The sequence below is a fragment of the Schistocerca piceifrons genome, chromosome 3 (genome assembly GCF_021461385.2).
Source record: "Schistocerca piceifrons isolate TAMUIC-IGC-003096 chromosome 3, iqSchPice1.1, whole genome shotgun sequence".
Lineage (NCBI taxonomy): Eukaryota > Metazoa > Arthropoda > Insecta > Orthoptera > Acrididae > Schistocerca > Schistocerca piceifrons.
The window spans coordinates 257,946,898-258,018,986 of record NC_060140.1 but is presented as its reverse complement, the minus strand read 5'-3'; the positions used below and the strand labels follow the sequence as shown (position 1 = coordinate 258,018,986).

The window sequence follows — 72,089 nt, the reverse complement described above, 5'->3', positions numbered from 1 at the left end:
TACATGGTATGGTTTGAGAGTAAATCGGAGAAAGACGAAGGTAATTAGAAGTAGTAGATATGAGAACAGCGAGAAACTTAACATCAGGATTGATGGTCACCAAGTCAATGAAGTTAAGGAATTCTGCTACCTAGGCAGTAAAATAACCAATGACGGACGGAGCAAGGAGGACATCAAAAGCAGACTCGCCATGGCAAAAAAGGCATTTCTGGCCAAGAGAAGTCTACTAATATCAAATACCGGCCTTAATTTGAGGAAGAAATTTCTAAGGATGTACGTCTGGAGTACAGCATTGTATGGTAGTGAAACATGGACTGTGGGAAAACCGGAACAGAAGAGAATCGAAGCATTTGAGATGTGGTGCTATAGACGAATGCTGAAAATTAGGTGGAGTGATAAGGTAAGGAATGAGGAGGTTCTACGCAGAATCGGAGAGGAAAGGAATATGTGGAAAACACTGATAAGAAGAAGGGACAGGATGATAGGATATCTGCTAAGACATGAGGGAATGACTTCCATGGTACTAGAGGGAGCTGCAGAGGGCAAAAACTGTAGAGGAAGACAGAGATTGGAATACGTCAAGCAGATAATTGAGGACGTAGGTTGCAAATGCTACCCTGAGATGAGGAGGTTAGCACAGGAAAGGAATTCGTGGCGGGCCGCATCAAACCAGTCAGTAGACTGATGAAAAAAAAAAAAAAAAAAAAAAAAAAAAAAAAAAAAAAAAAAAAGAGTTCTTCTGGTATTGATAGTTTGGTGGAATCACAGCTTGATAGCAACATCCTACAGTCAATAATTTCTACATATAGTTTTTCATCAACTACATCTGGACCGTACATTTTTCTAAACCTTCGGATTTGGTCTTAAGGTCCCTCTCGTCAGCATCTTAACATGGCTCTTTCGTTCTGAGAAGAAATCTAAACTTTTCGTATGGTATGTTTAATTCAACGAAAAGAACCTTTCTTTCACTAAGTATTTCTTCTATTTCTTCTTTCTCTTCCTGTTCTTCCTCCGTTCTCACTATTCGCCTTTTCAACTGCTCTTCCTCAGTTTCTTCATTCGTTACAAAACGGTTCCTCTACGGAATTGGAAACCAGGGCATGAATCCCAGTTGCCATTAGGATCGACATCTACGACAGAAGTAGTGGTCTGAGACCAACAAGGCAGGCACGTCGCACATCCCGGCAATCTCAGGAATCCTGTAGCCACAGTAACCACACGTAACTGCCGTACTTTCAGCCCCATTACTATAATACTCTCCGCTTGCCTTGTACTTCAGTTGTAGGCAGCTTTCTGTCCTATGCGATTATTCATTTCACGCCGTAATTTTGTTTGTTTTCATTTTTACGTTTGGTGAAATTTTTATATTTTTTTTATTTGTTATCGTTGTTTGTTGTGTGGCACTGAACAATATCACAAGCGAGTTCATCGATAATTTTAGCTGGAAAAGTTCGACACCTTTCTCTTGGCCAGCTTATTACGTTTACGGCATACTTGATTAGTCGAGAGAAATGGTTTTGCATGTTAAGTGCTTACTTCGTGACTGAAATTGCTGAATGGCGGGCTTTAACAAGGTAATCGATAGTACAGCTGCAGCTCTGCATACAAACGAAGATATTGTTATAAATATCTGCAAGGAAAGTTCGAGAAAGGAAGGTGACAAAAAATCGAAACTTGAAATTCCGGGCCGGCCGGTGTGGCCGTGCGGTTCTAAGCGCGTCAGTTTGGAACCGCGTTACCGCTACGGTCGCAGGTTCGAATCCCGCCTGGGGCATGGATGTGTGTGATGTCCTTAGGTTAGTTAGGTTTAAGTAGTTCTACGTTCTAGGGGACTGATGACCTCAGTAGTTAAGTCCCATAGTGCTCAGAGCCATTTGAACCATTTGAAACCCCAGTGAAAAAACATTAGAAAAAACGACATTTTGTCTATGGAGTGCTTGATTGATTATTTTGTAAAATTTTTTGTTTACTTATGGACGCAACCACATGTTTATGACACAGTCATAACCGGTTTCGGCCATACAATGACCATCTACAGATTCTAAAGGCGGCATAGACTGAACACAGGTTCATGTGTTGTCAAACGCATGAAAATGGTTCAAATGGCTCTGAGCACTATGGGACTTAACATCTGAGGTCATCAGTCCCCTAGAACTTAGAACTATTTAAACCTAACTAACCTAAGGACATCACACAACACCCAGTCATCACGAGGCAGAGAAAATCCCTGACCCCGCCGGGAATCGAACCCGGGAATATTCAGAGTCAATTTACACTTTTTGCACCCTACATATTTATTATCTAAATCAGTTTGCAATTCGTTTTGGTCAGCTGATGTCATTAGAAGACGGTAAATGACAGCATCATCTACAAACAATCTAAGAGGACTACTCAGATTGTCTCCTATGTCGGTAACATAGATCAGGAACAATAGAGGGCCTATAACACTTCCTTGGGGAACACCGGATATTACTTCTGTTTTACTCGATGGCTTGCCGTCTATTACTGCGAACTGTGACCACTCTGATAGAAAATCAAGAATCCAGTCGCACAACTGGGGCGATATGCCATAGGCACGCAATTTGGTTAGAAGACGCTTCTGAGGAACGGTGGCGAAAGCATTATGGAAATCTACAAATATGGAATCAATTTGACATCCCCTGTCGATATCACTCATTACTTCACGAGTATAAAGAGCTAGTTGTGTTTCACAAGAACGATATTTTCTGAATCCGTTCTGACTATGTGTCAATAACTCGTTTTCTGAGAGGTATTTAATAATGTTTGAACACAGCATATGTTCCAAAACACTATTGCAAATCGACTTTAGTGATATAGGCCTATAATTCAGTGCCTGTTTCCCTTTTTGGGTATTGATGTGACGAGCGATTTTCCAGTCTTTAGGTACATTTTTGTGACTGTAAGCCGTTGATGGAGAGTGCTGATTCTTAAGGCAGATTCGTGGCGTGAGTTTCGACGAAGTAGTTTGGCTGAGGGAGCGTGAGTCAGTTCTGGTCACGTCGTCTAGTGGTGCACGACAGACGCCTTCTGGTAAGGTGGGCAGACTTATTCTTCTGTTTGCAGGTATATCGCAAGGTTTTTCCCAAACAGTCTCCTGCTATTTCAGTCAAAGAAGACAGAAGATTGTCACTACAAAATGAATCATTTTACGTTTACCAAGTAATTCATACACTCACTAATTCCAAATCTGAGTAAACCGGCAGCAACTGTTCTTACCATTCAGTTGCTGGTGATGAGATACCTGCCATGGCAAAGTGAAATGAGGAGGCGATTGACCTCAGGGTAGTAACGTCGATGTTAATTGATAATCTTCGAAAGGTAGAGCTTATGGAACTAATATCGCTCCACAAACCACAGTTTCCCACGAATGAAATGGACGAGCTGGCAAACACCACGGATATAAGTCACTGGGCTACTACCCTATCACTTCCAATTCGAACAAATAGAGTTGACATGGGCCCAAATTAAAGGTTATATTTCCAGAAATATTGATAAGTACTCCCTGTCTGACAAAAGAAACTCTTAGAAACATGTTTCAGAGGACTGGAAGAAATCAGTCAATTGTACATACACCACCATGGAAAGAGTAAAATGAAACTCTTTGGAAAGGTTACTGGAAGAGGTGTTTATGTCATTAAATAACAACAGTGAGAGTGACAGTGGTACTGTCTCTTTGAAATGTGCCTTCAAGTTAACGCAAATTATGTCAAAGCAAAATCCTCCAGTTATGCGACATTTAAAGATGCGAGCAATGCGAAAGTTTTGATACACATTTTGCCACGTCATGAAAACACAATCCTACAGGGATGAAATTGTCATTAACTGCTCAGCTGCCGATAAAAAAAATTAATTATTCGGATCTGAAATATTCATGTTCCTTTCTTCCCATCGCTCAATGTTCAGGCCAAAGTGTTGTGGATGGCTTCCGTCATTGTTCATCGACTCTTTCGACCCTGAAATTTCAACACGATTCTCACACTGCGAAAGAGTGAAAAAGAAAGAAAATTAAGCTATTGGACTTTCTCTCTACGAAGATAGGTTCTTCCTTCGAGGAAAAATGTTGAACAAAGAGACAACATTAATCTCAAATCGTTTCATCCCTGAACGATGGCGATCACAACCCTGTTGAAATCGGCCTCCTATGAAATAATAACTTACAATTTTTATTAGTTGAGAATATATAAAAAAATGTGTTTCAAATACGCCTACAAATAAAATACCTCTACACAATTAGTTGGTTGGTTGGTTTGGGGAAGACCAGACAGCTTGGTCATCGGTCTCATCGGATTTGGGAAGGATGGGGAAGGAAGTCGGCCGTGCCCTTTCAGAGGAACCATCCCGGCATTTGCCTGGAGTGATTTAGGGAAATCACGGAAAACCTAAATTAGGATGGCCGGACGCGGGATTGAACCGTCGTCCTTCCGAATGCGAGTCCAGTGTCTAACCACTGCGCCACCTCGCTCGGTCTCTACACAATTAATTAAATAATTATTCAAAAATTACTTTTACTTACAATATATTACTTACAATATATTACCAACGAATATGGACACACAGAATCAAGTAATTCAAATCTTGAAAATTTCTCGAGTGTTCATCCAGGTAGCGTCGTCCAAAAGGCGCGATATTTCGGCAAGAAGAAGGCTTGCAGAAATATCGCGCCTTTTGGACGACGCTACCTGGCTGAATACCCGAGAAATTTTCAAGATTTCTGTACGCCGGGAAAATCTCAAATCACACAATACAAATCTTGTCGTGACGGAAGTACAGAGCTTTTTTTTTGTTTTGAAAATAAAATATAGAAACATGCAAGCAGCATTTTAGAAATCGGAAACTAATCTCTGTGTTACAATTTTTAATGATTCTTTAAACAAAGGAAAAGGTACTATTATAATTTCGAGCACCTGTGACAGCGACAGCAGTCACGTCAGTGGAGTTTCTCCATAATCGCCAGAGAAATGATGAATAGACATATTCAGCGGAATATTTGGAGTGCGCGATTTCACATTGGCAAGTAGCTACGTAACAAAATTATACTGTCATAAATTTTGACATATTAATAAGACTCCAAATGAAGTTCCTCTCAGGAATTCAGTGTATATTACTTGCAATATAGTTGTTGTAACACTGAGGTACAGTTTTTTTGTATCGATGTGTTCTTTCAGTACCGATTTGTCTATTGCCAATAAATTTTTGCACCGTGATAAGCACTTATAAATCTTATTTTTTGTTGTGTTAGAAAAACTAAGTGGATCAATAAGCATAATGAAAGGCTAGTAATAAATCCAGCGATCTGTGTCTCTTAAGGAAACGATTCGGGTGAGCGTCGCATTTACCGGAAATTATCTCGTGTTAGAGAACTGTGGCGTACTTGTGGTCTGGCAAAGATGAAAATGTGATGTATTCTTAACATTTCCTTCGCTTAATGCGTTCACGAAACTTAAAGGACAAAGAAGTTTCCTGCATGTCGAAAACTCGGTTAACGTCGTCAGGAAATGCATTTTCGTAAACTGTGTATATTCTTATTAATTTGTTGCTGCTTGCAAAACTAAAATGAAATGACACTGCAGTTCTTGCAAAACATAACGAAACCAGTGTCATGTCTGTTTGCAAATTGGAGAGAGTTGAATGAAATGTAAGATTACTCATGTGTTCCGTGGGTGGGTATGCCCACTCCTCTACATGTCAGTCCTAAAGTAATACTGAACAGACTACAGTTCCGCCACCACCCAGAGGCCTAACCTTTCTTCCCCTTTCAGTGGGTGTAGCATGACTCCCGCCATGTCCTGTAGTGCTAATTGAGACGGTAATTCTCGAATTTAATCCGGCCACTGTTCAGTATTACATCCCCTGCCTGCCTGGTTTGTCTCCAGAGGAAAAATCCCAAAATTCACGTTCAGTAATTTTATAGAAAACTTAAATCTGGCTGATTACACGGAGATTTATACGCCACTCCTCTTGAATGGCCGTCCAATGTTATAACTATTACATCAAGAGAATATGATAAGATCTGAGTTGGGCGCCATTCTGTTTCTCGAAGTAACCGTGAAAATGTACCCATCAAAATTGTACACATAATTTCTACAAAACGTACCTCAAGATTTATTTTAGGCTCAAATGTGTAATTTAGGATTAATCAGGACTAAATTAAACCTACATGTAGCTCACAACAAGATGGGAACGACTGGAGTTGAAAAGACTCGGCAGATTTTCAGCTTCGTGCAGGATTGATGCTCTCAGACCATACAAACAGAAAACTGCTAAGAAATAAGTATTGCGTTAGAATGAAATTTTACTCTACAGCGGAGTGTGTGGTAATATGAAACTTCCTGGAAGATTAAAACTGTGTGCCGGACCGAGACTCGAACTTGGGATCTTTGCCTTTCGCGGGCAGGTGCTCTACCAACTGAGCTACCAAAGCACGACTCACGTGCCGTCCTCACAGCTTTAATTCCGCCCGTACCTCGTTTCCTACCTTCCAAACTTCACAGAATCTCTCCTGCGAATCGGGCATGGATGTGTGTGATGTCCTTAGGTTAGTTAGGTTTAAGTAGTTCTAAGTTCTAGGGAACTGATGACCTCAGATGTTAAGTCCCATAGTGCTCAGAGCCATTTGCCAATCTCCTACGAACCCTGAAGAACTAGCACTCCTGGGAGAAAGGATATCGCGGAGACATAGCTTAGATACACCCTGGGGGATGTTTCTAGAATGAAATTTTCACTCTACAGCGGAGTGTGTGCTGATATGAAACTTCCCGGCAGATTAAAACTGTGTGCCGGACCGAGACTCGAACTCAAGGACCTTTCCCTTTCACGGGCAAGTGCTCTACCAACTGAGCTACCCAAGCACGACTCACGCCCCGTCCTCACAGCTTTAATTCCGCCAGTACCTCGTCTCCTACCTTCCAAACTTCACAGAATCTCTCCTGCGAACCTTGCAGAACTAGCACTCCTGGAAGAAAGGATATTGCGGAGACATGGCTTAGCCGCAGCCTGGGTGATGTTTCTAGAATGAAATTTTCACTCTACAGCGGAGTGTGCGCTGATATGAAACTTCCTGGCAGATTATAACTGTGTGCCGGACCGAGACTCCAACTCAGGACCTTTGCCTTTCGCAGGTTCTTTATTCACACTAAACAATGAGTGCTATCGACAGGAGATCTCAAATTGATTACACGGAGCTAGGTGTCGCAATAGACTTGCATTCTGGAGGACGACGGTTCAATCACGCGTCCGACCATCTTGATATAGGTTTCCCGTAATTTCCCTAAATCGCTTCAGGCAAATGACGGGATGGTTACTTCGAAAGGTCACGACGGACTTCCTTTCCCATCCCTCCCTGGACCGATCACCTCGCTGTTTGGCCCCCTTCCCCAAACCAACCCGCCGGCCGCGGTGGTCTAGCGGTTCTAGGCGCGCAGTCCGGAACCGCGCGACAGCTACGGTCGCAGGTTCGAATCCTGCCTCGGGCATGGATGTGTGTGATGCCCTTAGGTTAGTTAGGTTTAAGTAGTTCTAAGTTCTAGGGGGCTGATGACCACAGATGTTAAGTCCCATAGTGCTCAGAGCCATTTGAACCCAAACCAACCATCCAAATTGATTCCATATTTCTAAACCTCCACGAGACTTTTGACACTGTTCCTAGCAAGCGGCTTATAATCATATTGTGTGCCTATGGAACATCGTCTCACTTATGCGACAGGATTCATGACCTATCAGGAAGGCCACAGATCTTAATAAAAGAAAGGAAGTGGCCTAGTGAAACAGAAGTGATATCAGGGACTCCCCAAGGGAATTTTATAGGCCCTTCAGTTGGTCATACTGTATGTAAATGATTTAGGAGACAATCTGAGCTGCCTTCTCAGCTTGTTTGCAGGTGACGGTGTAGTTTGCCGTCTAATAAAGTCATCAGAAGATCAAAACGAACTGCATAATGACTTATGCAAGATATCTGTATGGTGTGAAAAGCGACAGTTCACCCTAAACATTACAAAGTGTGAGGTCCTCCTCACGCATATTAAGAAAATCCGTTAAATTTCGGTTACAAAAAAGAAATCACACGAATTTAAAGGTTATCGATTCAACGAAATACCTGTGGTTACAACTACAAATAACTTAAGTTGGAATCATCGCATAGAAAATGTAGTGGGGCAAGCGGACCAAAAACTGCGTAGCAATGGCAAAACAGAAGACGCAACAAATGTTTTAAAAAGACTGCCTAGACTAGCTTCGTCCCTCTTCTTTTGGATTACTACTGTGCAGTGTGTGACCCATACCAGGCAGAAGTGACAGAGGACACGGAAAATAGCCGACCGTTGTGGCCGATCGGTTCTAGGCGCTTCAGTCTGGAACCGCGCAGTTGCTACGATCGCAGGTTCGAATCCTGCCTCGGGCATGGATGTGTGTGATGTCCCTAGGTTAGTTAGGTTTAAGTAGTTCTGTAGTGTCGTGGAATAGTAAAGAGTTGGAAACGCGGAATATTGTCAAAGTTTCGTTGCCTATGTCGAGAGGCGGAGGTAGGAGGATTGCACATATATCGGAATGTGCCGTCACGCAGGGCCAATCGGCTGGTTACACACAACTGGCGAGAGAGAATTGCTTAGCACGCAGGTTTGTGTTAGACGGAGACTTTCGTAGAGTGAAAGACAGAGGAATAGCGTCAGCTGTACTGCATTTCACAACTTCGCGTAAGTCTGCCGCAACAGCACGTAACTCTGTCGCAAGAACACCTAAGGGGCGAGTACGACAGATGAATCAGCAGTATAAGTGGAACGAATGCGGTCATTACAAACGAGCATGACGTCAGGACGTCGCTCGTGCTTCCATTAAATACGACAGCTTTGAGAGCAACAAGTCACTCACACTCGCACTTGCAGTTAGATATGTACCGGGTCACTGCGTAGCGCTCAGTTCGGTGATCGACATGTTAATCTTTATTAAGGAGATGTTGCAGTAAGGGCGGCCCATCCAGCAGCAGACGTGAAGGGACAGTACCAGCTCTGGTCCTCTCTGCTGCCGCTGTTAATCATCAACCCAGAATTAGCAGACATCGCAGCAGACTCGCTCGCCGCCAATGCTGACCACATCAGTGAGCCGTCGTCGAGATCGTGCGGGGCCTAGGCCCTGTGCATCTGCCGTCACAACCGGGTGAGCCGACGACGCTGGGGGACTGCAGCCCGTTCCGCCCGTCCACCGCGGACGAGCCACCTGGAGGAGCAGGGAAGATGACGGGGTGGGATAGAGTACACTCCGCACTACGAGAACGCCTCTCGTGCCGACAGCGCCGGGGACTCCAACCCGGAGCCCCTACGCGCAGCAGCCTGCTGTCCGCCGCGAGCCGGCAGGGCAGCCGGGCGCCGCCAGCCACGCGCGGCCGAAGTAGGGGCATTCCTCCGCTACGTCACAGCACGCGGCGCTGCGCTAGCAAGACTGGTGCGGCCCGGATCTGGTGTCATCGCTACGAGTCAGTGAGGACTCGGGGAAGGTCGTTGATATCATCAAGCCACATTGTACTCGGCAGGAATAAAGTTGTTATGAATGAATAATGTTTCTTTGTCGTTTCTGACGCTTCTACAGCCATTTCCTAGCATCCTGACAACTGGAGAGGTCACCGCTCGGCCATCCAGTCCACCGTAGGCGACCCGGACCACCGGGGCGCCTACAGTTCTAAGTTCTAGGGGACTGATGACCTCAGATGCTAAGTCCCATAGTGCTCAGAGCCATTTTTTGTAAGTATCTGGTCACCGGGTATCACATCGAGAAACACGTCCGCATATTTTATAAAAAAATAAACATTATCTGGTAAACGCTATATACTCGTAATTTCACTTCCTTATAGTAAGAAAACTATTTATAATCCAGAAGGACATAGAAACTCTGCCTGTTCCACAGTAAAAATAACTGCAGATGAATTAGAGTGAGAATGAAGCGCCAAACGGACTAATGCCTATCTACCACAAGAAGTTACAGGACGCCCATGATATGTGGCACAGCACTCAAAGCATATGAAAAGAGGCCGTGCAGTGGTACTCATCTCAGGCAGACTGGATGCTGGGTGCAGCGATGTCGATAATCCATAATCCTTACACACCTTTTGTCTCCAGAGGCTTTTGCAGGAAGTGATGTACCCACATACACTTGCGCACACGTAAAGAGCGGTCACGAACTAAATTACTGCTTTCTCGGTGAACGCTAAGAATGTGACTGCACAGTCAATAATTATCGTCGCGTGCTAATCTCTTGAGCTTGTGCGAGACGTGTGTAAAATGTAAAATTCAGCATTCGACGACACTACAGCGACATTTCTTCACTGCCTGTTGTGGATGTTTGTGTAAAATATGAATTTCGACAACGGCCTGGTTTAGGTTAAGATAGCACTGCAGGGCACAGCGTGCAGAGTTACCAACTTAAGATTAGTGAGAAATACACGTCCCCGACTACTTGGGATAGTACGAGCATTTGAATATGCGAATTCAGCATATGTTATGAAATATATGTGCCAATCAGACTTTCTTCTAAGGTAGTTTCGCATTTCAAACCATTATGTTACATTGACATTGCTTGTTCAAATGTTTCATGTACTCGCGAGATGGACCGTAAGGAGAATGTTGGTCATTCTGGTTTGCCAGCTAGGGTTTTTTTTTTCCTAACCGTCACGTGTACAGCCCGACAACAGCGTCCGCTAACCCTAGGAGTTTGTCCACCTGCGCCATCTGACAGCGCCGGAACTCCGTTCATGCCCACGTCACGACATAACATCAAAGCTCCCGATTTAGATTTCTCATCATTTTAAGAACAAATACCAATCAAAACGTTGTAAAGTAATTCGTAGTCTTGCGGTAGCGTTCTCGCTTCCCGCGCACGGCGTCCCAGGTTCGATTCCCGGGATTTTTCCTGCTTCTAGATGACTGGGTGTTGTTGTGTCGTCTTCATCATCATCATTCATCTCCATTGCGGTCGGAGGAAGGCAATGGCAAACCACCTAAAGACATAACTTTATTATGGCTAAATAACTTATCCATGAATATAGACAATTTCTTTTTCACACAATGTGTAATGTGTGTGATCTCTGTGAAACGTGTAGTGCCTTCGCCAGACCTTTCAGTCGTTGTTAAAAAAACAATATTACATATTTCGATTTGTTACAAACTTTTATCATATATATTTCAGATACCAAACAGACATTAAATGAAAATCTGTTCCTCTTACTGCGTTTTTTAATTTTCTTTATCAGTTCGCTTTTTCCCCTCAGCTATACCCGAATGGAGAGGGGAAGAACATTAAAATGTCATTCTGAATGGAGAGTCTTGTACCGCAAGGAAGCAAGGGAGAGGATGTTGTTGCGGGTGGCCGGATCCTCTTTCTACAAAACAAATGCACACGTGAACTTTATTTACTTGTACTGGAAGTATAGAGTGCACATAAAGTCCGGGAATACTTTCAATTATTTGTTGCACAAGAACTGAAGATTGTACAGATGTCACACATACTGCATTTTGAAGAGGAACTCTGAAAGTTTTTTTTACAAACAGTCGATATGTGAACCATGAGTGACTCGGCAGACGTCAATACGGTAATCTAATTCTTGCCATACCCGTCCCAGTGTGGCATCCTCGACTGTGGCAATCGCTTCCCGTATTCTCTATCGGAGCTCTGATACATCAGGTGCTAGAGGCGGTAAATGGCCTTCTTTGTTTGACTTCTTACCGTTCTTGGTTATAAACATCAGTTGAACAGCTGTAGCACACTTGTTTTTGTCGAACTTCAACACACAGACAGCTCGCTCCACACCTAAACTCGCCATGTTTGCGACTACCGCTGACTATCGGCAAATTACCAAACTTCGCTGTGGCTGTATACGCAAAAAAAAAACAACCTCGAATGGAGTCCATGTGTTGTGGTACAAGCTCGTCACTAATAGTCCTCTTGCAGACAATACCGGTAATCCTACTATAGTCACTAATCTGATCACTATGTTACTTTTGAATACATTGTGGGAGTGAACAGTGATCGAAGTGTTACAACTATTTACTATCAAAAACAGTCTTGATCACAATTTATTTATTATGGTGACCGGTTTCGACCACTACTGTGGTCGAAACCGGTGATTCTCCAGCAGAAGGAGGTCCTTACTCATTGGTCTGAAGATGACCACAGTAGTGGTCGAAACCGGTCACCATAATAAATAAGTTGTGATCAAGACTGTTTTTGTTAGTAAATATTTGATCACTATGTGCTGTCATAGCCTATGATGTGAACTGAGCCCGCTCTGCGAACGTAGTGATAGAAGCCAAAATCGATGAGTGAGGCACTCAGACCCTCTGCGCGGGCCCATTTCTTCTGAACTGGACAGTGGGTAGCTCAAGTCTATCTGGAAAGTAGTGTTTAGCCAGGAGGGCATTTCCTACCACTACGGTGGAATTGTAGGTGGTGGTGAGCATCTTGGTTGACAGTGTGAATCTGGGAGAAGAATCAGTGGTGGTGAAAGATTCGATGTTGACCTGTAACTATTCGATCAGGGCAATGCGCCGCCTGTAGTGGTCGTGGATGTCATTCGGTCGTCCCAGCTGCTGGACGAGGGGTTGGCAGAAGTGCGGGTGGTGTCATAAAACTGGTGCGCAGCTTGCTGTAATCGTTCCTTGACGAGGGGTTCTTCTGCAGCTTCGTGGAGGAGACGATGAGGAAAGTCATTTTGAATGTGGTAGACTTGTTGCAGCATTTTGTTTTGCAGTTGTTGGAGCTTCTGTACATGGGAGGTGGCACCATTGCCCCAGACTTCACATGCGTAATCCATAACTGGGCGGATACAAGTGTGGAAGAGGCCCAGACCACTGTCAACAGCGAGGGAGGAGGTAGTGTTGAGCATAGGCTATAACGCCCTGGCCTTCTGCGACCTCTTCTTGCGAACTGCGGCGATGTGGGGTTTCCAGGTCAGCTGGTGGTCGAGGAGGACTCCAAGGTAGGTGACTGTAGTTGTCCAGGTATGGCCATGACTCACCGGTTGAAGGTGAGGCTTTGAACATTTTATTTGGAGGAGAGGCGATGTAGCACCACTCCGCGGACCGCCATTTCGGAAACAGTGGACGTAGGGATGTTTAGGAGTGTGGAAATATCGCGTACAGACGTGTGACACAAGTGACACCCAATCACCTGACCACGTTCGAAGTCCGTGAGTTCCGCAGAGCGCCCCATTCTGCTCTCTCACGATGTCTAATGACTACTGAGTTCGCTGATATGGAGTACCTGGCAATGCACCTAATGTGAAAAACGTATGTTTTTTGGGTCTCCAGATACTTTTAATCACATAGTGTATATATGAGCGACATAACAATATTTAATATAGTTTTTAAAAACCCTTCATTTCATGTATTAATGATAAACACAAATTTCAAAATTGTGAAACTTAAGTAGGCTTGAACTTCTTTTTATTGCACAGAAATTTAAGTTTTAAGTTGTATGGGGCCCCTTACTTGAAACGTGCGAAAGAATAATTAAATCCATACATATTATAAAAATGGATGTGTGTGTGTGTGTGTGTGTGTGTGTGTGTGTGTGTGTGTGTGTGTGTGTATGTGTGTAAGTACGTTCCATATCTCCTCCTTAACCACTGGACTGATTTCAACGAAACTTCGTATACATATACACTAGTGTCAGGTAACAATCGCTGGGGCGGGAGGGTAAGAACTTATCGAAGGGGAGGGAGTGGGGGTAAACAAGAAGAGTAGCCTGCGACACACGAGAATGAGAGCTCTTAGCGACTTGCAACAAACGTGCCACATTATTTCAAATCTTTATGAAATTTATTCTCAGTGACAACCCCTACAAAACGATGAATGGAAAGAAGTGTATGACTTATTACTTCTCCACTGTGAAGAATGACGTTATAATTTTTTACTTTTTACTATGGACTGCATTCGCGACCCATTTTGCAGACAGTAGGCGCACAAACTACTGAATATAACTGCAAAATTAGATCATTGTACAACACATTTAAGGAGATATGAAGTCATAAACAAAGAGATGCGTGAAAAACTGCAGCATCAATCACTTTGTCTAAATTTATAACTTATTTGCTACTAACTACATTCACAATGCATTTTGTAGACAGTATCCACATATGCCACATAATGTATCATCGTATCATCGTATGACACACAGTGACGTCATAAATAGTGGGTTGCGTTTTTTTTCCTTTATTGTATTTCAATTCCCCATAGGGGGGGCTGGCAGCAGCACATGCACTGTTCTTCTGCCGAAAGACATAGAACAAACAATAGAAGACATTTAAAAATATACAAAGGAGAAAACATGGTGAACATAGATATAAAAAAGGGGGAACATCATGGAAGACAATAGACAGAAAAAAGGGCGACTGTAAAATGGAGATAAAAACCGTAAAAAAGTAGCACATTCAAAAAACCACACACTGGGACAGTTAAAAGAATGCAAGGCACAGTATGACCGGAGCATAAAAGCATGGACGAATGGCGTAGCACATAACAAACACTGACAGTGACACTAAGTACAAGGCCAGCACACAATTAAATCACACCTCTCAACGCACAGGAGAAACAGCATTAAACATAACACTGACGTGGCACACTGATGATGATCAAAACAGAGGATCTGCCAGGCGCAAGGAGATGAGGGAGACTGGAAGAAGAGAGGGAGGGAGGGGAAGAGAGGGGGGGGAGATGGACAGGGGGTGCTCTGAAGAGGGCCAGGTAGGGAGGGATGTGGGAAGGAAAGAGGCAAGGATGGGGTGCAGGGTCTCAGGGGGCAAAGGAGGAAAATCCGCTCTGGGAGAAGGAGGGGAGAGGAAAAAGGGGGGCCTAGGGAGGGAGGGGGGGGAACAAGGCCAGGTTATAGTTGGAAGGAAGGGTAGATGTCACGGCGAAGTTCATCATCCGGGAGGGTGAGACGCTGGAAATTGCCCTGATGAAGGAGATGGTGTGGAGGTGGAGAGAGGGAGGGATACAGCGATAGAGGCATGGCAACGGCCGTGGGGTGGAGAGGAAGGAGGAAACCAGAGGATGGGGAGGGGAGGGAGGATCAAGCCTGCAGACAATGTAAAGGATGCGGAGATGTTGGAGGAACAGGAGGAGTTGGGGGAAGAGAATGAGTTCATACAGGAGCTGTGTGGGGGTTGGAAGGCGGATACGGAAGGCAAGGCGGAGCGCATGGCGTTCGAGGATTTGGAGGGCCTTGTAAGAGCGGGTGGGTGCGGAGATCCAGGCAACCCTGGCATAACAGAGGATAGGATGGATGAGGGATTTGTAGGTGTGGAGGATGGTGGAAGGGTGCAATCCCCATGTCCGGCCAGACAGGAGTTTCAAAAGGCGGAAGCGGGAGGTTTGTGTTAAAAACTGCCGCATAGTACATGACATTTAAATTTGTAACTTCGTTGCTACTGACTCCATTCGCAACACCTTTTTCTGACAGTATCCACATATGCCACTGGATGTTCCTACAAAATGGTTACATTGTACGACATATAGTTCAGGAGGTATGACGTCATAAACATTAAGCACATGGCCAGCCGCTGCATGGTACGGGCTCGGACGCACAGCTATAAATGAAAACCTGGGCCACACCAGGTTTCTCTGCTAGTAATAAATATTTACGGTCGCGCTTTACTCAGGCTGCAGTGGGCTCCCGTCAACTTGGAAAGAGGTCTAGCAGCATTGTGTTGCGCAATATGCCGCAGCGTAGCCAGTGGATTTCGCCGCTGTTTCTGTGTAGTATTTATTTTTATTGTTTTGTGCAGCTCTCCTTTGAAACTACAATACAGATGTTTACTAATAATGTTTTTAAATCAAATTCTGGACAATATGGCCTAATTTTTTATTCCATTTAACTTTTTTACGGAAAAAATATGAAACATTACGAAAATTACATCAAATTTAAGTTCTTAAAATACCGTGTAAGTACCACTTCAAATTATCGGTACGCATGTGATGGCATGAACTACCCAATGTGTTCCAAAACGCCGTGCATAAAAACGGGATTCTTCCAGAGCTTATACCTCGGGTTCTATTGAAGGTAGAAGTGTTTTGGATAGCCCTTGGGCTAGAGAACATTTTTAAACCGAACAGAAGAATCGTCTTAGTGTCACTATCCTACAGTACAGGGTTAAAATATGAGTAATACATATGCTTAAGCAATTGTAGAAAATTGTTTGGTTCTTTTTGCATTTGATGTTGTCTACGGTGGGCCTGAAGAGGCTTACAGAGGCGTCATCTGCTCGTGTGTCGTTTTTCAGGAAACCCCGTAAAAGGTTCTCTTTTTTTTTTTTTTTTTTTTTTTTTTTACAATTTTAAAATCATGTCACGGATTCCAAGACGGCTATGCACAGCAAACGGCTGAAATTTTTACGATATATATCTATGATCTCGATCTCAAACAACCTTGCAAATTTTCTTGATGTCTTATCTGCTTGCAAGATTCAGAGGTTCTAAGCTACTCAACTTCTACACGTAAAATACGCTATGAGGCGAAATCTAAATAATAAATAGCCTCAGCAAATTGCTCAAATTTTAACGGTTTAGTCTGTAAGCGTATATCCAGAAGTGACGGCGATTCCTTGGAAAACAAGGGTTCTTACCTTATTTTCGAACCAAAAGGAAGTAGCAGAATCCAAGACGGCTATGCACAGTAAATGGCTGAAATATTTACGATATATTCCTAAGATCTCGTTTTCGAATAATGTCGAAAATTTTCTTGATATCTTGATATCTTATCCATTTCCCAGATACAGAGGTTCAAAGTCACCCTACTTGTAAAATACGCACTAAAATCCATGTGAGGCGAAAACGTAGTTTGTAAAGTGACGCAGCTCGGAGAAATATGCTGTAAAGTGTCTTCCTTATCACCTGGAAACCTCCTGTCGTACCGAAGCACCTACAAAATTTCTTTGCGCATAAAATTCGGTCTGAGGTGTACAATTAGTTTTGCGTTATTTCAGTTTCACATAAGTAAACTATCAAAATTTTACTGACCCATTAAGTTCCTTTCATATGCGTGGTATGTCCTGCTATGGAAGAGAAAAGAAGGGAATCAGCAGAAAAATGCCACTATCGGAACACAGAAAAGGCGAATATGCTCCTTTTTTTTTTTTTACTCTGACTGAAAAATGGGGTACCGGCTGCCTCATTCTACCTTCCTCAGCACCTTTAAAAATGTTTCTAAAAGTTTAGGCATGTTCGCGTCTTTTTTATGCTGTGAGCGAAAGGAGACAGTGGCAGTGGGAAGGAAACGGAAATAAATAAATACTGAATGGTAATAGGAAGTGGTTGTGACGTAGAAGGCATCAATGGCAGTGTGAGCGAAAGCGAGAGATACGTCAGTGGAAGGTAGTTGACAGTGACAGATCAGTGCTAGGAAAAGGGTCAAGAAGATAGTAACGGCAGAAGGGGAACTAAGGAGAAAGTGAATAGGGTGAGAGCCGATGATAATGAGAGACAGTTTATGTCAGTGACATTGAAAAGAGGAAACAGTAGTGGGAATGAGTGAGATAGTAGCAGTAAGAGAGAGGAAGAGAGTGACATTGGGAGGAGATAGTAGTAGTAGGACAGAATGAAGGAGACTGTGGCTGTCAGGCAGGAGACACTGACAATTAGAGAGACAAAAAGAGATAATGAGTTGTGCTGAATGAGTGAGTGAGAATGGACGAGTTACAGATAGGTGAACTTGGGGGAGTGAGAGGTAGGTTGTACGTTAAAAAGAGTATGGGGTTATTTTTAAAGGTGCTTAGGAAGGCAGAATGAGACAGCTGGTACCTCACTTTTCACTCGGAATCTTTTAATCAGGAACATATTCGCCTTTTTAGTGTTACAGTAGGACGATTTTTCCTCTGTGCAATATTACCTGCATTTTGAATTTTATGTGGAAATTTTGGTTTCAGTAGTTAGAATCACATGGATTTATTAAATTACGGTAACTGCGAATCTTAAACAAATCCGGAAGCACTCGTTTATCACAAAATAAATTTACTTAACGTCTACTTTATATGACAGAATATTGAACCCCCACAAAAAATTCAAGGTTTCCTGCTGCCAGAATTTGAACGGAACAAACACGACACACTCAGATCGCGGGCCGTCGGTGTGATGACAGACGTTGCTTCCTTGCTGATCGCTCGACGGGGAAGAGCACGCTCGGAAAGCCGCGCCGCTCTCGGCGGTTGCGGCGAGTGTGTGTACTTCGCCGGCGCTGCACTCAGGACGCGCCCGAGCCGTTCGGCAAATGTTCAAAACAGCTCGATGATTTGACAGAATAGAACTGTCACAGATACAACTCAATGGAGCTGAAGGAATTGCTGTAGAAAAATTCCGATACGTATCGATGTCGTTGTTAATTGAGAGCATTTAGCGTTTATAAACTGCATATTGTGCGACAGTCCACATCAAATGCTTGCTTTCTCAGCGTAGTTGCTTTGGAGAGAAGGAAAGAAAGCACTTCACAAAACATGGCACGCGTCAGACCGAGGATTAGCGCTTATTAGCGTTTATTTTTTCTTTTTGGACCAAATTTAAGAAACATTGGGTGAAGTATTGACGACATCCATGCCAAGTATATAGTTCTACGGATTAATAAATAAATAAACAAATAAAAACATTTTGGATTAAAATATACAAACGTAAAACAAAAAGTAGCAACAAACAATAAGCACCTTCTCCATAATGAAATATCCAGTATTTACCTTCTCTTGGTGAGGTTGACTTCTTGTTGTTGTGGTCTTCAGTCCAGAGACTGGTTTGATGCAGCACTCCATGCAACTCTGTCCTGTGCAAGCTTCTTCATCTCCAAGTACCTACTGCAACCGACATCCTTCTGAATCTGCTTAGTGTATTCATCTCTTGGTCTCCCTCTACGATTTTTACCCTCCACGCTGCTCTACAACAGCTAAATTGGTGATCCGTTGATGTCTCAGAACATATCCTACCAACCGAGCCCTTCTTCTAGTCAAGTTGTGCCACAAATTCCTCTTCTCCCCAATTCTATTCAGTACCTCCTCATTACTTACGTAATCTACCCATCTAATCTTCAGCATTCTTCTGTAGCACCTCATTTCAAAAGCTTCTACTCTCTTCTTGTCTAAACATTTATCGTCCATCTTTCACTTCCATACATGGCTACACTCCATACAAATGCTTTCAGAAAAGACTTCCTTACACTGAAATCTATACTCGACGTTAACAAACTTATCTTCTTCAGAAACGCTTTCCTTGCCATTGCCAGTCTACATTTTATATCCTCTCTACATCGACCATCATCAGTAATTTGCTCCCAAAATAGCAAAACTCATGTACTACATTAAGTGGCTCATTTCATAATCAAATTCCCTCAGCATCAGCTGATTTAATTCGACCACATTCCATTATCCTCATTTTGCTTTTGTTGATGTTCATCTTATATCTTCCTTTCAAGACACTGTCCATTCCGTTCAACTGCTCTTCCAGGTCCTTTGTTGTCTCTGACAGAATTACAATGTCATCGGCAAACCTCAAAGTTTTTATTTCTTCTCCATGGATTTCAATACCTACTACAAAATTTTCTTTTGTTTCCTTTACTGCTTGCTCAATATATAGATTGAATAACATCGGGGATAGGCTATACAACCATGTCTCACTCCCTTCCCAACCACTACTTCCCTTTCATGGCCCCCGACTCTTTATAAGTGCCATCAGGTTTCTGTACAAATTGTAAATAGCCTTTCGCTCGCGGTATTTTACGCCTGCCACCTACAGAATTTGAAAGAGAGTATTCCAATCAACATTGTCAAAAGCTTTCTCTAAGTCTACAAATGCCAGAAACGTAGGTTTGCCTTTCCTTAATCTATATTCTAAGATGTCGTAGGGTCAGTATTGCCTCACTTGTTCCAGCATTTTTACGGAATCCACACTGATCTTCCCCAAGGTCAGCTTCTATCAGTTTTTCCATTCGTCTGTAGAGAATTCGTGTTAGTATTTTGCATCCGTGAATTATTAAACTGATAGTTATGTAATTTTCACAATCCACTCCTGCTTTCTTCGGGATTGGAATAATTACATTCTTCTTGAAATCTGAGGGTATTTTGCTTGTCCCATACATCTTGCTAACCAGATGACAGAGTTTTGTTATAGTAAGCCCTCCCAAGGCTATCAATAGTTCTAACGCAATGTTGTCTACTCCCTGGGCCGTTTTTCGACTTAGGTCTTTCAGTGCTCTGTCAAACGCTTCACTCAGTATCATATCTCCCATTTTAGCTTCATCTACGTTCTCATCGATCTCCACAATATTGCTCTCAAGTACATCGCCCTTGTATAGACCCTCTATATACTCCTTCCGCCTTTCTGCTTTCCCTTCTTTGCTTAGAACTGGTTTTCTATCTTAGCTCTTGATGTTCATGCAAGTGGTTCTCTTTTCTCCAAAGGTCTCTTTAATTTTCCAGTAGGTAGTATCTATCTTACCACTAGTGATATATGCCTCCATATCCTCACATTTATCCTCTAGCTATTCCTGCTTAGCCATTTTGCACTTCCTATCGATCTCATTTTTGAGACGTTTGTATTCCTTTTTGCCTGCTTCATTTACTGCATTTTTATATTTTCTCGTTTCATCAATTAAATTCAATATCTCTTATGTTGCCCAAGGATTTCTACTAGGCTCTCATATTATTAAATTCCTGCTTTTTTGCAGTTTCTTCAGTTTTAAACTACAGTTCATAACCAATAGATTGTGGTCAGAGTCCACATCCGCCCTGGAAATGTCTTACAGTTTAAAATCTGGTTCCTAAATCTCTGTCTTACCATTATATAATCAATCTGAAACCTTCCATTGTCTCCAGGCCTCTTCCACGTATACAACCTTCTTTCATGATTCTTAAACCAAGTGTTCGCTATGATTTCGTTGTGATCTGTGCAAAATTCTACCAGGCGGGTTCCTCTTTCATTTCTTATTCCCATTCCATATTCACCTACTACTTTTCCTTCTCCTCCTTTTCCTACTACCGAATTCCAGCCTCCCATGCCTATTAAATTTTCGTCTCCCTTCACTATCTCAGTGTGGTGTGCGTATTGTAAGACCTTCCCACTATATCCAGCCTTAACCTATGCATTTCCCTTTTAAATCTTCTAACAGACCACCCAATTAAGGGATCTGGCATTCCACTCACCAATCCATAGAACGCCAGTTTTCTTTCTCCTGATAACGACGTGCTCCTGAGTAGTCCCCGCCTGGAGATCCGAATGTGGGATTATTTTACCTCCGGAATATTTTACACAAGAGAATGCCATGATCATTTAACAATACAGTTGAACTGCATGCCCTCGGGAAGAATTACAGCTGTAGTTTCCCCTTTCTTTGAGCCGTTCGCAGTACCAGCACAGCATGGCCGTTTTGGTTGTGTTACAAGGCCGCATCAGTCAATTATCCAGACTGTTGCCCCTGCAACTATTGAAAAGGCTGCTGCCCCTCTTAAGGAACCACACATTTGTCTGGCCTCTCAGCAGAAACCCCTCCGTTGTGGTTGCACCTACGGCACGGCTATCTGTATGACTGAGGCACGCAAGCCTCCCCATCAACGGCAAGGGGGGGGGGGGGGGAGTGACACGAGGTTGCCTATCAGCTGCGTAATAGATACTGGACTGGACGTTAGTTGCTATGTAAGGAGCATTGAGCACAAACAGTGACACTGATAACGTCATCGATGAATCATTGGTTTACCGCACCCCACTCCCACCCCCACCTTCACAATCAACTCCACCATCACCAATACCACTCCCACCTTCAAGACCACCATCGCCTGACAAAAGCCAGTTTTCCTATGTATAAAACTGTGGGATTTCAAACTTTCGGTGACAAATTAAAAAAATAGTCCAACTGCGCTAGTGTGTTCCCTATGGAAGGAAGGTAATTATACTAACTATTAATTGGTGGAAAAATCAAAATGGACCATTGTCATGCTAGCTGAGTTGTAATAATGGCCCTGGCTCTATGACGTCACAATGTTAGACGTGGAATACCAGCACCAGCCTTAGTATGACATCAGTATCCAAGAAGAGTGACCGGTGCATACTGACACAGAGCAGGAATGCTGGACCAGGAATGCTGGACCTCACAATCCTGACCTATTTTGCTGTTTATACGAATGTGACATTCCAGCATACCGGCCCAGCCTCGAGATACCAGGATAGGTTCTGTGCCGTTAGAATCCAAGTTTCGGAATACTGGCACTACAGTGTCTGTGACAAACAATGTATGTGCAGGTCCAGACTTGTGACACGTGTGCCTCACCTACTATTCACTTCTAAGTTCGAGTCTCTCCCTAAGCGTCTTTATTTAAACAAAAAACGGGAGTGCTGGGCCTTTCGGGACTAAACAAATGACTTACCAAGGAGAGCTCCCTATTTCGCGCTCGCAAAGTTATTGATCGCCAGGTGAGTGGAGAAGTGTGCCACAGTGCATCACTGCCGCCGAGGTCGCCGTCTCACGTTAAGACATACATCCCGACACGCCCTAGAATCGTGTTACCCTCCGTTGGTGACAGCTCTGGGCAGGGCAGAGAGGTATACCAGACGTTTACTACTGATTCGATAACCCAACGCGACTGACGTGAAATGGAGCATAGAAGCCCCTATTCCCAACGCTACTTGAGACACTTGTGCGGTAGCTCTGAAGCGCAGACAAACATGTTAAGATGTTATGCTTGTAAGATTCTCCACAAAAATACATTGTGGAATGGACGTTGGCTGTTTTCCGTCGCTAATATAATCGCCTGTTGGCTTCTGTCTCGGGTGTGTCGGCCGACGTTTGTTTGATGATATTTCTGACGTTTCGCCTGATCTAGTGACGGTCATTGCCAAAGCTTCACCTTCCGTTACTAGTGGAGGACCACCACTAGCAGTGGATAGTGAAGCTTTTATAGCGCCAGCCACTCGTCCTGGCGAAACGTCAGCAAAATAATCAAACAAACGTCGGCCGAAGAACCCCAGACAGAGACTAACAAGCAGTTTGTCAACAAGTGGCCACGAAAGCTTTAATAATTTTGTGGTAACATAACCAACATCATAGACGCGACAAACATGCGGACTCCCATGTACCAGGAATGTCGAAACGGCATTTGAGAATGAAACGCACATATATGTATTTACAAGTTGCAGCCATAAAAAACGCAGCGAATACGTATGACGCGCAAATGTAATACTTTCTTTGTACTTGTAGACTACATTTCGAGACGAAAAACTGAACTCTTGTCGCTGTCAAAGTTCTGCGCCATCTGGTGGGTGTACTACGCGGTCAACAGCTTCAGTACACTCTCTCAGTACGAGGAGAAAGTGTTGCGCTCCCATAATTAAGGTACAGTTGTGTGAGTCACTCACGGTTCGGCGACCAGGCGGGCTACGGCTGGTGTTCAGTGGCCGCCATCACTCCTGGACTCAGGTCCATCACATACCGGTAGCCTCCCACAGCCGATAGAATTTTACAAGTCGTTATACGCAACAGCGTCGATTCTGTGCTACTCTAGGAGATTATTCCTGACGATAAAGATACAGGTCGAATTTGTCACACAAAATATAGAAGAATCTATCCTTTAACGCCGATGGGGACTTTGCTAAAGTATCGTACCTCGATCTAAATGAGTGCAAACTTAACTCTTCAGATGCGATCTTATGCTTGCTACAACGAATATTGTACCGACCTCACTACGTCCGTTGGGAAGACATTCGTGAAATAATAAAGATTTGCACCTATGACGTGTAGACTTCCCCTCTCCAGATGCTCTGGCGGGGATGACGAAGTGATTACACAGCTCCGAACACAGTGCTCGTCAACTTTAAGGGGATGAAACTAGTACTTTGTACATCAAATACAACATTGATTCAGTCTGACACAAACCATTTTCTAGACTTCCCGATGAGTACATCATTCCTGTTGTGTTGGCAGAAGAGCCAACACCGTGTTACTACTGGAGGCCGAAATGCACGCGTTTTAGCTCACGCAGGCTGGCGTGAGGAGGGAAGGACTATACTGACGTGAGGTCTGGAACATGACAAGGAATTAGAATTCAGAAAGCGGACGTAATTAGTTTGATACTTTAATCCGTTAATGATGAACGTCGCTCTTGACTGTACATGATTCACAATATTATCTATTCAGAATACAGTCGTAGTAACTGAATATGGCGCCTTGCTAGGTCGTAGCAAATGACGTAGCTGAAGGCTATGCTAAACTGTCGTCTCTGCAAATGAGAGCGTATGTAGGCAGTGAACCATCGCTAGCAAAGTCGGCTGTACGACTGGGTCGAGTGCTAGGGAGTCTCTCTAGACTAGACCTGCCGTGCGGCGGCGCTCGGTCTGCAATCACTGATAGTGGGGACACGCGGGTCCGACGTATACTAACGGACGGCGGCCGATTTAAAGGCTACCACCTAGCAAGTGTGGTGTCTGGCGGTGGCACCACAATTCCTGTATCGCATGTATAACGTTTGTGATGTCGTTACACCCACAGGCCAATGTGATCTAAGTTAAAATGACGGAAAACGTGAAACCTATAATCCACACTTGTGTTCTGCTTGGAAACTGAAAAATCAAGAGATGCATATTCGTCCTCCTGTGCGGTGGTGGATAATTGTGGAATGGCTTAAAGACCAAAAAACAGACTGATGTACTATGCTCGTAAAATTCACCCCAGATTGATGTGGAATGGATACTGGCTATTTCATCAGCTATTATGAAATTCTGCTCGTAAGCGACTGATATATAGTGGTAACACTATTAGCAGTGTGGTATATAAACGCAATATTGATCATACCGACACCTTCTATGCCATTCCCTTTTTTTTTTTTTTTTTGTCATCAGTCTACTGACTGGTTTGATGAGGCCCGCCACGAATTCCTTCCTCTTCATCTCAGAGAAGCACTTGCAACCTACGTCCTCAATTATTTGCTTGACATATTCCAATCTCTGTCTTCCTCTACAGTTTTTGCCCTCTACAGCTCCCTCTAGTACCATGGAAGTCCTCGCTTCCCACGCCCGTGTTCCCGGGTTCGATTCCCGGCGGGGTCAGGGATTTTCTCTGCCTCGTGATGACTGGGTGTTGTGTGATGTCCCTAGGTTAGTTAGGTTTAAGTAGTTCTAAGTCCTAGGGGACTGATGACCATAGATGTTAAGTCCCATAGTGCTCAGAGCCATTTGAACCATTTGAGCCATGGAAGTCATTCTCTCATGTCTTAGCAGATGTCCTATCATCCTGTCCCTTCTCCTTCTCAGTTTTTTCCACATATTCCTTTCCGCTCCGATTCTGCGTAGAACTTCCTCATTCCTTACCTTATCAGTCCACCTAATTTTCAACATTCGTCTATAGCACCACATCTCAAATGCTTCGATTCTCTTCTGTTCCGGTTTTCCCACAGTCCATGTTTCACTACCATACAATGCTGTACTCCAGACGTACATCCTCAGAAAGTTCTTCCTCAAGTTAAGGCCGGTATTTGATATTAGTAGACTTCTCTTGGCCAGAAATGCCTTTTTTGCCATAGCGAGTCTGCTTTTGATGTCCTCCTTGCTCCGTCCGTCATTGGTTATTTTACTGCCTAGGTAGCAGAATTCCTTAACTTCATTGACTTCGTGACTATCAATCCTGATGTTAAGTTTCTCGCTGTTCTCATTTCTACTACTTCTCATTACCTTCGTCTTTCTCCGATTTACTCTCAAACCATACTGTGTACTCATTAGACTGTTCATTCCGTTCAGCAGATCATTTAATTCTTCTTCACTTTCACTCAGGACAGCAATGTCATCAGCGAATCGTATCATTGATATCATTTCACCTTGTATTTTAATTCCACTCCTGAACCTTTCTTTTATTTCCATCATTGCTTCCTCGATGTACAGATTGAAGAGTAGGGACGAAAGGCTACAGCCTTGTCTTACACCCTTCTTAATACGAGCACTTCGTTCTTGATCGTCCACTCTTATTATTCCCTCTTGGTTGTTGTACATATTATATATGACCCGTCTCTCCCTATAGCTTACCCCTACTTTTTTCAAAATCTCGAACAGCTTGCACCATTTTATGCTGTCGAACGCTTTTTCCAGGTCGACAAATCCTTATTCCTTATTGCTGTATCTATAGCGTTAGAGAACTTCAAACGTATCTCGTCATTCCTTAGTACTTCTGTACCCCACTTCTTTGCGTATTGATTCTTCCTGACTAATGTCTTGAACTTCAGCCTACTCTTCATCACTACTATATTGTGATCTGAGTCTGTATCTGCTCCTGGGTACGCCTTACAATCCAGTATCTGATTTCGGAATCTCTGTCTGACCACGATGTAATCTAATTGAAATCTTCCGTATCTCCCGGCCTATTCCAAGTATACCTCCTCCTCTTGTGATTCTTGATCAGGGTATTCGCTATTACTAGCTGAAACTTGTTACAGAACTCAATTAGTCTTTCTCCTCATTCATTCCTTGTCCCAAGCCCATATTCTCCTGTAACCTTTTCTTCTACTCCTTCCCCTACAACTGCATTCCAGTCGCCCATAACTATTAGATTTTCGTCCCCCTTTACATACTGCATTACCCTTTCAATATCCTCATACACTTTCTCTATCTGTTCATCTTCAGCTTGCAACGTCGGCATGTATACCTGAACTATCGTTGTCGGTGTTGGTCTGCTGTCGATTCTGATTAGAACAACCCGGTCACTGAACTGTTCACAGTAACACACCCTCTGCCCTACCTTCCTATTCATAACGAATCCTACACCTGTTGTACCATTTTCTGCTGCTGTTGATATTACCCGATACCCATCTGACCAGAAATCCTTGTCTTCCTTCCACTTCACTTCACTGACCCCTACTATATCTAGATTGAGCCTTTGCATTTCCCTTTTCAGATTTTCTAGTTTCCCTATCACTTTCAAGCTTCTGACATTCCACCCTCGGACTCGTAGAACGCTATCCTTTCGTTGATTATTCAATCTTTTTCTCATGGTAACCTCCCCCTTGGCAGTCCCCTCCCGGAGATCCGAATGGGGGACTATTCCGGAATCTTTTGCCAATGGAGAGATCATCATGACACTTCTTCAATTACAGGCCACATGTCCTGTGGATACACGTTACGTGTCTTTAATGCAGTGGTTTCAATTGCCTTCTGCATCCTCATGTCGTTGATCATTGCTGATTCTTCCGCCTTTAGGGGCAATTTCCCACCCCTAGGACAAGAGAGTGCCCTGAACCTCTATCCGCTCCTCCGCCCTCTTTGACAAGGCCGTTGGCAGAGTGAGGCTGACTTCTTATGCCGGAAGTCCTCAGCCGCCAATTTAGGCAGTGGCGGGGATCGAACCTGGGACCGAAGACGTTTTGATTATGAATCAAAGACGCTACCCCTAGACCACGGGTACTTTACAGTACAGTAAAAAGTTGCGATTCAGAGTTGCATGGATTGGACAAGCTCTTGACAGATTGAATGGTATGGAATACATGTTGTTGTTGTTCTGTCTCAAGAGTGTACATTGAACATTTTCCAAAACTGAGCTGCCGACTAACGACAGAGACCTTTGGTTGTGTGCATCAGCTCGCTGATACTTCGCTCGCTGCGTTTTATGTTTCTACTATTGCTTCGAACTCGCTGAAAAAATGTAGTTATGGCGTATAGTAGTATTATCCATTGAATTATCACGTAAGGTATTTGCATTTTCATCACAGACCTGAAACTACTACAACTCGGAAGATGAACATTCCAAACACATTCTGAGAAGCGGACCTATTTTTGAACCACTAGACAATTTTTTAGTATTTCTGAACAACAGCCCCACATCGAGATACTGTGCGACATTTGGTTAACAAGGCGGGAGTGCAGAACGCACAAAATGCGAACGTGCTAATGGTGATTTAACACTGCCCAACAGACGTTAAACATACGGGGTGTTCAAAAGTTCAAAAAGTCCCTCCGCAGTGCCGTATGATTGTTCGCCTGCCTGGGTTACTTCCCTTTAAGTGGACTCTCCCAACCTTCCACTGTTTCTTTTATCTCTGCCAGCGTCAGTAGTATCGTTGGCGTGTGTCGTTACGTGTTGAAGTGAACGTTTAAGTTTAGTTCCTTTGTTCCTTTGATTCGTTTTTGTCACTGTTAAAATGCTAACCATTGAAGAACGTGTGTTTTTAGTCGAACAAGTGTTCAAAGCTGGCGTCAAATACACAGTTTCAGTTCGTCAAACATTTAATTTAGTTTTCCCGGAGACAACACTCCCACATCGCGATACTGTGCGACAAATTTCGAAGTACGGGTTCAGTGACAGATGCACCGAGAAGTTGTCGTCTTAGCGTTTTGTCTGAGGATAAACTACTCGGTATTTCCGATAAAATGTCCATGAGTCCGAACAAGTCAGTAAGAAAACTCGCCCATGAAATCGATGTTAGTGTCGGAACGGCCCACACAGATTAAGGAAATAATCAGAACTTTTTCCATACAAAGTCACAGTCGCGCAAGAAAAAAATACTGATCATGACAAGAGACTGCATTGTTGTCAATGGTTCAAAAATTTCGTTCAACAAAATGGAAGAGATATTCTTAATGAAACCTTTTTCACTAATGAGGCGTGGTTTTATTTATCCGGGTACATAAACTGGCAAAATTTTCGTATGTGGAGTACTACAAATCCATTGTGTATTCATGAGGAACCACTTCATTCCGTGAAAATAGGAGTTTGGATTGCAATTGATCGACGTTGGATTGTGAGTCCCATATTTTTCAAAGAAACAATAAACGCATAACGATACTGCAGTGATATTCTGTACCCATTCATTGGAGAACTTGTGTTACGTGAAATAATGAACGGTTATTCTCAACAAGATGGTGCAAACACGCATACAGCTCGCGTTTCAATGTCACTGCTTGTTGGTGTTTTTGGTGATTGCATAATTTCACAGGGACTTCAGCCTCCACGATCGCCTGACTTAACACAACCTGACTTTTTCTTCTGGGGTGCAGCGAAAGCAACTGTCTATAAAAACCGTCCAAAATCCATCGATGAATTGAAAACTGCAATATCCACTTTCACTGCTTCTGTCACAGAAGAAATGTTACAGTTTGTGTCTGGAAACACGATTAAACGAATTGAGTTGTGTATTCAACAACAGCAAGGTGGGGGAGAACTTTCAACATTTAATGTGAAAATTTGCAAGTAAAACTGAATATTCAATAAATTAATAACTTATATTTCACTGGGTTTCATTTCGGTCTTTCACTGCGGCATACGGCATGCGCGGCTAGCAATCATACGGCGCTGCGGAGAGACCTTTTAAACACCCCGTATATCAAGTTAGAAAGTTCCTCACACTGTGGTCACAAACTTTAAGAGGGTGAAGTTACTACCTTCGATGCCAAATAAAACATTGATTCTGTCTGACAGAAACCAATTGTAAGTTCCCGAATGTGTATAACAGTAGCTGCTCAAGAAATTACTATGCGATTGCAGTTCTGAAATCATGGTATGTTCACATCATCCCCTATAAAATGATAGTAAGTGGTGGTAAACGTTGTGACGAAACAACAATGTCTTATGAGAGTAATAGCCTGTTTCCTTTCTTATCCTTGACATGAGACCACAATGCCCCCTTTTTTTAATACTGAACAGAAGTGAGGAACTTGATGTTCCAGCACATACCTGGCAACATAATTGAAGAGAAGCTAACATGTGTCCACCATAGACTGAGTCTCTCTCCATAGTGATCTATATTGCAGAATAAAAGGAGAAAAGATTCACCACACTAGAACACTTAGTTCCATGGCAGGGACACATATTCGTTTTCCCATAGCTCCATAGGCAGGTGGGATAGCAAAAGAGATCAACTAGCAGTGGTATTAGACACTGTCCAGAATGGGTTGTATGCAGCGTTGCAGGGTGTATATAGGTTTATTTCTAGGGTTGGAGGTTTAGCAGAAGTGACATCAATGTAACACCTCACACGACACACACATCTAATTTCTGGTAAGTTGTAAGGGTGTTTGTACAGAAAACTATGCTATGATAATTCATATAGACGTGTGGGTAGCTTTGGTTGAGTTGGTATAGTACCATGCTAGCATTTTTAGTAGCAGATTCAATAGATCCAAACAGTAGGCCCCATGTTGAATGCAGATTGCAATAGCTTCCCAGCTAACTGTAGGATTCTCAACCAACTGTACCAAATGACTCACATACTCTTTGGATGGCATAACTTTTTAACTAACACCGATTTTCGCTGTAGACACATCTTTGCGATATGGAAATTTGATATCGATGTGGACAGAAAGTTAAACTACACCATGCATACAAGAGCTCTCTGATAGATCCGAACAACCTGAATGAAAATCAAGCATACCTGAGCAGTAGCAAAAGCAAAAATGAAGTCAGCACGCAGACAAGCTCCATGATGAGATCTCAGCATGCTGGAGTGGAAATCTAATCAGCATGGAGACCTGTTTCCAGACTTTGAGTTTCCACTATATCCATCACTGGCACCACTCACTCAGTCTATTTTCTGGTAAAGCTTCTCACTGTTTCTTCAAGCATATGACCATTACCAAGTATCTTCCTATCACATTCCTACAGCAGTGAAAGCTTTCAAATAAAATTGTTTTGATGTCTTCCTAACGAACCGAGCAAATGCCGGGATGGTTCCTTTGAAAGGGCACTATCAATTTCCTTCCCCATCCTTCCCTAATCCGACCTTGTGCTTCGTCTCTAATGACCTCGTTGTCGACGGGACGCTAAACACTAATCTCCTCCTCTTCCTCTTCCTAACGGGTGTAGTGAGATGAGGCCTGTCAGTACAGTATTCGTTGTATCAGGAGTAAGACCACATCTGAAGAGTGAATTTATGCTTATTTAGATCGAGTAACGATACTTTAGCGAGGTCCCCACACGCGTTACAGGATAGATTCTGCATTTGGTGTGGCAGATTCGAAATGTGTCTGGGCCATCAGGAACACTCTCTTTTTGTGTAACACGGTATCGACGCTGTTATGTATAGCAATTTGCAAAATTCCATCGGCTGTGGGCGACTACCGGTATGCGATGGACTTGAATCCAGAAGAGACGGCGGCCTGTGACCGCCAGCGGCCGGCCGCCAAGCCGTGAGTCATTCATAGAACTGCACCTTAGTTATGGAAGCGCGAAGCTCTCCCCTCGTACTGGGAGAGTGTGCTGGAGGCTGTTGACTGCACGGTACACCCACTAGATGGCACAGGACTCTGATGATGATGGCAGTTCAGTGTTCGTGTTGAAATGTCGTCTACAAGTACAATATTTTCTTGTAGAAAATATTATATTTTCTTATCACATTTATTTGTCGCCTTTTTTATGGCTGTGATTCGACTTGTAAATACATATAAATGAGTTACATTCTCAAATCCCTTTTCTACAAGTCTGGTACATACTAGTTCGAGTGTTTGGCGGCTCTGTGATGTATGTTATGTTCCTGACGGCAAACAGCTACTGTCCATTCCACCGACAATTTATTTTTGTGAAGAATTTTACATGCATCGAATCTTAACACATTTTTGTTTGTTTAAATAAAGACGCTTGTAGAGAGACTCGAACTTGAGAGTTAGGAGAAGCAGTGACCATACACAAGTATGGACCTGTGCAAACATTCTTAGTCGTAGACAGTAGTACCTGTATTCAGGAACTTGCATTCTAATGTCATAGAACCTATCCCAGTATCTCGAGTCTGGGCCAGTATGCTGGAATGCCACACTATCGTAAGTAGCATAACAGGTCTGAGCAGGATTCTGATGTCACAGAACCAGGACCAGTATTCATGCTCTGTGCCAGTATACCCCGGCTGCCATTTTTTATGCCAGGTCAGCCATCTTGGATTCTGATGCCGTACTATGGCTGGTGCTTGCATTCCACATTTCGTATTGTGGCATCACAGAGCCAGGGCCAGCATTTCAAGTATGTGATAACGCACCATTTTGAAATTCTCATCGGTTTATATTAAGGACAATCATCCTCCATCTATAGGAAACACACTAGCACATTTGGGCTACTTTACAATTTCCCATTGAAATTCTGTATAATTTTAAATCCCACCATTTTATACTTATGCAGTTGCCCTTTGTCAGGGGCGTTGAAAACCCCTGACTCGTCGATGGCGTCGTCAGTGACGCACTGTGCTCCAGTGCCCCTTAGATACCTACTAATAATGAATGGATAAAACACAGTTAACAACTTAATTCAACTGACACTGCAGCATACATTGTTAATTTTTAGAACTTGTAAATATTAATAAATAATTACGTAATAATTTGATATTGCTTAATTTGAGACAACGAATTTCAAAACTTGCCTGTCCTGTTGAATTCCAGGAGTATGTCTTGATTATTTGTAATGTGGAGAACGACCTCTTCACTGTGGCTATAGTCACAGGAAGTGTAGCCGATATCTTCAGAAGGCTGTTGATGTTTAGATACATGTCGAGGGCTAGTAGAAATCCTTGGGTAACAGAAGAAATATTGAATTTAATTGATGAAAGGATCAAATATAAAAATGCAGTAAATGAAGTAGGCAAAAAGGAATACAAACGTCTCGACAGGAAGTGCAATATGGCTAAGTAGGGATAGCTAGAGGATAAATGTAAGGATATGGAGACTTATCTCACTAGGGGTAAGATAGATACTGCCTACAGGAAAATTAAAGAGACCTTTGGAAAAAAGAGAACCACTTGTATGAATATCAAGAGCTCATATGGAAACCCAATTCTAAGCAAAGAAGGGAAAGCAGAAAGGTGGAAGGAGTATATAGAGGGTGTATACAAGGGCGATGTACTTGAGGACAATATTATGGAAATGGAAGACAATGTAGACGAAGATGAAATAGGAGATATGATACTGCGTGAAGAGTTTGACAAAGCACTGAAAGACCTGAGTCGAAACAAGGCCTCGGGAGTAGACAACATTCCATTAGAACTACTGACGGCCTTGGGAGAGCCAGTCCTGACAAAACTCTACCATCTGGTGAGCAAGATGTATGAGACAGGTGAAATAACCTCAGACTTCAAGAAGAATATAATAATTCCAATCCTAAAGAAAACAGCTGTTGACAGATGTGAAAATTACCGAAACATCAGATTAATAAGCCACGGCTGCAAAATACTAATACGAATTCATAACAGATGAACGGAAAAACTGGTAGAAGCTGACCTCGGGAGAGATCAGTTTGGATTACATAGAAATGTTGGAACACGTGAGGCAATACTGACCCTATGACTTATCTTAGAAAATAGATCAAGGAAAAGCAAACCTACGTTTCTAGCATTTGTAGACTTAGAGAAATCTTTTTACAATGTTGACTGGAATACCCTCTTCCAAATTCTGAAGGTGGCAGGGTTAAATACAGGGAGCAAAAGGCTATTTATAATTTGTACAGAAACCAGATGGCAGTTATAAGAGTCGAGGGACATGAAAGGGAAGCAGTGGTTGGGAAGGGAGCTATTCAATCTGTATATGAGCAAGCAGTAAAGGAAACAAAAGAAAAATTCGTAGTAGGTATTAAAATACATGGAGAAGAAATAAAAACTTTGAGGTTCGCCGATGACATTGTAATTCTGTCAGAGACAGCAAAGGACCTGGAAGAGCAGCTAAACGGAATGGACAGTGTCTAGAAAGGAGGATATAAGATGAACATCAACAAAAGCAAAACGAGTATAATGGAATGTAGTCGAATTAAATCGGGCGATGCTGAGGGTATTAAATGGTTCAAATGGCTCTGAGCACCATGGGACTTAACATCTTAGGTCATCAGTCCCCTAGAACTTAGAACTACTTAAACCTAACTAACCTAAGGACATCACACACATCCATGCCCGAGGCAGGATTCGAACCTGCGACCGTAGCAGTCCCGCGGTTCCAGACTGCAGCGCCTAGAACCGCAAGACGACCGCTGCCGGCCGCTGAGGGTATTAGATTAGGAAATGAGACACTTAATGTAGTAAAGGAGTTTTGCTATTTGGGGATCAAAATAACTGATGATGGTCGAAGTAGAGAGGATATAAAATGTAGACTGGCAATGCCAAGGAAAGCGTTTCTGAAGAAGAGAAATTTGTTAACATCGAGTATAGATTTAAGTGTCAGGAAGTCGCTTCTGAAAGTATTTGTATGGAGTGTAGCCCTGTATGGAAGTGAAACGTGGACGATAAACAGTTTAGACAAGAAGAGAATAGAAGTTTTCGAAATGTGGTGCTACAGAAGAATGCTGAAGATTAGATGGGTAGATCACATAACTAATGAGGAGGTATTGAATAGAATTGGGGAGAAGAGGGGTTTGTGGCACTGCTTGACTAGGAGAAGGGATCGGTTGGTAGGACATGTTCTGAGACATCAAGGGATCACTAATTTAGTATTGGAGGACAGCGTGGAGGGTAAAAAACGTAGAGGTAGACCAAGGGATAAATACACTAAGCAGATTCAGAAGGATGTATGTTGCAGTAGGTACTGGGAGATGAAGAAGCTTGCACAGGATAGAGTAGCATGGAGAGCTGCATCAAACCAGTCTCAGGACTGAAGACCACACAACAACACAACAACATTATTGCATAATTTCAGTGTTTTCATTGCAGATGAAGGTCTGGAACTTCTTTAACAGATTACCTTCTCCATAAATGTAATTCGGCAAGAATGTCTTCAGCTTTACATTCCATACCTTAAATGCAGAACTCAGTTAATACCTTGAACTGTTCTTGTTATCACTATTGAAGAGTATTTCGCTGGCTGAAATCGAAACCAGTGAAGAACATCCAGAAACCTGTATGTTATGTTCTGAAAACTTTAACTCCGTTATAAAATAATCTAAAAATGTAATAAAGACTACCCCTTGGTAATACTTTTCGGGATCACGCATCAAGTAGTTTGGCCTGGTCTTTTGGCTCTTAACTTTCCGGGGGACCAAGACTGAGATGTCCAGCTGTTGACAAATTTCAGTTGCTCTCTCAAAAGCAGTTTCAAAAGTTCTTGTCGCATGTACCTCAGAACTGCCGGTTCTGCTTTAGTATCTTCAGCCACTTATATGGCTTCTGTCAATCTCAGTGTTGGGTTTCTGAAGTCACATTTCCACTCTTCAAGTGCTTATTCCCAACAGATCTGTCTTCTAGAGCATTACCCCTATTTTTTATGCATTTAAAAGGTCACTAGGAACTAACTATTTATGGGATATTTAAGTGGCAATCCCCTCATCTTCATATTGAATGGATGATACAAAAGTTATATTTAACGTCATTTAAGGTTAACATGATTAAATTAACACAATTGTTTAATAACAATTCACTCTTCCAGAATACAGATAAAAGAAGCTCATCCTGAAATATCATTTCAATGTAACTGGACAAACTATCTCAATCGTGCTCAGTTCTCCAATTCCCTCCTTGCTATCAGTGTGACGAAATGTTTTGATACTTCCACAGACTCTTATTTGCCCCTTAACCCTCATGTACACAAACAGGCATTCAGTGATTTCTTAGTAATCCTAGGACACAGCCTCCAGGTGTTGTTATGCCATTAGAAATAGGACCAACTTGCTTGTTAGGCCACATCATTGTTACAACACTACGAATGATATTTTGAGACACTCTAAAATCTAAAGCATTAAACGTTTTTGGTAACCACTATATTGTTTAAGCCATAGTTGTTTTATTTCAAGTTTTAGTGATCACAGACTTAACAGTTCAAGTGTACAGTCACAGGGAGAAGTCGCTAAGTGTTGTCTTTGCTAAGTTACTCTTCGACCTGAATGGAGTGTGAGATATGGAGAATGCAGGAAGGAGAACTTTGTCGCCACGTTGAGGAAGGATCAACAGGGGGAATGCTATCTGTATGCTATAAATGGTGCAACTTAAAATATATGTACACGTTGATAATCTGCAGCTATAGTACAAATTACACACACAAGTAACCAGGTTACGTGAAAGTATATCATCAAGTTGCAAACACATTCATTACGCTATTTATTTTTCAGTTGACACACACACAACATGATTTCGCCGCTCTGCTATAGTGCTAAAGCTCTTGATCACCTAAGATGGCAGCAGTTGTTATAAACGTGAGAAATCAACAGGAAGTACACCGACATGTATTGATAACAAGCAGGGAGTCAAGCTCGACTTAGCATCGTCAGTTTACAGGAATTTTGCCACTGCTGCCAGGCTTCGCAATCTAATAGGAAGTAAGTGTTCAACACTCAAAATTTAGTTTCATATTCAATACGACTAACAATTACCATATTTCAACGTGAGAGACTTTAAAGCCACTTTAAAAAAAGTACTTCGTGGCTCTGGGCAGCCTGGGGAGAGGGGAGGTGTTGATCCCCTCGTCCCCCCCCCCCCCCCCTGCTCCGCAGTATCTATACCCGCTAAGAGCACTATCCGTGAATTTGCTAAAAGTGGTGTAATTTTGTAGCTCATCCGAACGGCAAACTCACTTGGTTTTAATTCCCCTTCTTCCTCCTCTTGAGACACTTTCCTTATAAATTTTCAAGCCTCTCGTAGCCGCTCTCTGTCATTGCTGTTAGGTGGCACCGCTGTCAAAACTGACCCTCCTCTACTTCACAGTTGCTGCTTCTCCAGTATTGTTGTGACCACAGTGAGCGCTTACATTTCCCTCACTCCCCACAACACCATAACTGCACCGTAAGATGGTATTTTTCGTGATTAGGGTGTTATCCACTTTTTGCGCTTAAGAACACGATTAATGCAGAAGTGTTACCGCGCACAGCAGAGGAATAGTTCGGAGATGATGATTGTATCAGCGTGACTCTTCACGCTGTCATAAAGCAGCATCTGTGAGTCAACGGTTTGTAGATAATGACATTCCTGAAATGGACTGGTCTGCTCTGAGACTCGAGCTGAGCCAGTGGACATCTTTGGGATGAGTCAGAACGTCGACTTCGCTCCAGACCCCAGTGTTCAACATGACTACTTTCTCTCAACATGACTACCTTCTCTGGTTTCGGCTCTTGGGGAAGAATGAGCTGCCATTCCTTCACAGACTTTCAGACACGTCATTGAAAGTGTCCCCAACAGATTTCAAGCTGTCATAAAGGCGAAGGGTGGTCACACCCCGTTCACTGATAGCTGTCCGGATGCTTTTGATCAGATAGTGTACGGCATCTTGCACTGGAACCATAGCGTTCTTATTCACGCTGGTTCAGAAGACGGTGTTTTCAAGTTGGTGCACACCGGTAACATCTCTGACTTTCTTGACGAACTAAGTCCCGCCTCCTTCCTCCTTTCCCTCCCACCAGCCACGCGTGGACATACCACCACCTTTTTGCAAAGTGCCGCAGAAACCTGAGAGCTTGATATCTGACAATGAAACAGCAACTTCTATGGTATGTGAAATAAGTGATTTACATACATGGACAAAATATCCGTATGATGGTAAGTTTCGAAACTCTCCATATTTTTAAAAGATGAGCAGCTTGGTAAGTGTCATGTTTTAAACACGAGAAGGTGGCCGAGCCGACTTCCTCTACACTGTTCAATCCTTCCGACACACTATGCGCATCCAGTGCTGCCTACAACCACTTTTACATATTGCATGCTCTTACGAAAGTTCAGGATCTCTAACATTTATGCACACTACCACGTTTGCTGAGCCGTGGTGTTCCCGTTTTACTATTGTTATGTGTATCGTATTCCTCTGTTTGTTACATGTCGAATGAAATTTTTGGAAGAACACCTAAATCATTCTTTTATTTTCAATGTTGGCTCATTTTGCATATTTCTTGTACCATACGAAAAGTGCCACAGAATCGATGGCGAACACATCTCTTTCTCTTATGATAATCTATAGGTACTCATCAATCATATCATCTCTCCGAAAAAGGAAAATGTTCTTTACATTACAGTGAATCGCGCAGATTAGAAAGGCTTTGTTGCGGTAACTTGGCACACAACTGAGTCCGGTGTTTTCATTGCGTTACGTTTTTGTTCTGCTCTGCTTGCACTTCAAATGTTCGCCGCTAGGTGACAGAAGACCCGTAGTAGCGAGTTTGGCAACCATGAAGATGGCTGATGGATCCACTATTTTAAGGAGAAATAGGCCTGGGACAAAAGCGAAGGTGCGAAAAGTTTTGTGTGTCGTTTCATTGTTATTATTCACACATTGGTGAACGAAAGCGATCTTAAAGTGTATGGTTACTGTCAGTTTTTCTTCGTAATTCGTGTACCTGGGAATGAGCGACTACGTTCCTGTCAATATGAACTTTCCATGCGAAATGTTCATATTTAAGCAGTTACTGTGCTCATTTACAGTACTGTGAAGTCAAAGCTTGCAGTATATTGCAAATAAAATTATCCAAAGTGGCAAGTTAAAGTCAGACGCCAGGAAACTAAAGTACATTTCAATATATGCAGCTGCGTTGATCTGAACATTAGCATATGCCTTTTTATAAATTGTAACAGCTGACATACTATATCATATACTCTGTCTGTAGGATTTCAGTCGTTGGCCAGATGAACCATTCGAAGAAATGGATAGCACACTTGCTGTACAGCAATACATTCAGCAACAGATACGAAGAGACCCAGCAAATATTGATCTTATTCTCACCCGGCCAGAATCGCAGGATGAAGGCGTTTGGAAATACGAACACTTAAGGTATTATTTGTCACAACTTTTTCTTCTCATTGCGCATGTTCGTGTCGTAATAGTAGTGTTGTCAGTACAGTAATTAGTTGACAAACGAAAGAATCTTGCATTAAAAACTAAATACATCTTAGTTAGTTGGAAAGAGTAATTTGCATAGGTATGTTGCACCTAAGTTGTTCATGCTTCCAATTGTGTTATATGGGTGCTGTATCATTTTATGCATAGAGACTATATTAATGTTTATGTTTTTAATTACAGTACAACTAGCTGAATTGCTGAGAGTCCTGTTTGATTTCTTAGTGTGTCTTGTTTTATCTTTCAAAGTGAGTTAATAGTATGAATTAACTTGTTAACATTGTCAACATATGTGGCCGGTTCATGCATAATATGTCACAAACAATCATGAACTTTTGTATGTCAGTTTAGTTAAGTATGCAGTTTTGTCAGTTGGATTGAGATGTCACCTCCAGTAAATAAATGACATTCGTAACCGCACAATACAGGATCTAGCAGTACAAGTTGTTAGATTGTAGATGAAGATAAGGTAGATATAGTGCACTGCTCTTAGAATTATAAAACAAATTATTTGGATATTTTTTTTGCTACATGAAGTATCACATTTCTTATTGTTACAGTCAAAATACTTACATGCCTAAGTAACACAATTAACCTAAAAATATAGACATGTCGAGGAACTGGATAATGATATTATTATATGCCAGTAGTCAGTGCATGCTTCACACACATGTGCATCTTCACACTTTTCCATTACAACTATTAACTAAAGTAAATTTTGGAATGTTTTTGGTCTGATTGACTCCTCTCTCTCTCTCTCTCTCTCTCTCTCTCTCTCTCTCTCTCTCTCTCTCGTGTGTGTGTGTGTAAAAACTTACTCTTATGTAATGTGTAATGTTACAGGCAGTTCTGTATGGAGCTAAATGGTTTGGCAGTTCGTCTTCAGACTGAATGCCATCCAGAAACATGTACGCAGATGACAGCTACGGAACAGTGGATTTTTCTGTGTGCTGCACACAAAACTCCAAAGGAATGCCCAGCCATTGATTACACGAGGCATACGCTAGATGGAGCAGCTTGTTTGCTAAACAGTAACAAATATTTTCCTAGCAGGTGCAGTATGTTGTCTGTTATTATTTGGTTTGTTTTATTTTTTTTCTTTCTAAGTGGTTCCAAAATTAACACATTTATGAAATATGTTAATTTGTACAGCAACTTCAGTATTATTGTTGCTGTCCTGCAGGGGGAGGGGGGGGGGGGGGGAAGGCTGTAAAATAAAAAATATTTTGGGTGAAACCAGATAAGAAGGCTGAAAAGGCTTTTATCTTGTAGTAGATAAAAACAAATTTTGGTGCAGAATAAGTTTTTGTAACTGTGTACCTGGCTTGCATCCCTTCAGTTGTTTTTAAGAAAATGTTAGAATGTATTACATTTCTGATTGTTCTGTGATGTGTAATCAAGACAGAATTTTTCCTTCTTCTTTTGTGGCGTATGGAGATCTGTTGTACTTAGGTAGAAATAACGTAGAAAATTTAGTAACAAAGGTAGTGGAACAGTGCATTTTGGTGAAGACAGTAAATGAGCCACTCATCACACTGTATCAGCTGTTCCACAAAACTGTGTGTATGGTAGGTAAGGTATTCACTTGTCAGAATGAAGATTCAGTTGCTAGTTGACTTGTCTAATGTATAGGACAGATGTTGATGCCAAATGAGATGTGAAAGTTTCAGGCATTCTTGCTTGATTATGGCCTTCCAGTTTTACTGGAGGGAAGTTCTGCTTCCTTGAAGTAAGCGTCTGACCTATTCATCAACAATTTCTGATATGCTTTGGCATTTCTCTTGCCACTGCAGAGTTTGATCAGTGCACTCAAATGTTAAACTGATTTTTCTACTTCGCAACTGTTACAGTGTTGATAATACTGCCATTACTATCCGCATACTTTTTCTTTACCGCTTCCAGAGGGGGGTGCGGGGAGCGGAGAGAGGAACCGGCAGCCAGCCTTGTGAATATCGAGGGGAGCGGTGCTGTGCGAAGGGGGTAAGCTCCTCCTCGCTAATGTAGTTTTGTTGAAAAGATAAATGGGGCACACATTATCTTTTTGTGGAGCACATGTAAAATTTAAAACAGACTAACGGAACAGATAAACGCTTATTTTTTTGTTTTTATTTTACTGAAGCTGCAAGCATCTTTTAAATTTATATACTCTCATCAAGGTGTAATCTGCCATAGACTAAACACAGTTCACACAAAAATATGAATATAGAAAGAGAGTCATGAGTTCTGAGTGCTGTTGTGGTTGCTACTGTGCTTATGTAACCAGTTTTTTGTTAACAGCATTGATATTATGCTCAGTCACTGGAATCAGACTAATACCCGTCAGGAGCTAGAAAGCAGAGAGGTAAAGAAAAATTATGTGGATAGTACACCTACAGCCATTCTGGCAACTGATACTTAGTTTTTAGGGTTTTTGTGATGTGTTTTAGGTACTGAAACCTGTATTTCTAAAGTATATGGGTCAGCTGACTAGTTTTACATGCATATTCACTTGCAGTATACTAGTTACGGGAGTGGAATGATTGTCAACAAAAAAAAATTTAATTACAAGTCTCCAAGTTCTAGAATTTTTGAATCATTCTCTTTTTTTCCACTGTAAGTCACATAATATGGATATTAAATGAAAAAAGTGTGTTGTGTTAGGTGAACATATTTCTTTGCTTCATTCAAATGGCAAATGCTGCAAGATGTTTTCGCAGCATTCTTGTTCCAAGCTTGGTCTAAGTTATGATTCATTGTGAGCTGACCAAATTTACCTGCTCATGCGATCTCAGCATGATTATAGGTGCATGGTGCATCAGTCTGCACAACTCTTATTTAAAAATATAGGATGTGGTGCACCCTGAAGGAATTCGGTTGGCCGCAGAGCCTTTAGAACCCACCCCATATCAAACCTTTGGGCTGAGGCTAGTGAGCCACCACTTCATGTCAGGTGACAACTCCTCATGATGTGACAGGCCTGTAAAACAAGACACTATCCATACCATAGACACCTACACACCATAGCATTGCTCAACCTCTGGTGGAAAGGCAATTTCATACTTGACACAGAGTGACATGGCCCTGTGGGACTCGTGCGAAGCATTGTCCTTAGAGGTTGGTGTGGCTGGTTTTAATGTTTCATACCAAGGCTGGAGCTGATCTCCATCTTGGCTCCTAAATAGGTCCAGAATTATTGCAGGCTTGATGAATTTTAAGAACAATTGCATTACGTATTTTATATTTTGATCATTATTTTTCAATATTTTAGATAGCATCATAGTTTTAGAGTTGTTTACACTGCTGGCTCAAAGTGAGGGGATTCCACTAGCTTTTCAGGCATATTCCCCAACTTTGTCATTAGGATTCACTCTCTCTGTGGCTACAATGTATTTTCTACAGAGTTCCAAGTGATTTTGAAGGCACTGGAATCAAACCTCTCCCTGCGGCTTGACCAATCTCCTCTCAGCCCTCTTGCCGTGAGGAGATCGTTTTAGCCAAGTTGCATATTGGACACTGTCATTTTAGCCATCGCCATTTATTAAGTGGCAGTCCCCCACCATCAACAGTTCACTGTTTCCTGCCCAAACGCCCTTTTTTTTAACCACTTACGTTCTAATGTATGTTTGCCATATGAACTATTGATCATTTCAGTGAATGATGCACAGGTTATTGACTGTGTCTTACTTTTTATCCATTATAACAACATGACAAAGGACATTTAATCTTAAGTTCAGGACATCTGTTGTCTCTACAGCGTATTTTGTTGACTTCTCTCAGAGAGAAAGTCCTTGTTCTCAACTCTTTTTCCCTTCATCAATTGGGCTTAATGTGCAGTCGCTTTTAACTCCTTTTTTGTATTAGTGTTGTAAGGTTATGACATGGGCATGTATGATCTCAGTTGTTTTGTGCCCTGAAATAAAACAAACGGAATTCATTGGAGCAGATGAGGCATCTTCAGGACAAAAACTTTCTCCATCTGCTTCAATATCCTGAGTACCATAACAATTGTCACAGCATGTGTACACAACAGAGAAATATGTTCAGTAAATGAGTGCCCCACTGTACGTCCTATAGTGGTGGGAAAGCAACGGGGAAATAAACAAGCCATCAAGGACACTTGCAGAGAGAACTGCATGACACAGTGTGCCATTCTCCTCCAAGCTGTCACTTCTCTGGAGAGTTGGAGTTCAATGCAGTTGTGGGAGGAGGACTGACTGGCATTGACAGACTAGAAGCTGCAGTTCATGAAGCCCACTATCTGGCTATGGCATTCCTCATGCCAGTCAATCAGGGGGGATGAGGTGACCCTGACCTGCCTCCAGATTGGTCGCTGTCCCCCTAACACCTGGAATTTTATGTGGTGTGAGGGCACCCCCAGTCTGTAATACCTGTGATGTGCAAATCAGTATATGCTGCATATTAACAGAGTGCATTTGTTATTGTATTGTGGGAGGACAGAATTGAATTTGGGTGGGAGTCTGCCTTCTCTTTTAGCTGATGACGAGACCAATGTGTTGTAGGTTTTAAAGTTTCATTAAGTGTCTGGGCCCCAGCTGGAACCTTTAGGTTGGAGATTTTAGTGTATTACAAAGTGGCTGGCTCATCCTTTTTAGTCCAGTGATCAGCCAGCCACAGCTGTCCGGTATGCTATTCTGGCAAGTAATTATCACTATCTGTCTTAATACTTTTGCTGTGAAGAGGTATGATAGTAGCATATTTCAGCTTCTCAGGGAATGTACCCTCTGCTGGTGCTGAGAGGTTGTCTGGCCGCAACCTTCAGTAACAGTCTGTTGGCATTAAATGTCAAAGTCATAGCCATTAAAATTGGTAATTGTAATCAAAATCATCTAACAGTAAAGGGTGCTGCTGTATTTTAACACAGAGGGAAATTACTCATTTATGAACTGCAATACATGTAACATGGACATGGAGAAAACAACTACCGTATTTACTCGAATCTAAGCCGCACCTGAAATTTGAGACTTGGAAATTCAAGGGGTGAGAAAAGTTTTAGGCCGCATCTCCAAATCGAAACAAAGTTGGTCCATTGTAATATGAGACACAATTTAAGTCGAATGAATGACGATACAGCTACAGTAGTTTCATTCGGGTCATAAGCTTAGCAGTTAAGCTTTACCAGGTAGCCATTGCTATGCGTCAGGCTCTCCGTTCGTATTTATACGGGTACCCTTCCTTTTTCACGTGCTTTGTCTGGTTTGAATTGATTGCTTATTTTTCTTTGATCTGTTAAGTGCCGTTCTCTTTGTTATAGGTGTTTACGTCACTCTAAGCTGAAAATGCATTACTGTACTGTGTCATGCATTTTTTGTCGCATTTTGATAATGAGTGTTTACGACCTGTCGCCGCTTGCGGCATGGCTTGCTTTTGTGCACGCTAATGCCGCTTACATTTAAAAAAGAGAGAGAGAGAGAGAGGAATCGTCTCATTAGCGAAGCAATGGCAAGAGACTGCTATTTGTTGTTACTTGGACTGCTGCTTTCTTTGATAATGATCAACAAGAACCAAATAATAGACTGCGTATGATAGATGATGTTCTGAACGAGAATTTAGCTAAAATTTTTGGCCTTTTGAAAATCTTTGCAGGTGCCTCTTTTGCACATTACATTGTGCACAGAAATTAGTCATCTTAGATTTAAAAATCTAGTCAATTGTCGTGCTTCATTTCTGACTGTATCACTATTAGGCATAAGAATAATACGAGTATAAATATGACATGATACGTATATTCTTCCGCGATTGCTGTTGTCTCACACTAGTTTCGTAGTTTATTAGGCAGACAGGATTTAAATGAGATAGCAGCAACCACGAAGGAATACATGGCAAAATGTTTATATTCGTATTATTCTTATGGTGAAGAGAATACTGCATGTGATTCACAATTCATAAAAGTTCCTATTAGCAGCCATCTCTTCTCACAGGTAGGAAAAAATTCAGAGCGTACAGTTGGCCATATTGACAAACATCCCAAACAGTCTTGCCAGTCAGATTTTCATAGTGCATTGAAATGCTGCTACATTCGAAGATGAACAATACGGAATTTGTATTTAGGATAGTATGAAAGTGCAGTGGTAGAAACTCGGGGCGGAGAAAAAAGCTCGCCTTGCACCTTTTTAAAATTTATTTACTGACTCAGAGGTTTTGGCGCCAGTATTTATCTTTGTGCCTGCAAAGCATGCCTGTGTGGCGCTACATATATTCAATGGCAGAAGTTAGTTGTAGCGGCACCTACCAACATTTTTCGGAACTTCCCGTTACTTTGCACTCGATTCTAAGCCCCAGGCGGTTTTTTGGATTACACAAAATGGAAAAAAAAGTGCGGCTTAGATTTGAGTAAATACGGTAAATCAAACTTAAGAAGCAGGAGAAGCTTAATAGTCCTTAAAGTCTGCTCCTGGTAGCTGAGTTGTCAGTGCTACAGAATGTCATACCTAACAGCCCGGGTTCGATTCCCGGCTGAGTCGGAGATTTTCTCCACTCAGGTACTGGGCGTTGTGTTGTCCTTACCATAGTCATTTCATCCCCATCGACACGCAAGTCGCTGAAGTGGCTCAACTCAAAAGACTTGCACTAGGCAAACGGTCTACCTGACGGGAGGCCCTAGCCACACGACATTTCCAATTCCCCCTAAACCTTCAGTAATATTGCACACTAATAATTTGCAATATTGTTGAAGTTCTCTGTAGACTACCCAATAATATTGTCTTTTGGATGGTAGATGATAAAGAAGCTGATGCTGTGATAATTCCTTTACTTTGTTGCAAGCTGAAAAAAACGGTGGATGAAAAATTGGTTCAAAGAGTGTCGAGTTGTTAAAAGCATTGAGGTTGAATGGAAAAATAGATTATAATATTTTTGTGTTGGTAGTCCAACATTTTTATATACTGCTGGAAATGGTTGTCCTCACACATGGGCATCCCCCACCTTCTGCCATTGGATTTCTTACAGAATTCTCATACACTGGTGGAAGTAATTTCCGTGAGTTCCCTAAACCTATCATTTAGCCAGATGTAGTGCTACATGGTTGATCAAACTGAGACAATACTAGGGCTTTTGCAGTTGCTCTGTAATTGTATGTTGGCCGGGTGTATACAACCCGGGACAGCCAGGAGATCCGGGAAGTTTTTCATCGGGGAGAAAACCAGGATAAACCCGGGAATTTTTCATTGTTTTAGTTTTCAGTTAAATGTTCGCAATTTTGACTGGTAAGAACCGATACTCTACCAAAGAATATTACCGTATCTCCTTACTGCAGAATAATATTTCAACAGTTAAACATAAACAAGAGGAAAAAAAACAAAAATAACTTAAATTGCAAAGCAAATGTTGCCATATATGACGACGACACACAGTGCTCATGCAAGCGTCTACCAACAGCAAAATGTGTCAAAGGCTTTAGGAAGACTATGCAATGCTTCATAACAACAAATTGCCTCCGATGAGTGTGAAGTCACAACTGTTTACATTAGATTCGTTTTAGCAGTTACGAGCGGGCACATGCACAGTTGAGTCGCACTTGAGTAGTAGATTCTCCTGCTTCTGCCTACAGAAATGTGGCTGTTAGCTGTGCAAGCAATCACAGCTAGATGATACGAGGAAAACGGGGTGCCAAATTCATATTCTTGTGGGAAAGAAACTTGTTTCACATAGTGCCTAGCGTCCAGCACACATTGGTCTATCGATTATTCATATGATTTTGAAATGCATCCTTGTGGGTTTTTGAACACATTTTAACTTGATTTCTGAATGAATCATAAGTTGACTTATGAATGCATGCATAGTGTATGTGATGTCTCTGTCAGGAGAATCCTCGTCCCATCTAGAAATAAACTTTCCACAGACAAAAGGGGACGGGTTTATACGAGCTGAGCGGAGTAAAGCCGATTGGATGAACGCCAATCGCTGTGTGATTATGTGGTTGATTGGGTTTGCAAATGTTCAGCATTGTTATAATTACTAGCGAAATTCCGTGGATTCAGACTACCAGAATGGAAGTAAACTACTAACAGGAATAACAGGTGAGAAAGATTACATATTATCTTCTCGGAGTATCCAAGAAAACGAAATTTTGACAGAAAATTTTTGGCCAGATCGCTACACTAGCAAGGACCAGTTGTGAAGTCCCTGGCTAGCAGCCACTGAAGTTCTATTCTGGAAGTAATGCGGAAAACGTGTTGTACGAACATGTAACAACGGCCAACTGGAGAATAATCGCGGGTTAACTAAACCTGTGACTCTGGCAGAGTTTGTGAAGTTAATCGGCAAACAGATTTTGACAATGACAGGAATAGTTACAGAATTCTTGATGACAAGATTGTTTGTTAGAATGAGGAAGAAGAAGAAACGGGGACATCACACATATTATGGAAGAATAATATGATTTCAAATTTCGTAATACTACTTTTTGATCTTTTGCTTGAGAAACTGGTGTGTATGAATGAAATGTGAAACTATTTCCCAAGACAAAGCTTTTTGCTTGTAGTAGGCCTTATAGGCATTTGATATTGGTACTTCATGAATTATATTCTGTCGTCTTATTAAAATGACCATTTGTGCCAAAACATTCTCATTTATTTGGTTTGTGTTACAAAATTGCTTCAATATTAGCAAGACCTATTTTGTTTTACTAGCAGACAGTGACAAAATAGACGTAATCAGATCGAGAAACCACACCAGTCTTGGGTATTTTTTGTATTAACAGCTTTTTCAGTATTAGATAACAATATTTCGATACTTCATGTAGCATAACGTTTGACGAACTTTGATGAGGTAATAGATTCTTTCGCTGAAAGGAAAGCATGCAATGTAAAGGTGTAGCAAGATCAGAGAGAAAAAAATGCTAGAAGCTAAGGATTGAATGAATGTGTACTTTCTTGCTTGTCTCTTGTCTTTATTGGTTTTAAGTATCCTATATTTAATTTTATGCCACACAAAACAGCAAGTTATTAGCTAATAGACAATAAAGAGTGCAAATTTTCTGAAGAGTTCTTGTTCTGCCGATTACAAAGAATCCCATTTGCTATTAATTGCGAGATTTTTTTTTAATTAAAAAAAAAAGAGGGGCAGGCTGTTAAACGGGCCGACTGGCAACAGGAGAGGCACCACAGGACATTCCAATTTCCACTGTCCTGTGTAGATTTGATGGCATCCATTACAAAATATACACGTTTCAATTCCACAGAGCGAAATACAGTGATGTGCTATAGAAGAATGCTGTATGAAGAGGCGTGTCACTGCACTTTGACACACTTAAGACCAGATAACATGTCTTACATTTCCTCGAACACACATGTTTTATATTTCAGACTTTTCAGAAAGGTGTGCACTGCAAGTTGAACATATTTTTGAAAGTTCGATTTTTTTTTATTATTGATGCGGTTCGCAAATATCGTAGGTCCGGGGCTGATGCGCAGAGCAGTCTGAGTTTAGTGGGTAGTCTTCACGTGACGTATGTTTACATTTAGTGATTTTGCTGTTTGCCCTTCGTTTACTCTCACATCAAATGAAAACAAAATGGATATCTGTGGCTGGGAGCTATCAAGTGAATTAAAATAGATTCACATAATTATGGAAGGCTAAAATATGTTATTATTTTCAGATTTTTTTAATTTCCACCTTTCTGACAGTCTAGCATTAATCGCCTTGCAGAACAATTAAGTTATTTTTGTCTAAATTTGACTTTTATTAACCTTTTCCACAGAGGCAGTCAATGTATTTGAAACGAAATGTTTAATTCCACAGTACTGGCTAGTTTCAACTGTTGCTGCATTTCAAGTGCGCATTTTCATCTTCGAGCACACATGGCATTATGCCACAAAAAAGAACCAAACATGATATAATGCAATACTGGTGCTCCAAGAAAATTTACATCCCGAAAACCACACAGAAAAGCTTAATATCTGGTCAAGGTCTACTTCGTTGGGAATCTGAACATACAAATGTGCACTTCAAGTATGAACTTTAAATGTGCACATTTTATTATGGTTCACGAAATTCTGATGCTCTTGCAGTATCCTCTGGTGTCTTGTTTCTTTTATGACATAATGTATGATTTTTAAATGTTCTACATATACGTACATACGGGCTTCCTAATTCATGGTAGCTGCACAAGCACGGTGTCACCTGTTATCTGCACTCTCCGGCAACTGCTGAAACGAACCTATTTCTAACAAGCCATGGGAAAATATTGTGAATTGTGGTTTGAAAAGCGTTACTTTCAAAGTAAATATCCTTTTATGTAAGGTGAACTATGTGCGAGAAAGTACCATGAATTTCTTAAATCAAAAAGCACTTGACTATCATTTAAAAATCAACTCTTCGATGACGAGCCATTTAGAAGAATTTCGAACCCTGAAGATCAGACATTTATGTCATTATTAAAAATTTTACTGGCACGTTTGTGTGATATATCTTAAAGTTTAACATGCAAAAAGATCAACATTATATGAGAAAGCTTAGCTTCTCTTGCAACTTATTAACCGTAGAGACCAATGTTATATGTGAAAGCTTTGCTTTTCTTGTAACAACACTATGTATATTAATTTAAACTATTAACTTTCCCTGTTTGTGTGTTCGTGCTACTTAACAGTGATACTGCTGTTAGCTGACTACATCACATGTCATATGCTCTGAATATCCACTGTCATCGGCTGGCGAGATCACGTGACATCAGCTATGACTAGCTTACAAAAGCGCATCGTAATCTCGATTTCAATGATTCAGAAAGTAACATGCGGTGTTTGGTGGAATTCCAATGTATACTTTCGTAACATGAAGCGTACATGTTGCTGCACATCAAAAATATTTCCAAAATGTGTCTTTTTTTCCCCTAAGTTTCGTTTTTTAAAGTGCCGGGAAATTCTACGCCAGTGTATAAAACTATAATCATTAAAAGGATTTTGCAGTTCCAAGGGAAAATATACTGTCACTTAATACGGAAAAAGTGTGTTTTCACCTGGGAGAAAGTGTATTTTTAACCTGGGAATTTGTTTTTTCCTTGTCCGCGTGTACAACCTGGTTGATTTTATGTAGCAAAGTAATGAGTGGACAGTGATCAAGTCTCGGGGCTGCTTTGCATCACCTACAAAATTTAGTTATTGTGGCATGACATGAATTGAAACCAACTCATTTATATAAAAAATGGCAACTTTTATTCTTAACCCTTGCATTCTCGATAAATTTCCATGGACACCTCGATCCCTGTGATCAAAATACTACAATGAGAGAGACAGTTCCACCAGGTCAATGTTGTTCGGTACCTTCTTCATTTAATTTTTTTGTGCCAATGTGCCCTGACGTCCCACAATGCTGGCAGTGGAGGGTGAAGCTTTGGCAATGCCATTCACTCATCTTGGTGAAACGTCAGAAAAATCACCAAACAAGTGTCGGCTGAAGAAAACAAGGTAGAAGCAAACAGGCAGTTTATCAACAAGTGGCCGTGAAAGAAAGCCATAACAATTCAGTAGTAACATGATCATCATCACAGAGGCATGCAGTAATAGTGGCCGTCTAGGGGCTGCTTAACTCCATGCAATATCTCTTTAGAGACAGACATAAGATGGCTGAAGTTAAGAGATAGTAGTAGTAGTAGTAGTAGTAGTAGTAGTAGTATAGAAATGAGAACCCCTTTTGTCTGGAAAGAGAAATTGGACAAAATTACATTAAGAGAACAACTCAAATAGGCGTTCTTCATTCTTCCAAGAGGGAAGTGTGAATGTGAGGGGCGGGGGGGGGGGGGGAGAAAATGGTCATATTCCTTTGACTGTATGAGAAACAGAAAATTAGAATAAATAAGTAAATAAACTGTGAAATGAAATATTCCCTAGACTGGTCTGAAGCCAAGATCAACCCATTAATACTTGAATTCGAATATTTATAATTTTACTTTATATGTGTACAGAGAGATTTAATTCACTTCACATCTATTATTTGTTTTAAGGTTAACTTAAATAGTACGATTGTATAGTACATAACTAATAGAGTGCATTTCTTCATAATAAGTTGTGATGTAGAACATGTCATTTTTACAACAGTTATGCACAATTAATATAAAGTGGTGTCACTCTTGATTTGCTCACCTCACACCAGGAAACCATTGAGTTGTTTAAAGAACGGAGCTACTAAGTATAAAACAGAAGCAGATTCAGATGTTGCTATTTCGACTGCTCACTAACAATGTTCAGGAGGATTAAATAATCATAGTTACAACCACTCTGTTACTCACGATTAAACATACTATATTTATTGGATTGTGTGTTGTATGATGATATAATTTTTCAGGTACATTCACTGGAATATTTGGGTACTGTCTGCAAAAGTGTTGCAAAAAGAGTTAGTAGTAAAGAAGTAATAAAACATCATTCCTGATGAAGTTTTAGTACACAAACACCAAAAATTATTTTTCGTAGATGGCAAGAAAAAATTTCAGATAAGTTTACACACAGTTATAAAGTTTTTAGGAAATCACCAAGTCCTCTCATTTTCAAATACTGAATTAATATAGTCTGGATAATTTGCATATCATGAGTTGCGATGCCTCAAGACATATACACAGTTTCTAATTGTAAAACTTGACTCACTGTGTTCAACATTTAATGTAAGATTAGACCTCTTAAAGAGTAGATTATGACAGCACTTTAAATTCTTAAGTTCAGTCAGCAGTTAAAATGGAATTTTTGTCATGATAGCCACTAGATAGCAACTTGCAAATGCGACCAGGTGGCCGTGTTAGCCATTTGCTAATATACATACCTTTTGGCACATTACAGATATTGTTGTTATGTTTACCTTAAATTATTGAGAATCATCCACATATCACTAATAAATTAATAACATGAACCTGTACCAACGTGTTGTGACATTTGTTAACTGCCAAAATAACATTGTCTTACGAAATGAAACTTTGCTTTGCCCCTCCTCCCATTAATAATGTCGTTTCCACAGAGATACATTCAGTTATTTATGTGTTTCATATATTTGATAGGAAATTATGGAGTAATAATGCATTTAAAGTTTGGATTTTTCTGTTGTTGTGGACAAGATGGACCACTTGGAAGTTTATGCTACTCTCAAATGAAATATGTCTGTTGAGATAAGAGAGAAATTTATCGGTTATGTATTGCTCATTGATGTATAAAAATGAAATCCGTATAGATCACAGCTGTTTTGGTTTATAGCTATATAAGGTTTTATTCCTAGTCTCACTAGGAAGAAACTGCTCGTCTGCCACTAAAACACAATGCAGTTTCTTTTAAAATAAAGTTTGTCTTTGTGTTTCTTAATGTTCCAAATTCGTACCGGTTATTTTAAGAGATTTTTATCGGTGTTACTATTCATTCAAAGGAAAACAGACAACTGATACCCTTTTTATGCTTCGTGTGTGAAAGGTTAGTTGAGGTGAGGTGTAAAGATTGAGATGCACAGTTTATGGCTACATACTGCCCACTTACTGATATATGTACAGGGTGACACTTTAAGTGTTGAGATCAAAAAGGAGATATGTCACTCAATTGATGTTCTGAGATATATTGAAAAAAGTGTATAATTCTGAATACTGTTATTCCCAAACCTTATAGTTAGTCCCACAGACTTGTGAGGAAGAATGCAAGGTTATACCAACAATCTGTAATCATAGGATGAAGGCAACTAATACAAAAAGGTAATAGAAAATGGCTGACATATCCCCATTTTGATTTAAACAACAGTCACTGTATTGAAATATTGTATAGCGAAACAAAATACCACATCTACAAGCAAAATATTAATAATTTCAACATGGTCATACACATGTAACATAGAGTTAATTCCACATGTTTTACTTATTAAACAACCCTTTTTATATTGACAGAGATATACAGGGTTATTACAAATGATTGAAGCAATTTCACAGCTCTACAATAACTTTATTATTTGAGATATTTTCACAATGCTTTGCACACACATACAAAAACTCAAAAAGTTTTTTTAGGCATTCACAAATGTTCGATATGTGCCTCTTTAGTGATTTGGCAGGCATCAAGCCAATAATCAAGTTCCTCCCACACTCGGCGCAGCACGTCCCCATCAATGAGTTCGAAAGCATCGTTGATGCGAGCTCACAGTTCTGGCACGTTTCTTGGTAGAGGAGGTTTAAACACTGAATCTTTCACATAACCCCACAGAAAGAAATCGCATGGGGTTAAGTCGGGAGAGCATGGAGGCCATGACATGAATTGCTGATCATGATCTCCACCATGACCGATCCATCGGTTTTCCAATCTCATCTTTAAGAAATGCCGAACATCATGATGGAAGTGCGGTGGAGCACCATCCTGTTGAAAGATGAAGTCGGCGCTGTCGGTCTCCAGTTGTGGCATGAGCCAATTTTCCAGCATGTCCAGATACACGTGTCCTGTAACGTTTTTTTTCGCAGAAGAAAAAGGGGCCGTAAACTTTAAACCGTGAGATTGCACAAAACACGTTAACTTTTGGTGAATTGCGAATTTTCTGCACGGATGCATGAGATTCTCTACCGCCCAGATTCGCACATTGTGTCTGTTCACTTCACCATTAAGAAAAAATGTTGCTTCATCACTGAAAACAAGCTTCACACTGAACGCATCCTCTTCCATGAGCTGTTGCAACCGCACCGAAAATTCAAAGCGTTTGACTTTGTCATCGGGTGTCAGGGCTTGTAGCAATTGTAAACGGTAAGGCTTCTGCTTTAGCCTTTTCCGTAAGATTTTCCAAACCGTCGGCTGTGGTACGTTTAGCTCCCTGCTTGCTTTATTCGTCGACTTCCACGGGCTACGCGTGAAACTTGCCCGCACGCGTTCAACCATTTCTTCACTCACTGCAGGCCAACCCGTTGATTTCCCCTTACAGAGGCATCCAGAAGCTTTAAACTGCGCATACCATCGCCGAATGGAGTTAGCAGTTGGTGGATCTTTGTTGAACTTCGTCCTGAAGTGTCGTTGCACTGTTATGACTGACTGATGTGAGTGCATTTCAAGCACGACATACGCTTTCTCGGCTCCTGTCGCCATTTTGTCTCACTGCGCTCTCGAGCGCTCTGGCGGCAGAAACCTGAAGTGCAGCTTCAGCTGAACAAAACTTTATGAGTTTTTCTACGTATCTGTAGTGTGTCGTGACCATATGTCAATGAATGGAGCTACAGTGAATTTATGAAATCGCTTCAATCATTTGTAATAGCCCTGTATGTTCATAAATATGTCACTATTGGTCTCTGTCCCAAACTTCACTTCCACATTCATTGGCGTCCTCTCCACTAGTCAGCTCATTAATGTCGCATTGCCTTAGAAACCTATCAAAATACTCATGAAGCTGCAAAGGGATAACATCAATCATGCGTGCAATAGCCTTCAGTTTCTCAGGTTTCATTAGAATGATGTCCACGTATGTTCTTGACACATTATGGAAATGAGGGACTGTCCCAGCCTTAACCAGATGAAAATCATATTTCACCACTCCACTGCTATTGGGTGAAACAGAGACGCATTTTGGCTGGTCAGTGTACCCAAATAGTTTTTAACGTGTAACAGCCCATTTTTCTACTTTCACAGTTATAGTCTTATTAAAAAATGAATCTAGCTGTTTCTGATTGTCAAGAAATGCATTTCATGTGCATAGTTCAATATGCATGTGTTTCCTTGATTTCTGTAGTACTGTGAACCATTGGTGGGGAGTATACACTATGTCCTGTTTCCTTTTCCTTAGTTCCAGACTTGTAAAGTCCCTATCAGAAGCATTGTACGAATGCCCACAGGTTGGGAACATGTGGAAAACGTTGGAAAATCTACCACTAGGAACTAAACTGTACCAAAATTGAACCATTGTGCGATTCCTATTCTGTTTTGTACTGGAATCTGAAAATGCGTACGTTTTCACACTAGAGGCCACATGCTTAGTTGTGAAATTTATAAGGAGAGAAACCACTGCATTAGGACCCTTCTTAGCAGTTGCTTCATCAAACATATAAATGAAAGCTTTATCAGAAAATCTATGAATACCAAATATAACTACCCATGGCTGCCACAAATAGAATATAATGTGTGGAACAGGCACGTTCTGCGTGAAATCGAATGTGATCATTTCTGATTTTCCCGCCTCTTCTCCTTGTACAAGTTTTTCACAACGTGCAGTGTTATCATAGAACTGACATGCCCAAAGCTTATGGAGTTTAAACTCATTTTGCGATGCAACCTTGATAGCAGGGGTGTTCTCTCCTTCAATTGTACATGTAAGCTTTTCAAAGTCACCAATAGACATCCACTCAAGGACGACCAAAGCCATGGTTGTAACGATTCTTGAAATAACCTCCTTGACTCGGTGTTTTGTTATGCCATGGAGTGCAATAAAAGCTTTCTTGCGTACTATAGTTTCCTTGAAACCAACTTTAATCTGCAGATACTAGTGAATTAGTATCATAAAACAAAAATCTACATAATCATAATACTGTAACCGTATTAAATATATGCCTTTTTACAAAATGTGGATCAAAGTTGTACATAATTTGGGAACAAAATGGTTAATAAAATAATATTACAGTTGTCATGTCAGTTACCGTATAATAATAGTTTGCTATCCTTCCACAAATGGTAATGAAATTTGAGCATGGTCTCCTTGCTTTTGGAATGAAGGGAAGAATGTGAGCACTCAAGTACCCGCCCTGTCCAACTTCGTTGGGCATATTGTTGAATTCTGTCAACAAAAGTTCCTCTGTAAATAGATATTAACGTATTATTAATCTATATACTTGGCGAGTAACATGTTTTTTACTGATTTCCTGTATTGCAACTAAAACATAAATTGAAACTTTGCATCCATGAAAGTAATTTATATTCACATTTTAGTACAATGTTTCTACACAATTTGCCTCTGCTACAGAATATTAAATTATGTGCAGAGAATTCAAACGATGAACATTGTATGACTATTTACCTGCAATCTGCACCTGTTTCCCTCCTAGGAACAATTTTTCCTTTCCAGTTGGTATGCTCCAGACTCTTGACTTTCTTTTGTTTAATCACATTCCTCTTCCACAGTTCGGGGTGTCTTTTCTTCCTTCTAAATTCTTGTAAATCCTCTTCGGACTCATCTGACGGTTCCATCACCGAAGCAATTTTGAAACCTCACAGCTGATTACTGCAAACCGCTACAGAGCTGCCATCACACCTCACGTTCTTTTGTACAGCATAGAGACTTGTCTCCTTGACAAGTCCTTTTTCTGCACGAAACGTAATTTCAACCCTGGTTTTGACAGGGGGAAAAACACTGAACAAGTCCCATTTTAGAACCAACAGATGCGGAATCGTGTGAAAATACAAACTATAGTAATAACTCATCTATCCCAAAAATGATGACAAGTCCCGTTTCTGATCTCAGTGCCTCAATTATTGAACGATGTGAAAAAAACATAAATTATTTACAAACTAAGGCTTACACACTCTTTATTCATCATGTAAATGTCACTACAGATATTCAGATTTAGGTTATGAAATGTTCAGTATGGGTGCCATCATTGGTGATGATGTTGTGCACTTGAATAGCAAAATTCTGCATGATCCGCTGAAGTGTCGGAGCATGAATTCTATTGATAACTTCATGAATGGCTGTTTTCAGCTCAGCAATCATTTTGGGGTTATTGCTGTACACTTGATCTTCAATATAGCCTCACAAAAAGGAGTTGCGTGTGTTCAGATCTGGAGACTCTGGTGGCCAATGGAGTCCCATGCCAGTGGCCTCTGGATACCAGAATGTGGTCTCCAAAGTGCTTCCCCAGAACATCACTCTCCTGCATTGATGGGGTCGAGCATTGTCTTGCATGAACCACATCTTGTCAAAATAAGGGTCACTTTGGATAACGGGAATGAAACCATCTTCCAAAAACTTCATGTACAGTTGGTAATCACCATGCCATCGAGGAATATTGCACCGATTATTCTGTGGCTGGACACTGCACACCACACAGTCACCTGTTGAGGGTGAAGAGACATATCAATCATGAATTGCGGATTCTCAGTCCCCAAATGTGCCAATTTTGCTTATTGATGAACCCATCCAAATGAAGGTGTGCTTCGTTGCTAAACCAAACCAATTCAAACCAAAGTCCTGTTCGTCAATTCTGTCGACAATATGGTTGGTGAAACACAGCTGCTGTTCCATGGCCATGGGACTTAATGGCTGATGAATTTGAATTTTGAATGGCAATAGATGCAGGTCTTCAACAATTTGTCACAGTGTCTCCCAGTTGATTGCCACCTGGTGTGCAGCTCATCTGATGTATTTCCTGGGTCTGTTTCGAAATGCAGCATGCGTCTTCTCAATGTTTTCAGGTCGTTTCACTCTTTTTGCGTGGCCGACATTGCCAACACTTTCATCGTGAACACTACTCGTTCTCTCAAACTTGTGAATCAAATTCTTGATTATTAGCAAAGCACATTTGGACTGTTGTCTTCTTGAACTCATTTGAAAACTTCCTTTGAGCCAGAGTTGGGCTGTTATTGTTCGCATAGTAGGCCTTCACGAGCCCAGGCACGCTGTACAGTGACATTTTCACATGCAATGTCCTACAACAAGAAGGCGTGCACACATGCGCATACTAATTCCCGTCATGCCTCACGGCCAACCTTGCAGTTTGAATGTCCTAATGCAAACTGCTCAGAAGTTATGACTATTTTATTTCTTATGGTTAAATAATTGTCATCCTGTATGTACGATATCAGTGTATTCAAAAGAAAACAGCTTTATTTTGTGTTTAAAAATAGGTATTTTCTATTTGCATATTAGCAGAGTTGTATGGATGTGCAGTTTTCTTTTATTTATTTATTTATTTATTTTTACTTTTTTTAATTTTTATTTATTCTTTTTTTTTAGATGAAATATGCTGTATTTGTGTAACACACACGTCAGCCCTGATTAGTGACAGTATATATATTCAGCATGATTTCTTGCTCATGATCAAAATTTTTAGATAAATTTTAATCCTGTTTGTGACTTTGTTCATTTTCTTCAGGGTAAGCATCAAGGAATCATCAGTTGCAAAACTTGGCTCCGTATGTCGAAGAGTATACAGGATTTTCTCACATGCATACTTTCATCACAAAACTATATTTGATGACTTTGAGGTAAGTCATAAGCTACTTAACTTAATTACTTGTATATCACATTCTGTGTTTGTTTTGTTCAGTTCTGATTGTCAGGTACAATTTATTTATCTCATAATAATAGTATGTTCCTCGTGCAATGTCAGATTCTGTTCTGATCTTTTTTCCACTAGCATTTAACTTCACAAGATTTTACCTATGTGTACGATCTATAAGGTACTGCAAAAGATTTATAAAGTTTCAAAACTACCCTGTGACAGTTAAGGATGTACTCGGTGCACGTTCATGAGAAACGCTGCTCTTGGCCCATAAAGAGAAATGCTGATTCAGGAATCAGAGGAACGGAAAAGGAATTGCCTGTCTTTTAGAGTAATCTCCTTGTATTTTATGTCCATTTCAGAATAATTGAGAAATGTGTGCTATGAAAACAAGATTCATTAAGTGCAGTTTTATTCTGCATAAAAAAGAATTATTGATATATTATTTCGAATGTGTAGCCATTCTGCACCAAGTACGTGTTTGCCTGACTAGAAGATGGGCTTTTTCCCCTAGTTTTAGCCAAAAAATACAGTGTCTTCTTACATTTGTAGATTGTAGCTCAGATGGCATACAGATTTAATTTGACAATTTCAGAAGGGTGTGTGTGGGAACTGATGCAGCAGGTCTGCCAAACACTGGGATGAATATTTGAAGGCGAGCAGCAAGCAGACAGCAAACTTCGTAGTGCCACCAAGTATGGGAATGCATTCTGCATACATTGCTTTTTATGAACATCTGCCACACTTAAACTGCTATTTGCATGGATCCAAATGTAGTTGTAATTGAGCCAGCATTAGAGATTGACAAACACTCAACAAGATTATGTATTCCCACAGGAGACAAATTAATCTGGCATAAATATGTTCATGCAGAACATTTGAAACGCACAACTACAAATGTAACAAGGTGTTCAGGGATGACACCAAGGCTGCTAATGCTCAACAGCAACATACGATGGACCAAGTGCACTTTTAACTCTTGTGTTCAGATTTGTGCAAATTCAGCAGCAGAAAGCTGAGAGGAAAACATACGATGTTATTCAGTTTGCTTTGATTGTTAAAGAACAGTATATTACAGTGATCAATAACAGATGCAAATCACAGCCATGACTCTTTTGAGAAATATGGTTCTAGGAGTGTGTGGTTCACAATTGGGTAATATAGACAGTCTGACATTAATTTTAAGTTAATGGTGATTGATTGAAGTAGTGGCTAAAACAGTTGTGCAGCAGGGAGAAAAATTGTTGTTACAGAAGCAAAGATCTATACACAGCATCAGACGGAGAAGAATTTAAAGAGCCACAGTTCTACCCACCTACCTTTCATGGTACCAAAGCAAGATATTTTATGAGTTGGAACAGCATATTTTACCTGCTAAAGAAATGTAATGAGTTTTGATTACTTGAGAAATTATCCAAATGAAGATACTGGAGATGAAAGACTTTTTCAGTTGTGTGTGACATAAGTATCAAAGCAGGTATGTGCTGGTACATGGCAATGATGATGAAGCGGGCAGGGTTTATGTTACGGTGAAGAACACTATCTGTGGTGTGATGGAAAACAACTTCATTGTCACATACAGGGTGGTTCTTGTTAACATTTAAAAACACCCAAAGTGATGCAGGAGACAAGTAATTTAATATAAGACACACAGGGCGACAAATGTCACAGAATATCCCAAAAGGGGATGACAGCTGTTGAACATGTGATTGTCACCAAATAATGTACCTTGCTGCATGTGCAGCGATTGCCCTATTGATCCTATCGTCACTGGAATGGGTCAGTGCTATGCGTCACTTCACTGATCTAGTGTTTTTTGAACACCTTCTTTAAATGTAAAATTCACAAATTTATTGTCCTCATTGTAACCAAGCAAAAGCTGATACTATTGTGTGTTCTTTCCTTTTCACTCTTCTTTTTTTGATTATTGGCCTTATATAGTAAAGAACATGTAGGTCATTTACTGGTAGTGGTGCAATTTGGAAAACTTATACTTACTGACTTATGATGCTATACGGTCGAATTTTGTTTTACTGTACTTAGCAATTAACCACCGGAGACCATGAGACTGATACAAACAATAAGAAATCTTACATCACTGTAAAAACCTAACTGTCTAATGCAATGCAAAAAAAAAAAGACCACTCCCTGTGAGATGCAAAATTAAAGTCCTGAAGCACATGTGCTAAAGTGATGCACTTAGGCCCGATGCTACACCAATGTGGAACTTGACTTGGGTTGTAATGATGAGGTGCGACAAGCTCCACTGCTGCAAGTGTGGTGAGGTACCTCATCTGATAACATCACATATCCAATATTTGCCATACGCTTGTGGGGTATTTCCCGACATTTGCAGTCCCATGTGTCTTATATTAAATTACTTGGCTCAGCGTCATCTATATTGCTTTGGGGGTTTTTAAATGTTAATAAGGCTCACCACATATAACATTGACCAAACTTTGTTTTATTTTGATACACTATTAAATTGGATTCTTTCAAGGGACACACAGCCCAAATAATAATTCCTGGTGGCATGACCTAACAGCTTCCAAAAACAGATGTTGTTATGAACAGTCCCTTCAGGGCTTACCTGCAGCTTAACAGTTAGTGGCTTCAAGGACACTCTTAATGTAATTTCCAGTGCGTACAATCACATACATGACTGCAACAATGTCATACTTTAACTAAAGTAAATATGTTAAAGAGAAGAGGATTATATTGATTCAGATTTTTAAAAAACTGACGTATGTAGTGAAATATGATTATCATCTAGGTCTCCCCCAACCCCTCTCTCGAAATAACCAGGACATATTTTCAGAACTATGGAAATGAAATGCTGACTTGCAGTGCCAGTAAACTTGTGTTTTTCATCACTTCAAAAGTCATTTTCACATTAACCAATAATTTTTTTTTGTTTCAAGCCCAATAATCATCTGCATATTTGCTCAGTAACTTCATACCAACACTTCGTAACTTCACAAACACTACCAAGCTTGCCCTTGCACTGGCCCCTGTGTAAAAATGTAACAATACATTTTGTCAGGTACATCACTAAATTTTTTGTAAGAAATGAATTTCCTGCGTGAGCTGTTTTTCATATCCATTTTATTTTTATTTTATGGACTGTGCTGTTTTGGTTATGTAGCCATTCTCAAGCAAAATGTTTAACCTGTTAACTACATACGTTCTAGTCGTGCAATTTCAAGGGCAGTCTGTAGTTGTTTTAACTGTAGCCTCACATTTGACTCAGCATGAACAGTAGCACACAGCCAAGCCATTTACTATTGTAATGGAACACTGAACTGTGTGAACAAAATGAAAATAAAAGGGGAGTGAAAAACTTATTTCTTTCGAAAAGTTCATCAGGTCTGTAGACTCTGTTGCAATGAAATTACATTGTTAGAGTTTATACTTTTACAAATTTATAATGAGAAATTTTCACAAAAACTTGACTGTCAGTAATTTTTTACAATAAAGAATGAAATATTTGACATTATTTGCATTCTCATACATTTTTTTTTATACAAAATTTCCCAAAATGTTATTGATTTACATTTGCTTTTGAGTTGTGAAAGTTTCCGTTAAATTACATGGTTATTATGATAAGTGTTTCAACTTTGAAGTTAGGTTTTTCGATACAGTTAGTTACTCTGTACATTATGTTATACATAACTTATCATTCTTGAGTTTTATGTATTGTGTTTGTAGAACATTTTCATACAAACAAAACCTTTTAACTGTGATGTAACTAAATTACTATTCTTTTGAGTGTGGCAATTTTAATAGCATAGAGATGGATAAATATGCTATATCATTAATCCAGGTTTGTAATTTTGTTAATGAAAATGATATGTTTAGGTGTAATACTTGGACAACTTTTAGTCGATCCAAATGATGTCAAATATTGATTAAAACTGTAAAAGGAATAAATACAATCATAGTTTCATAATTCTTGATAGTCCGGTGAGAGGCATATTGAAAGATGTGTATCGCATACTCCAATATAAAATCTGAGGCTGTTACATTAAAAACCCGTACCCTCAATCTGGGGGAGGGTTAAAGAAAGCCTCAGTATCCATTCTGGAGCAGTGAAACTATACTGCTTGAAGTTTAATCTCAAATGGCTCTTCAGTTAAATGAATCCTTGCATATCCAGCGCCATGGATGGCTCAAAAAATGACATAATATAGGAGTAGTGACAAGAAGGAAGATATGGCAAAGGCTTACAAATGAAGCTAATGATGTCAGTGAGGTAAATGATAAATTGAAAAATAGTGATACCACAGACCACTGGCTTAGATCGTGAAGATAAAGTACGTCTACACTTTTTTCCATTTATTTTTTCTTGTATTACCAAAATGAGCAGATGTTAAGATAACTTTATACCAGTAGAACACTTAATAATTTTGAGTAGTCAGAATTTATTACGAATATTAGTTTCTCAAAATGCAGTAAATGAAGCAGCCAAAAAGGAATACAAACGTCTCAAAAATGAGATCGACAGGAAGTGCGAAATGGCTAAGCAGGGATGGCTAGAGGACAAATGTAAGGATGTAGAGGCTTATCTCACTAGGGGTAAGATAGATACTGTCTACAGGAAAATTAGAGAGACCTTTGGAGAAAGGAGAACCACTTGCATGAATATCAAGAGCTGTGATGGAAACCCAGTTCTAAGCAAAGAAGGTAAAGCGGAAAGATGGAAAGAGTATATAGAGGGTCTATACAAGGGCGATGTACGTGAGGACAATATTATGGAAATGGAAGAGGATGTAGATGAAGATGAAATGCGAGTGATGATTTTGCGTGAAGAGTTTGACAGAGCACTGAAAGACCTAAGTCGAAACAAGGCCCCTGGAGTAGACAACATTCCATTAGAACTACTGACAGCCTTGGGAGAGCCAGTCCTGACAAAACTCTACCATCTGGTGAGCAAGATGTATGAGACAGGCGAAATACCCTCAGACTTCAAGAAGAATATAATAATCCCAATCCCAAAGAAAGCAGGTGTTGACAGATGTGAAAATTACCGAACTATCAGTTTAATAAGTCACGGCTGAAAAATACTAACGCGAATTCTTTACAGACGAATGGAAAAACTTGGAGAAGCCGACCTTGGGGAAGATCAGTTTGGATTCCGTAGAAATGTTGGAACACGAGAGGCAATACTGACCTTACGACTTATATTAGAAGAAAGATTAAGGAAAGGAAAAGCTACGTTTCTAGCATTTGTAGACTTAGAGAAAGCTTTTGACAATGTTGATTGGAATACTTTCTTTCAAATTCTGAAGGTGGCAGGGGTAAAATACAGGGAGCGAAAGGCTATTTACAATTAGCACAGAAACCAGATGGCAGTTACATGAGTCGAGGGACATGAAAGGGAAGCAGTGGCTGGGAAGGGAGTGAGACAGGGTTGTAGCCTATCCCCGATGTTATTCAATCTGTCTATTGAGCAAGCAATAAAGGAAACAAAAGAAAAGTTCGGAGTAGGTATTAAAATACATGGAGAAGAAATAAAAACTTTGAGGTTTGCCGATGATATTGTAATTCTGTCAGAGACAGCAAAGGACTTGGAAGAGCAGTTGAATGGAATGGACAGTGTCTTGAAAGGAGGATATAAGATGAACATCAACAAAAGCAAAATGAGGATAATGGAATGTAGTCGAATTAAGTCTGGTAATGGTGAGGGAATTAGGTTAGGAAATGAGACACTTAAAGTAGTAAAGGAGTTTCGCTATTTGGGGAGCAAAATAACTGATGATGGTCGAAGTAGAGAGGATATAAAATGTAGACTGGCAATGGCAAGGAAAGCGTTTCTGAAGAAAAATTTGTTAACATCGAGTATAGATTTAAATGTCAGGAAGTCGTTTCTGAAAGTATTTGTATGGAGTGTAACCATGTATGGAAGTGAAACGTGGATGATAAATAGCTTAGACAAGAAGAGAATAGAAGCTTTCGAAATGTGGTGCTACAGAAGAATGCTGAAGATTAGATGAGTAGACCACATAACTAATGAGGAGGTATTGAATAGGATTGGGGAGAAGAGGAGCTTGTGGCACAGCTTGACTAGAAGAAGGGATCGGTTGGTAGGACATGTTCTGAGGCATCAAGGGATCACAAATTTAGCATTGGAGGGCAGCGTGGAGGGTAAAAATCGTAGAGGGAGACCAAGAGATGAATACACTAAGCAGATTCAGAAGGATGTAGGATGCAGTAGGTATTGGGAGATGAAGAAGCTTGCACAGGATAGAGTAGCATGGAGAGCTGCATCAAACCAGTCTCAGGACTGAAGACCACAACAACAACAACAACAACAACAACAACAACATTAATTTCTCAAGAACATTCTTCGAAGTAGGTGGTCATATTACATTTAGTGTCATCTTGTAGTCAAGTAATAATAGTTAGGTAATTACTATTGGGCCATTTTATGCTTGGGCCATTCACAATTTTGTGGGAAAAAAAGAAGAGAGAATGAAATATTCACACCACTTTTCAGCCAAGGGTTTGGACCTGCGTAGATCAATTATTTTTTTGTGTAACAGCAGACAAACTTTGTGCAAGCTCAGCATAGATGGTATTCAGCTGTCTGAAATGACTATTGTGTATTGTTTTCGAAATTTATTGTGCAAGACCATCATTTGAATTTTCCATAGACAGACTAATGACTGACTTCTTTATGTGGTCCAATACATTTGATTGACATGTATTTAGCTGTAGTCCAGTATTGCTCAAATCAAAGGGAAATGGCAGTAATTGATCATGTTAGCAAATATCCAAAACGTGTCATTATTCTCATTCAAATACAAAGAAACCCTGAACAACAACATAAATAATTTTTAAAGAGAGCCGTGACCAAGAATATTGCAAGAAATCTTTTACACAAACTTCAACAGGCAGAGAGAGCCTTTGAAGAAAGATTTTGCAATAAACACAGTGAATATATGACTCATTCTGTATAAGAAGAAAATGCCATTCTCCATAGAAAACCTCAAATGCACCTAAATGAAGTTAAGGTGGCACAAGGTTTAGTTAAAGCTGACTTAATCAGGCATGAGAAACACAGAACATAGGGTTTCTTACTCTTATGTTGAAATAAGCATGCGGAATATGACCTTTTTTGTAGGGGATGGGGCAGTTTACTAAACTTTTCTTACTGTGGATGTTCAAATTCTGGCTTATTACTAGATTGGACTGATGTACATAATGTATTCTGCCAAAACTATGATTAATGTAAACCATATTGAGAAATTCTGTTGCGAAAATCATCCACACTTCATTCTGAATATTTGCCCTTTCTGCTGGATGTACTATGTGCTAGTCAGGCACTCTTGAATTGTTTGCCAAATTGTCTATGTTTCAACCTGTGATGAAATATTCCCAGTTTGCTTCCTTCCAGCACAATTTCTTCAAGCTCAGTTACGTAATGAGAACATCACCCGTCCCAAATATCTTGTAGTTTTCCACCTTTTTTGCCACAAGACGAGCTGCTCCCTGGAATTATAGTTGATGATAAAGTGTCAGCAAACCAGGTCCACATTTTATCCAACAAATTTTGACTTTCATCTGAAGCTTTTATTCCCATGGTTCTGTTGGCTGCTGGTGAAGGGTGATCTCACACTGCATTTTAGTCACTTGGGGAGGAGGGGGGGATTAATATTAATATTACCATGTGACTAAATTTCTTATGTAAGTTTGGTAATGGTTCTTGTGTTGGACAGGCAACTACTTGACATGGCACAGTGGGTGTGACGTACACTGTTATCTTTTAACTCCCGAAGATTTTAATAATTTATTCTCAACCCCTCTTCTGGCTGTCCTATGCTTTTAAATTCCCCCTTTGCTTGTGGTTAAAAATAAGATTTTTTTCTGTTTCATTTACAACATATCCAGTACGGAGAGGCTGATGACCATAGTAGTTTCGTTCCTCCAAATCCCATAATATATCCAGTCATCCTTATTACTGGTATCTGATGCTAAGTATTCTGTTTGTACCTTTCAAATGGCATCTCTCACCTTCCCCACTTCTTTAGTTTCTTGATTGTGAATGCCTGTTTTGATAATGACTCTGTTTGTAATTAGTGAGAATATGATTTGACTTCTTTAGTCAGCTGCAAAACAACCTTTCTCAATGACGTCAGCTGTGTGTCATTAGTAACAACTACCACGTGATCATTGTTACCTAAAAGTGATTGGAAAAATTGGTATCATCGTGCACTGGTCAGTCATGTCAGGATGTGTTGTCGTAAAACACATTTAATTTACTTTCGAATGTCGTACGTGGTTGATTCTAGTGCCAGAACAGATAACGTACTTCAGGAACTTGTTATAAAAGTTTCTTACATTTTATCACATTTTCCAGTGCACACCAAATTGTTTGGAAAGTGAATAACAATTACAGTTATATTTATTTAGTGATCAGATTTGGTTATTGGTTGCTTAGAGGTACAGAATTATTTTTGCTGTAAAATTAACTTTATTGATTATCCACATATACTTTAATCAACATGTTATGTGTAGTGTAATGTAAATTGAAGATAAAATTTCTGTCTTTTTTTTCTGTTTTCAGAATGAAACGTACCTGTGTAGGCGATTTACAGCATTTGTTACAAAATATAATCTCATGTCAAAAGATAATCTCATTGTTCCAATCCTTGAAGATGAAGGCAGTGGAGAGACGGATGCTTAGGAATGCAAATAATGGAGATGGTGTGAATTATAGAAATGGAATGAAGGTTCATGGCACGAGGCCTAGGTGACCGAGCAGTGTGTTGTATTGTACCACACTGATGAAGTATGATCAGAACACATTTCTTGTGTCTCATTCCTTAGGAAAATTGAAAGATATGGTGACCATTCTTCTTGCATTTAAAGAGAAAGCATTCTTGTCAATCCGTTGGAATATAACCCAGATGACTTTCGTAGGTTTCACTACTACCCCATGAAGAATGTGTTACAGAATCTTCTGGCAACTGCCATGAACTGGTAACATTATGCAATACTCAGCTATTTATAATATAGCTTCAGGTAGGAGCTGGTGACTATACTTTGTATACATACGGCAGGACCAAGTATATCCGGCCATTATGCCTTTTTGGTGCTGTGCACCACTCATTAATTATTCTCCCTGTCCTGTCTAGCACTTAGAACAGGATTGAACTAATGCAGGTACTTTCACCATGTGCTGTCATAATTTCATAGGGAAGAATGTCATAACATTGTAGTCACATTCATTCAATTTTATATTTACTCTTTGTTTGCTGCTGATACGACACTTCATTGAACATACGTTGATCAGAATTTAGGATAAATTTATTTATTTAATACATGTTGGTATAATATATATGAGATCATACATGTCAGTCACATAAAAACTAAAAGTTTTGCAAAGTTCTGTGATTTGCTTTTACTTTCAGTTTATCATCAAAGATTTTATTAGTCATTGCGTGAAAATACTTGTGTACAGAGGGTGAGTCAGTAATAATCTGCATCCATTTCTTTAATTAGTAAAAACAACTGAAAGAAAAGCATAGCCCAGGAGTTTTTCATTTTTCTTCCTGCTTTCCAGCATAACAAATGTAACAAGCCAGATGCTGGTATTTACTGCCAAATATACCATTGATTCTCCCTTCATCCATACATGTTGATAACCTCCAGCAGTAGGTATTTTTTAAATGGAGCTAATAGGGGATGACTAAAGGGATTCACTATGAACTATGTATTTGGATTTATGAATGCCACAGAACAGACATACATAAACAAATTACCATAGCTCTTGAGATTGTGTAGATTATATTTTTCTACACACTCTCATTCTTTCATTTACTCACTCATTCATTCTGAATTGGTCAGAATAGTGGTCCCAAAAATAATAGATAGGTTAAAGATTGCACTCTGTTGCAGTATACACCTCATATGTCTGTTATTTATAATTTGAAACATACGATAAGTAAATTGGATTCTGTTGGTTAGTTTGTTAATGACCACTGTTGAGGTTGGTTTGTTCTCTATGCATGTGAAAACATTTTGATGCGATGAAGGCCTTGTTAGAGCGACTTCAGTTACTGATGTACCTTTGGAAAATAATGAAGGAGAAAGAAAGGGGGAAAGTGTGTTATTTATTTCTATTAACAGTCAGCTCAAATTATTAGTGATGATACGTTTATTCACAAAGGAAACTGAGTGATGCTCTTGAAATTTTAAAGCAGTGAGAGAAATGCCATATATTAAAATGCGCATGTGGAAAGTAGTGCTGTGAACCTAAAGGACTGTAACAGAAATGTGGAGAATTAATGACTCGCCATCATATTATGGTTTTTGCAGCATATGTGACCATGTGTCAGTTTATTAAAGGTTATTTCATAGTGCAAACACATTTCTTTAAAAGTATACTTTGTTAGTTAAATCCAGTACAGCACAATATTAAAGCTACAGTTGAAATATACATTTGATATTGAATATAAATACCAGTTTCTTTAAAAATTTCTGTTTTAATAACATTTACACTTGTACACTTTATCAGTATTGGTGTATTGTAGCTTTGGAGTTCTTCATATTTGTGACATTGGCATCTCGGAGCATTAGTCGAGCACACACATCTGTGATAAGCTAGAGTTGTCAGATTTGTAAGTCAGTTATTTATATTCATTTTAATAGTTTTTGTTTCTAGGTGCTCTGTATGAGCTAGTTACAAAGGTGAAAAACAACCAATAAGAATAAGAAATATTTGCAAAACTTTTTTTATGTGACTTATCTAGTTTCTTAAATTTTACACTCTTTTTGATCTCTCTACAGTTCTCAGTACTGATTCCAACATATGTTTTCAGCAGGCACATCTAATTTTATAAATCCCATGTTATCACAAAAATCTTCATGCATATAATTTTATTGTACATGTGTATGTTTATATAAGTAACTGTTAACATATTTTTTCAATTCAAATGTACATGTGTAGACAAAATTGTTGGTACAACTGACTTCCCTGTAAAGAATAACTAATGAATACATATTGAATTCAGTTGGTAAAACAATGTGATACTGATTTCATTATCATGAACATTCTAAGACCTATGCTTGTTCACTGCCTGAGATGTGTAGGTGGTGACTTAATAGGGACCTGTACAGACTTTTCTTTCTTAACACTGTTTTTAATTTTTTTATTTTATGTAATAAATTCTTTCACTGTGTTGATAGTGATGTTTAGTCCTCCTCCATATTCAATTTAGTAACTTCCTTTCCAGGTACTTAGCTTTTCTGTAATTCGAATGACATTGGGAAGACCTCCACAAGACTTGATGGATGAAAGACGCAAATGGCTTATTTGGCTCATACTTGATTCAGTTAGATTTCACCCATTGAATGACAGCTTCACTATTGTTAAGCATTTGTTATTATTTTAACAGCACAAATATTTACCGTAAATATTACAATGTTTTAAAAAACATCATATTAAATGAAATAGCAAATTAGACACAATTGTTAATCATGTAAGAGTGTAGGCTATTTTTGACCATTAGTGGCTTAAAATATAACTACCCATAAATTCTATCATCTCTTTCCATGAATATGAATTTTTTAAGAATCTTACAGTTTAATGGAAAGTAGGGTAAAAGCTTCCCTTCAGTGCATAGGTTGCAAGATACAGTGCTGTTAGTAATGTTCTTAATTTCTGTAAATGGTTTTATGTTATTTACCATACAATTTCCTGGCACTTTCACAACCAAATTTGTGATTACTAAATGAAGAAGATACTTGTTAGCCTTATAAAAGTAACATAGTCATCAGCTAGTGGATTTGTTTGGACAGTTTTTGTATTTTTAGGCAATGTTTTGCATGCATACTGTAACTGTTAAGGCTCTTTGTATGAGGCATGCAGAATATTTTCTCTCCACCAATGTGTTAGGAACTTTTGGTACCTGTGCACATTGCTTTACTTGTGTCGTGTGTGCTATAGTGGTTAGGTCAACATCTTGTGGAAGCTTGTAGTGTTAACAGAAGGCTAATTCTCATTGACTGTTTTTGAGAGCTCATTTCTGCCAATGCTAAACCTACCCAACAAGTTTATAGTTCCATGAATGCCCAACCATGGGGTACCCACATGAAGACCCATCATCAGAGTTCTACCCACGTCCTCAGATGATAGTATGTCAGATAAAAATCTGATGATAGACACAAGTTCATCTTTAGAGAATGAGAAGTCAGATTGTATTTACCAAAGTGTTCAGATGTGCTCAGGAGTGCTAGAAGCAAACCTGGGCAGCCCTCGGGTGCCATATATGTGGCACAGGGAAATAGTGAAGTAACGAAAGACCAACCACAAACAAAAGGCAATCTTCAGTCAGGCCAGAGTGGTGTCATAATTACAAATGCTTCTGCAGTATTGGAAAAGAGATACAAACATTGCAGGTACAGCAGACGATGCTCTAGTACTGTCGCCTAGTCGTGAGGGGTTTGATCTGGATACAACAGCTGAGTAAGCCAGAAAAATGATGAGTATGTGCCATCACTGTCTACATGACAAACAGCTCTTTTCAGGCCAAACTAGTGGCAAGTTAAAGAGCCTTGAGTAGTCCTTACTGCTGTAGACCATTCCGTACTGCCTCATCAGGCAATGGTGCCCCTTAGCTCTCCCATGAGCAGGTATGGGTTGAGTGGGCAAGAGGCCCTGTTACACTGCATTTCTGCACTGCTCTTTTAGGTGCATGCTTGGGCACATCTTTCGGCATCCTACTATTTATTAGTGCTGTGCACCTCAAGAAAATGGGTTGTCTCAGTGCCTTTTGTCTTAACATGCGTAACACAATCTAGTACAATATTCTGTATCACTGGGTGTCCATGCAAGGAAGCGACTTATTGCCACACTGAAGGGTGAAGTACGCCAATAGATAAATTTGAGGCAAACGAAAGGTGTACATTGGGCTTATGTGTGTTCTTCATATACATCAGTTCCGATTATTACATGTTTCATGCAGCTAATTCCAAATTACTGATGCAGAATAACATTCATCTGATGCAGCATTATCAGTGAGCTACAAAGTTGTGCAAGTCTTCGTTACAAGTGGACCCCATTTCTAATGGGGCCTCTGTTCAGATAATGTTTTTTGGCTATTCTAGAGTGCTTAATACCAAGAGAGGTAAATAAAATTAAAGAAATTATATTTATCATTGAACTGTAAAAATTGTTTTCATTATTGCAGTGTTAGCCTTATGGGCATTATCAAGTGTCTCCAGCTCACTACTGCAGAAAAAAGACTAGAAGATTGTGTTTTCCTCCCACATTGGCAACTTGTATTTTGAAAGAATTTACATCGTCAGTTGTAAAGAGAAAAATTGAAATTAAATTATGATATGCATAGGCAAGAAGTTGAATGTCAAAACAAGTTTATGACTGGTGAAAAATGCTCTGTGCACTATTTTACTTTCAGTAAGTATTGAATATGCCTTCTGGGGGAAAAGTAGGCTGCTCTACTGTCTGAGCGAGGTTTGCGTTTATAATTTTATTGTGTATAATAGTAGGACAAGAAATGGAATAGGTTATATTTGAAATGAAACACAAGGGGTGGAGGGGGCAAATAAAATCTGCATGGCCATAATGATGTATCTAAAAGATGTTGATTGTAATATGACACATATCGAAACCATGTCTCTGTATTGTGAAAACTGCATTGGTCAAAACAAAAATAAGGAAGTCCTCGCATGTTGCATACATTTCTAAAAACATTTGAACATATAAAACAAATTAATCTAAATTATCTCCACAATTCCCTCCCAAATGACATTACCATCAAATTATCCACCTGTTCAGATTCCGCCAATCCTTAGCCATCACCAATGTAGTCATGCAAAAACCATATCAACCAATTCCAAACTTTCTTGCAGTACCTTCTCTCCATCTGCAAAATCCTCCTGCTATGCAATCACAAATTCTTGAAACCCATAACACACACTGGAACTCTTGCACTCCAAGAACTAGAGCAACATGCACAACGCCACCTCAAAAAACTCTCTACCCTGCTCAGTTCCTCCAACCACCTTGGAGTACCACTGTCCACTCCCTCTACAACAACCTCCAAACCTCCTCCACGTCCCCTCATAGCTGTCAAACTCTGCCTCGCAGACCTATTACGTTTACTCCACCCTCCAAAACTGCTTCCCACCACCACACAGACTCCAGAAGCCTTAGCCCCAGAGAAATATCAGTCCTTTCCAAAGGCCTCACCTTTTGCCCCACTCCCAAATTCAACCAT

General features: G+C 40.4%; 1 protein-coding gene across 1 annotated transcript; it reads left to right on the top strand.

Moving 5' to 3' along the window:
- The first annotated feature begins 38,019 nt into the window (after positions 1-38,019).
- On the top strand, positions 38,020-69,041 carry LOC124787782 (MOB kinase activator-like 4). Its single transcript, XM_047254683.1, has 5 exons — positions 38,020-38,103; positions 38,479-38,642; positions 39,552-39,761; positions 57,718-57,829; positions 66,413-69,041. The coding sequence occupies exons 1-5, from the start codon at positions 38,044-38,046 to the stop codon at positions 66,530-66,532; spliced, it is 666 nt and encodes a 221-aa protein (XP_047110639.1). The 5' UTR covers positions 38,020-38,043; the 3' UTR covers positions 66,533-69,041.
- Positions 69,042-72,089: the final 3,048 nt, after the last annotated feature.

Excerpts from the sequence above, each read along its gene's own strand:
- LOC124787782 (XM_047254683.1), top strand. The coding sequence starts at position 38,044 with ATGAAGATGGCTGATGGATCCACTATTTTAAGGAGAAATAGGCCTGGG. Across the intron at positions 39,762-57,717 it reads AACAAATATTTTCCTAGCAG|GGTAAGCATCAAGGAATCAT; the intron begins GTGCAGTATGTT and ends CATTTTCTTCAG. Across the intron at positions 57,830-66,412 it reads CTATATTTGATGACTTTGAG|AATGAAACGTACCTGTGTAG; the intron begins GTAAGTCATAAG and ends TTCTGTTTTCAG.